A 66,746-nucleotide genomic window follows, 5' to 3' on the forward strand; every position below is an offset into this window, starting at 1 on the left:
TTTGTGGAATGGGGTTCTACACAGCAAGGGCATAGAAGGGGTCAAGGCCACACGCCACCACACAGATGTGCACTCAGGGAAAGAAGTCAGACACTGACGTGCAAACCCTGTGTGGTTCCACGTATGGACCATAAAGTTTGTCTGTGGTGGGAGAAGTCAGGACGGCTGCAGCTGGGAGGGGCACAAAAGGCGTCTCAGCCACAGACATTCCATTTTTATCTCTGAGAGCTGGTTACTGAGGGTGCTCCCTGTAGGTACGATATGTATGCTTTTCTCGACATAGTAAAAGCCTCCATCAAAAGATTAAAAAGTTCATAGAAACAGAAGGCAGATTAGTAGTTTCCAAGGGCCAGTGGAACAGGGAGTGAGTGCTGATGGGTACAGGGTTTCCTTTTGGGGTGATGAAATTTCTGGAACAAGATGAGCACAACATGAATGTATGAAATGCTCCTGAACTTACACTTTAAAATAAGTAAAATGATGAATTTGAGGCTATGTAAATTTTAACACAATTAAACAAAAACTGACAGCCATCACCTTCAGGCATTTGTCCTTTTACACACTGACGGAGTGCCCCCTGGGGAGCAGGCCCTGGGTGAGGCATGGCAGTGCAGCAGTGACCACAAACAGCTTGGAGCGCATGTCCTGTGAGTCTCTCTAGATGAAGTGTAAAAGTAGAGAAGGAAGCAGCAAGAAAGAGAGGTGGGGAAGAATGTTCTGGGCAAGTGCAATGGCTGTGAGGTGGGAACCACACAGTTGGCCTATGTGGCTGGAGCTGAGTAGTGAGGTCAGAGGTCAGAAGGACAGATTCATCAAAATCTGATTTATTTTTTATTTTTAAATTTTTTCGTGTGTGAGGTAATTAGGTTTATTTATTTATTTACTTATTTATTAATGGAAGTGCTGGGAAGTGAACCCAGGACCTCGTGCATGCAAAGTACGCACTCTATCATGGAGTTATACCCTCCCCCCAATCTGATTTTTATGTGTGGGGTAAAATACACACAAAATTTCCATCTCAACTATTTGAAAGTATACAGTTTAGTGGCATTAAGTGCATTCATGACATTGTGGGACTATTACAACTATCTAGTTCCTGGATGAAATCTTTGAAGATGCAGAGATTGGAGAGATGTAGTCACAAGACTTCCCCAGGAAGTGGCTTTGGGGGTGACAGTTGAAGGTGGGAGAGGGAGCCAGGTGCAAGCATGGAGTTTGGGGAGGGAAGAGAGAGTGAGGGTGGCTGTCTGCAGGTGGGCCCCCAAAAGGGGCAGTGGTTCGGCTGGCACCTCCTGCACATTGTTTCACCCCTTGTGCCCTGTCCACAGAGCCAGAATATAGACAGCGTCCATGGGTCTGGGATTGGCCACGGTGAGAAGCTGTAAAGGGTGGACAAGGAGCACAGGGGATGAGCCTATAAGGTGACACTGGCCTACTGAGGGGCAGAGCCAAGATGTACCCATGTCCTGCCATACACCTCTGGATAGGCTGGCTCCTCAGAGAGGACCTCTGAGTGAGGGTTCTGCCCTGGCCCGGCCCGGCCCTCCTGTATGCCCACCCTGGCTCGGCCAGTCGTAGGGTGTCTCCTTGTGCTCCCTGAGTTTGCCTGAGCCTGGTTTCCAGTTGACCTAGCCTCCATCAATGCTGTTCTGAACAGTTGCTAGAGCCTAGCGAAGGGACTGTAAACAACCTATCTGCCCAGCAACCTCTAGACACCTCCCACCACTCCTCCTGTCACTGCCTCCTGTGTGCCTGGTTTGCCTCAGGGCATTTGTTGTCTTTGCCTGAATTGTTCTTCCCCCAGGTATTTGGTGGCAGCTGCTAGGGAAGTCCACTCCTACACTCTTTACAATCATTGGCTTATTTTGACTGTCTGGCCCCTGACACCCCATGTCTGCCCAAGAGGCAAGGGCAGGTATGGATCACCCCTACCCCGCCCGACCCGGTAGTTTTGGGGCCCCTTGCAGAGTAGGTGTGGGGTCATGGAAAGTGCTCAGTAAATACTACTAAAGGATTCCACTCTTCACCCTGTGCAGAACCAGCCACCAACTTTCCTTCCCCGTTATTGGAGGAAGGAAGCTAGGGTCTGGGCCCTGGCCTTGGGGGAGTGGTTGGGAGGGGGCGGGCCAGCCGGTGGGGGCGTGGACTCGCGGGGACCCCGGTAGGCTGGGCGCTTAGGCAGCTGAAGGGGCGGGGCGGGGCGGGGCTCGGATTTGGGGGCCGCGCTGGAGCTGGAACAAAGGCAGGCGCGGAAACAAAGCCCTGCAGCCCCCCCAGGCCCTGCGGCGAACAAAAGCCCTAATCCGCCCGGCAGCCCCAGACACACTTCCACCACTGCCACCTCGCTTGGGCGTATGGGGAGCTGGGGTGGGGGAGGCTGCGTCCGGATAACTCCGAAGCTTTTAGGTGATCGAGCCTGCGAGAGGTGGAGCAGTCTTGGGGCCGGACGTGCCGACCCTCCAGGTTCTCTGGATCGTTTCAGAGCTGCCGCCCAGGCCTCATCCTGCACTGGAAACCCAGCCCTGCACAGGGGGCCAAGGCCCACCCAGGGAGCAGCTCCAAGTCACCCTTGCCTCGAGTTTTCTCCGTGCCCAGTGACTTAAGACAGTATCGCCTCCCACAGACCCCGATCTCATCTCCGACGGGATCCCCTCCCACGGACCCCGATCTCACCTCCGACGGGATCCCCTCCCACAGACGCTGCTCCCACTTCAGACAGGGTCCCCTCTCACTGACCTTGCTTTCCCTTCAGTCAGGACCCCTCCTCAGACAGGACTCTTCTATCCCCCACAGTCCCTGCCCCACCCCCAGGATTCTCACAGACTCGGCTTCTCCTTCAGACAGGATCCCTACAAAAAGGCCATGTTTCTTTTACAGGATTTTGCCTACAAACCTAGCTCCCCCATCTGACAGAACTCCCCCCAGTCTACTTCTTTCTGTCAGGAACACCCTCCCACCCCCGACACAGAGCCTGCTGCCCACGGAGGCTGGCTTCCCCTCACTACAGAACCTTCCTCCACCCTCAGATGAATCTCCCCACACAGACCCAGCATCCTTCTCGGAAGAGATTCACCCACCCAGACCCTTTTCCCCCCCTCAGAATGCCCCATTTTTGAGGTTTAGCCCACCCACCTTGAAGGGCGTCAAAGTCAGCGCAGCTTCTGTGTAAAAAAGGGGAAGGGGGCGCTTGGGGGGGCTAGGCGGGATTTCAGACTCGCTACTCTTGAGTCCCTTGGGATCTATTTGATTTAGTTAGGTTTCAGTGTTTCTCATCTTTAACAGCAGAAACGTTAAAGCCCAAAAACCAGCCTCCCGGCTCGGAAGGGCACTTCCTCTACGGATGGGGACCCCTCGCTCCTCTCCCTGGGCCCAGAATCTCCAGTAGGTCTCGGCCCCGCCCCTCTTCCCAACACTAGCTGACGCAGCGGCTGGAGACCTCTCCAGGGGGCCAGAGGGGCGGGGATCAAGGAAGAGGCCGGGAGGACCGACGCGCGTGCGCAGTAAGCGGCCTGGAGAAAGGGCTACAGTAACCGACACGCGCCCAGCGGGCGGACCAGCCTGCTGTGGCGACCAGATGCCCCGCCCCTGCCGCACGACCGGCGCCGCGGCGGTGGAGGTGGGGGTGGGAGGAGCCGGCTTCGGCGCGTGCGTACTCGCAGCCTCGCCCGCGGCAGCCCACCCCGGCCCCGCCCCCGGGCGAGAGGCGACCAGAGCGCGTGCGCGACGGCGTCGGCGCCAGTTATTTCTGTCCCGCCCCCCGGTCGCGGCTCTTTCTGCGAACGGGCGCGCGGTCGAGCGGTTGTGAGCGTGCCGCGTGGCGCTGGTCTCTGCGGCAGCTGAGGAGGAAGCGCGAACGTCGGCCGCGGCAAGCGAGCGGGCAGCGGTCGGCCGGGCGTCTGCAGCGCGTCGCGCGCAGCGGGCGGCGCCCCAGGCGGCGCGTGGCGGCGCTCGGCCTCGCGGCGGCGGCGGCCCAGCCGTTGGCGGCGAGCGCGTCTGCGCCTGCGCGAAGGGCCCTGCGCCCCTCCTCCCCCCTGGGCGCCCCCGGCGGCGTGTGAATGGCGGCCTCAGCGGCGGCTGCCTCGGCGGCGGCGGCGGCCGCCTCTGGCAGCCCGGGCCCGGGCGAGGGCTCGGCTGGCGCCGAGAAGCGAGCCCCCGCTTCCTCGGCCGCGGCTTCAGCTTCGGCCTCGGCGGCGGCGGCGGCAGCGGCTTCGGCGTCTGCATCGTCGCCCGCGGGGGGCGGCGGCGAGGCCCTGGAGCTGCTGGAGCACTGCGGCGTGTGCCGGGAGCGCCTGCGGCCCGAAAGGGAGCCGCGCCTGCTACCCTGCCTGCACTCGGCCTGCAGCGCCTGCCTCGGGCCCGCGGCGCCCGCCGCCACCAACAGCTCGGGGGACGGAGGTGCGGCGGGCGACGGCGCTGGTGAGTGTGATCGGGCCGGGGCGGCCCCTCCCCCACCCCGCAGCCTTTGCTCCCCCCTCGGCGTGGTGCTTGGGTCCGTTCCCAGCGTGACCATGACAGGGATCGCCTGGGCGAGAGGATGGGGACCCGGACAGTGTTTGGCTGGAGCGGGTGCGGGCAGTGGGCTATGTGGGCTGGGCGCTGAGTTGAGGCGTCTGCTTCAAATTCGATAAAATAAAAGGTTTGATTACTTTTCCCTGAGGGGAGGTTTAGCCTAGCATGGGACGGAGTTGGGACCCACTGGGGGGATGGGGGTCACAGCATGGATGTGAACGTGCAGTGGTCTCGTTTATCCCTGTTCTTCCCAGTGGTGGACTGTCCAGTGTGTAAGCAGCAATGTTTCTCCAAAGACATTGTGGAGAATTACTTTATGCGCGACAGTGGCAGCAAGGCTGCCACCGATTCCCAGGATGCGAATCAGGTATGCCCTGCCTTGACAACTCCAGGAGGCCTCTGGTCGTGGGTAGGGGTCTCCAGCCCAGACCACAGTAGCAGCTGCAGGCTCTACTCTCACCATACTGCATGGTGTCAGGGCAGGCTCTATAGGCTAAGTAATGGCACCACCTCAGTTTAGGTCGTGATTCCTGGTATGTAAGTGCAATGCACATTTGTCTGGTGGTGTTGTCTCTTCTGACTCTGCCTTTGCTCAGCAGTGCTGCACTAGCTGTGAGGATAATGCCCCGGCCACCAGTTACTGTGTGGAGTGCTCTGAGCCGCTTTGTGAGACATGTGTGGAGGCACACCAGCGGGTGAAGTACACGAAGGACCACACAGTGCGCTCCACTGGTATGCAGCGTGCAGGGGATAGCCCTGGCTTGCCTCCTACATGTGTCTTCAACTGCTTAGGATTCTGGTTGCAGATGGTGGAAGGGTCCCAGGGACAACCAACTGAAGAGCCTGAGGGCAGAACTCAAAACGGGAGAGGCTGGGACTCTGGTGGAAAGTCTCTGCAAGTCCAGGTGGAAGGGGAAAGTCCATAGGCAGGGAGTGGAGGGAGTGCACAGGGGACCTCATTGTGCCCTGGGGTGTATTGAGGATTTGAGGAAGCTTGTGGAATCCCCTAGTTGGTATATCTTCCCAGTGGTGGAGGGACTGGCATATACAGATAGGGGAACGCAGGGTGTTTGGGAATGATACGAGGGATCTTCTGGACCTGAGGTGCTGCGGCACCTGGTTTAAGGCTCTGTAGGGGAAAGTGAGGCCCCTGTCTTGATAAGCTGTGAGGGCCCTCAGCCCATCACTAACCAGTGAGTGCTGGAAATGTTTTATCTCTGGATTGCAGAGGTCCCATAGCTTAGGTAGATATTTCCAGATTTTTCCGTGAATGTGCTGGCAGTGGTTTGTTTGGAGAGAGGTTTGGGCTTGGTTTTTGGTTCCAAACACCCCATGAGTGGCCTTTTGGTAGTCACTCTGTGGCTCCTCCAGTCCAGAGGACAGTATTGGTGGGAAAAGGAGGATGGAGGTGGTTGTGGTGGGGTATGAGGAGACAGGAGGGACGGGCAGGGGTCCTGGGTTCCAGGCAAAGGTCAAGATGCAGTATATGACGGTATCGGAGGAGCTGATGCTTGGCTCATTTACGTCAATGTCTTTATCTCAGGTTGGGCTGGTTTAGCCACGACATGATTGGGATTGGAGAAGAAAGAGGGTTTGATGTTCCCAAGCAGTTTTTTTATTTTGCAGGGGGAAGGTAATGAGGTTTGTGTTTTTGTTTGTTTATTTATTTGTTAATTAAATGGAGGTACTGGGGATTGAACCTAGGACCTTGTGCACGCTAAGTGTGCACTCTACCACTGAGCTATACCCTTGTTCCGCAAGCAGTTTTCTAATGGCAGCAGGTTTAAGGGAGGATTGGGTGCCAGTGTGGTGTATTGGTCTTTGGGTAGTGTTGCTCTGAGCCCTGGGGACCCTTCTCTCAGGGAACCTGACACCTTTCTGAGGGTCCTGGTGTGATAATCTCATTTCCAGCCTGAGAAGGCTTTGTTCACCCTCCCCGCCCCTCTGTGTTGTAAGACACCCTATAGGTGGTCTCCTTGTACTAGAGAACAGTGGGAGGTCATTGGCATGGCTCCTGAGGAAAACGCACCTGACGGTGTCCTTAGAGCCTGATTTGCTTTCTGTCTGTGCCACAAAGTAAATATTTTGCGGGCTGGGATGCCATTGTAGCCAGAGTCCCCTTCTCTAGTGGACAGAATCTTCTGTGAGTGGACCAGAAAGGGAACCCAGTCGGGCGTTGGGTTCAGAGGTGGAGGAGCTCCCTTGTATCCACCTGGAGGAGGTTTTAGTAGAGGGAATAGCAGGGGGGAGGACTCTCCTGTCATCCTTACACTTTATGTTGTCACCATCAGAAGCTGAAAGGAAGGGGGTGTGATTTTCTTGGTCAGGCTCAGGCCAGAGGGTTTTGAGAGCAATGGTCTGGGTTCTTTTGTTCACTGCCGTAGGCTCTGGTTTTTCCTGATAGATGGCCCAGGGTTGCAGGACAGGCAGGAAGTGAGGTCCCAGGCTGCTGTCTGAGTTGGAGGTGGCTGAGGTGGAGCTGCAGCTTCATAGTTTGCATTTCCCAGGACCAGCCAAGTCGAGGGACGGTGAGCGCACAGTGTACTGCAACGTGCACAAGCACGAGCCCCTCGTTCTGTTCTGCGAGAGCTGCGACACCCTCACCTGCCGGGACTGCCAGCTCAACGCCCACAAGGACCACCAGTGAGTCCTGAGGCAGGGTGGGTGGGAGCTGCCTATTTCCTGTCTTGTCACCGGGGCCCACCTTTGTCTGCCCTCAGGTACCAATTCCTGGAGGATGCAGTGAGGAACCAGCGCAAGCTCCTGGCTTCTCTGGTGAAGCGCCTCGGGGATAAGCACGCGACGTTGCAGAAGAACACCAAGGAGGTTCGCAGCTCGTAAGTGTCAATGGCGGGGCTATGGGGGGATGTCCCTTGGTGAGCACCTGCTTGACCGAACCTGACCTGACCCGCCCGGCCACCCAGGATCCGCCAAGTGTCAGACGTTCAGAAGCGTGTGCAGGTGGATGTTAAGATGGCCATCCTGCAGATCATGAAAGAACTGAACAAGCGGGGCCGTGTGCTGGTCAATGATGCCCAGGTACACCCTGTGTGGTCCCTCTGCTGACCACTCACCCCATCAGTGTTGGGAGGTTCCTGGGGTTTGGTACCCTCTGCTGGTGCTGATGCCATTCTTGGGTGGACAGAGGTTCTAGTGCTCTCTCCTCTCTTTGACCTTGTCTCTTCTCCACCCATAGAAGGTGACGGAGGGCCAGCAAGAGCGCTTGGAGCGACAGCACTGGACCATGACCAAGATTCAGAAGCACCAGGAACACATCCTGCGCTTTGCCTCATGGGCCCTGGAGAGTGACAACAACACAGCGCTACTCCTCTCCAAGAAGCTGGTGTGTGCTGGTGGGCACCCAGGTGGTAGGTTCCAGGTTGGCACCTTCCAGGGCCCTGGAGCTCTGTTCACTGCCCATGTGCTCATGTACCGCCCCGCCCCCAGATCTACTTCCAGCTGCACCGAGCCCTCAAGATGATTGTGGACCCTGTGGAGCCACATGGTGAGATGAAGTTTCAGTGGGACCTCAATGCCTGGACCAAGAGTGCAGAGGCCTTTGGTGAGTGTTACTTTTCCTTGCTGTTCCTTGCTACCCTAGGTGCCAGCTTTTTTTGCGCTTATGTTACCTCTTTACCGCAGGCAAGATTGTTGCAGAGCGTCCTGGCACCAACTCCACAGGCCCTGCACCTATGGCCCCTCCTCGGGCTCCAGGACCCTTGAGCAAACAGGGCTCTGGTGGCAGCCAGGTGAGCAGGGCAGGGGACTGGCGGGAGGAGAGGGATGCAAGGTCCTGTGTGATGTCTCCTCACTGAGGCCCACCTGCTTTGTCCACAGCCCATGGAGGTACAGGAAGGCTACGGCTTCGGGTCAGGTGAGTGGGTCCGCCTGGTAGGTGGGAGAGCTCGTGTCCCAGGTCCACCCCAACCTGTGTCCTTTACTGTGTTCTGAGCAGATGACCCTTATTCAAGTGCAGAGCCCCATGTGTCAGGGGTGAAGCGGTGAGTGTGGCTGTCCTTTGGTGAACATAGGGCAGGGTAGTCCTAGGGACAGGGGTCCTCATGACAAGCTGCACTCACAGGTCTCGCTCAGGTGATGGTGAGGTGAGTGGCCTCATGCGCAAGGTGCCACGGGTGAGCCTCGAACGCCTGGACCTGGATCTCACGGCTGACAGCCAGCCACCAGTCTTCAAGGTCTTCCCAGGCAGCACCACTGAGGATTACAACCTCATTGTCATTGAGCGAGGTGCTGCAGCTGCTGCTGCTGGACAGCCTGGGACTGCGCCCCCTGGGGCCCCTGGTGCCCCACCCCTGCCAGGCATGGCCATCGTCAAGGTGAGCCTGCCCCAAGGGACCATGGCCGGGTTGTGAATGATCCCTGATGCCCAGATGGGCATCCCACTGCATACCCCTTGCCTCCTTGCAGGAGGAAGAAACAGAGGCTGCCATTGGAACCCCACCTGGTGCCACTGAGGGCCCCGAGACCAAGCCTGTGCTGATGGCCCTGGCAGAGGGCCCTGGCGCTGAGGGCCCCCGCCTGGCCTCACCCAGTGGCAGTACTAGCTCAGGCCTGGAGGTGGTGGCTCCAGAGGGCACCTCTGCTCCAGCTGGTGGCCCAGGTGCCCTGGATGACAGTGCCACCATCTGCCGTGTCTGCCAGAAGCCAGGTGACCTGGTCATGTGCAACCAGTGCGAATTCTGCTTCCACCTGGACTGCCACCTGCCTGCCCTGCAGGATGTGCCAGGGTGCGAGGCCATGGGTTCTGCAGGGTGGAGGACTGGGCCAGGGCCTGGACAGCCCCTCATTCCCTCTCCCCTCCAGGGAGGAGTGGAGCTGCTCTCTCTGCCACGTGTTACCTGACCTGAAGGAGGAAGATGGCAGCCTGAGCCTGGATGGTGGCGACAGCGCTGGTGTGGTAGCCAAGCTCTCGCCTGCCAACCAACAGGTGAGTGTGGGGCCCACTCCCTTGGTTTGGCCAGCAGCCCCCCACCTCCCCACGGCTCTGATGTCTACATAATGCCTATAGAAGTGTGAGCGTGTCCTGCTGGCCCTCTTCTGCCATGAGCCCTGCCGGCCCCTGCACCAGCTGGCCACTGACTCAACCTTCTCCCTGGTGAGTTCTGGGACTTGGAAGGATGGGAGGTACAGGGGTGCTCAGCATCACCTTCATTCTGTTCTCTGCCTGCAGGATCAGCCCGGGGGCACCCTGGACCTGACCCTGATCCGAGCCCGCCTCCAGGAGAAGCTGTCCCCCCCCTACAGCTCCCCCCAGGAGTTTGCCCAGGACGTGGGCCGCATGTTCAAGCAGTTCAACAAGCTGACAGAGGTGAGCCGGTGGCGGTGTGGGTGGGGTTGGGAGCAGGGAGGTCAGAGAGCTAGGACCCATCCATTATAATTTGCTGGGCAGGACAAGGCGGACGTGCAGTCCATCATTGGCCTGCAGCGCTTCTTTGAGACTCGCATGAATGAGGCCTTCGGTGACACCAAGTTCTCCGCTGTGCTGGTGGAGCCTCCGCCGCTGAGCCTGCCTGGTGCTGGCCTGAGTGCCCAGGACCTGTCCAGTGGCCCTGGTGATGGCCCCTGAGGCTGGGCACCCCCCTGAGCCAGCCCAACCTGGCTCTGTTGTCTATCCCATCACCCCTCCTCCCTCTCCTGTTCCTCTTGCCTCTGGTGGTCTGGCTCCCACTCCTTGGTGGTCCATATCCTATTCCCTCACAATATGGTTTTTACTTCTGTGGATTTAATAAAAAGTTCACCAGTTAATCAGGCCTTGGTTGGTGGGGGCAGTTGTCCTGGGACCTGGTCTCTGCCTGCATCAGTTCCTCACCAAAGCCCTGGTCAGTAGGGGTGTGGCACTTGTCTCTAGCCATCTGGGTGTCCAGGGAGTGGGGAAGAGCATCCCTCCTGGGCCCTTCCCGATACGAGGAGTGCCTAGGTGGGTAGGGGTGATCTCACAGTAGGTGGGCAGACCCAGCATAACCCGTTGGTAGGCAGGGTGAATTCCCAGGTATATGGTGTGTGGTGGCCACTCTTCCACGTGCTTCCTGGCTGGGGTGTAACCATTTCTCATAACCAGAAAGGGTATCACAGCTGGGTGGGCTGAGACTCCCACTGGGCTGAGCCGAGTTGGGCACTGTATCCCTGGGAGACAGGCCTGGACTTGTAGCATCCTACCAAGGTATCTGGGGACCCTACCATCTTGGGAATGATGGTATTGAGACCAAGATGTTGGAGGACCAGAAGGAGTGCTGAGCCAATGCCTTTACCTCCCAAGTCCTGAAAATCCTGGGTGGGCTTGTCCTGTCCAGCCCTGCCCAAACCTGGAAACAAGCTAGCCTTCCTTACCTCATACCCTGACACACTAAACCTTGGCTGAATGATTCCCACCTCAAGGGACCCCAGCCTGACCTACAACAGGGCAGTCACACAGGCCCAATAACTAGTGTTCAATGTCTTTTATTACGGAAGGTATAGTGAAAATGATGGGCCATCCTCCCTGGGGTAGGGGGTAGGGGATAGGGGGTCAGTCCCTCCGAAGGTTCTTGAGCCGCTCCTCGAGGTCTGCATCTGCATCAACTAGGGCAGAGGCTGCAGCCTCTGCTTTCTTCCCATTGGCGGCCACGCTGAGCGAGCCTCCAGTGGATGGGAGGTCTGCAGAGAGTGGGAGTTAGGAAGAGAGCCCCTGCAGAAAGGAATAATGCTGGGAGAGGAAGGGTTGGGCTGGGGCGTGGGTGGGACAGCCCACGGTTTGAGCACTCACTTGATAGCTCATCTGTCAGGCTCAAGCCTAGCTCATCCAGCACCTGGGCTACAACGGCATCACTAGGTAAGAAAACACAACTCTGAGGGTCAAGTACACGAAGGCCAGGCATCCATCCCCACCCCCTGACCCGGTGTCTCCAAACCTCTCCTCTTCATCGTCCTCATCACCCATGGCATCGTCGATGGCGTCGTTCATCATCTCCTCCTTCATGTCCATGATCTCCGCCTGGCGCTCAAACTCCATCATGATCTTCTGGATCTGGGGCAGTTTCAGCTGGAAGTGGGAGGAGGGTGAGTCTGGTCCCTGAGGTTAGCCGGGGTAGGGAGGGGAATCGGGAGAGGCGCACCTGTCTGTTCATGGTGCCCATGGCCTTGGTGACGCCCTTCATGGCTTGTGCCATTGAGTTGTTAGACTTGAGTGTCTGGATCTTGAGGGACACAGCTTGGATGTTGGCTCGCATCAACACAAACTTACGCACGTACCGCCGAGTGCGTACCAGGTCTTTTGCCATGATGCGCACGGCATCCTGAGGAGTGAACAGAGGTGGCAGGGAGTGAGCCTTGGGAGTATAACTCACTCCCATCTCACCATTCCCGCTGAGGCTTTCAGAGTCTGTGTGCTAAACCTAGTGGCCACTTCTCCCTCGTGCCCTAATGCCTCTTGGGCCACCACTGCATAGACTCCTCTGTAAGCTTCTCATTTCTCTGATCAGAAGTCCTTTTTTCTCCATGTCTAAAGTCAACAGCCATTCCTGAATTCCTATCCTGGCCAAAGAACATCTCTCCCTCTACCTCACACATGCCCACACCTCAGCTTCTAAATCCTGAAGTACTTAACATATCTAATGCTCAGCTTGTGACTTCCTACCAACCCAAACCTCTTTCTTGCCTTGCCTGTCCCAGGAACGGGCACCTCTCAAATCTAGCTGCTCAGGCCAAAACTTATCACCCATCAGAGGCTTAGCTCCCTCCTAGTTCAGGATGTGTCTGTATCTTTTCTCACTGGCCTCCGGGGCCTCCTGATCACGTCTCTTTTTTTTTTTTAAATTTAATTTTGTTGTGAGGAGGAGGTAATTAGGAGAGTTTTGTTTTTTAAGAGGAGGTATTGGGGATTGAGCCCAGGACGTCATGCACGTTAAGCATGTGCTCTTGAGCTATACCCTTCCCCCGACCTCATCTCTTGAAATAAATCCTTTGACTCAGTTTAGCTCCCACTGTGGTCCACAATTCCCAGGAGCCTGGCCTACGCCCACCCCTCTGAGCTCACCTACCACTCTCTTTATCTAACATTATTGTTGCTCCATCTGTTTGATAAACTTGACGATTGGATCTTTACAAGCTCACTCTCTTAACTACTTGAGGTTTGCCTCTATTAACTCCTCAGAGGCAGACTTTTAGGACCCTGAAACTAGGGAAGCCCTGCTCACCCTTCACTCCATTTTCCTAGAAGCACCTACCTGTTGTTTTTTTGTCTGTCCTTTTTGCCACAGTCAGTGTCTGACCAAGCAACAGCACCTAGCCCTGTGTCCCAGCCCCTGCCCAACTGAGCTCACCATCTGGCCCTGCTTGGCCATTTTCTTGATGTCTGCGATGATTTTCTTCTCCTGGGTCTCTAGCTTCTGCCGCTCACGATCCAGCTCTCGCATGGCGCGGTTCAGGGCACGCTGGTTCTGCCGCAGCAGCTCTTCTGGTGTCTTCCGGCGCCCAAACAACAGGTCCATGGCCACGGGAGCCCACTGGTGTGCTGGAGACAAGTGTGAAGCCTAGATGCAGGGTGGCGTGGGGCGCAGGGAGGCAAAGAGGCAGAGCTGGGGTCACACTGGAACATGGGGTAGCCCCGGGGACATGAGTGGGGACAAGACTTGAAAGTCGTCCACAAGGTACCCGCCCCAGCCCCTCCTTCATTACAGTGCCCCGACGGAGGTTCAAGGCTTCAGCCTCCCTCTCCAGACCCTAGGATGAAGCCCTGGAGCCTCCGGGGAACCAAGACTGGAGGTGAATATGTGTGGATACACTAGGTCATTTGGAACCCTGAGCACCAACAACAGGGAAGTTAAGAGGGCCCTGACAGAAGCGCAGGCTCGGTGGAGGCCCCGAGTACCAAAACTAGGGTGGGTGTGGGGGCTCTGAAGCTGACAGCGAGTGGGTAGATTCGGATTGGAGGTTCTGAATGCTGAGGGACTCTGGGTGCGGAAAATATGGCTGGGGGTGGTGGGGACCCCTGTACTGTGGACGGGATTATACGTGTTGGACGCCTTGCTCTCCCAGGGAAGCCTGGGGGGGACAGCTGGGGGCCCTGAGCACCGCAGGCAGGACGGCGTAGGGGACCCAGATGATGAGGCAGAGTCCTAGGAAGGGGCGAGGCCCTCATACGCCACCGCCCACACACCCACCCGGGACCCGCGCCCAGGCAGAGGCTACTCACCGGAGCTGGGACAGGGACTCGCTTCCGTTTCCGGGTCACGCTCCGCTCCTCTCGGATCTCTGGAGCGCCCACCAACGACAGCCCCTCGGCTCGGTCGCCTCGGCCGTCGCCGCCGTTTCCGGATTACAGGACCTGACGTCACACGCCCCGCCTGGAATGCTGGGAGGGGACAAGAGCGCGCGTGCGCACACGCCCAGGACAGGCCGACACCCAGGCGCATGCGCATCAGCTTCCGTTTCACTGCCATAGGCTCCGCGTTCCACAGGTTCAGTTCCCGCCTGTAGGAGTTACGTCTGGCGTTCCGATCCCCGCGGAGCTGATGCACCTTCGGTCTAGCCACCCACGAGGTTCCGCATCCCACCACGTCGCCCACTGTAGGGCCCAGCTCATCTAAGGGACCCCGGCCTCCAATGCTTTTGGACCCCAGGCACCTGGCAGCACCAGGCAGGGTTTTACTCCACTGGCCCCCTCACGGTAGAAGGGGGGCAGGGCAGGAGTTGGTGCGGGCTTTCCACTATGCTGCCTCACTGGGCAAGAAGCCACTGGTTACTGCATCCTGCCCCTCCCTTGTCCCAGGGTGGGATTCATCCCACTCAGCCTGTCACCACTCCTGGGGCTGCCCTAGGCACTGGGCAGCCTGCTGAGGGGTGCCCCAATACCACACGTGACCAAAGAACTCCCATCACTCTTGCTGCAGCAGCCCTGGTGGACATCACCTGCTCCTCCCACCCCACAAAAGGAAGAGGCAGAAGCCATGCAGTAACATTCCCCTTTAATAGCCTGGTGGGACCTCCAGTGGTGTAGGGGTGGGGTGCTGGGTCCCCAGCCACCCAGTCCCCTTGGCCACCCACCCCAGAGCCCAGAGTAGGAGGGCTGGATAGCACCCAGCGGGGGGCTAGACAAGCCAATTCATTTCCCATCGCTGAGCGGGTCGGGGGAGGCAGCGCCGACCGTAATCACATGGTGGTTAAAAAAAAAAAATAACTAGGAGCGGGTGGCAGGGAGGGGTGGCAGGCCAGGGCATGGGATTTCCCCACTGACCGCCCCATGCCCCCCACCTGTGGCCCCCAATAAATATTTGCAGGGGATGCCAGGGCTGATGGCCCTGGCAGGGGCAGGTCTGCGCCAACCCTATTTCAGGCAGCGCTCGAAGTAGGTGGAGCCGATATAGCCACCCCGCATGGAGCGCTGCACATTCTGCTCAAACAGCCTCCGGTTGTTCTGCAGGACCTCGGCGGCCTCCTTGTTCAGTGGGTCTTCAGGGTTGGGCTCCTGTGGCCAGTATGGGTGGGGGTCAACAAACCCAAGGGGAAGAGGGCCAACCTCCACCCCTCCTCAGCCCCCTACCCCTACTCACCAAGAAGAGATACTGCAGGCCATAAATTATGGAGTTTATCGTAAGGACTGGCTTCCAATCCTCTCTGTGGGCAGAGAGCATCATGGTCAGGGGCTGGTAAGTGGGCCGTCACCACAGGCCCTGTTGGGACCAGGCAGGTCGGGCCCAGGGCACAGGATAGTGTAGATGTGAGAGGCTAGGGGAAGGGTGCAGAGAACAGGCCAGGGAGAAAGCCAAGGTCAAACCACCAAAAAGAAAATGTGGCGATGAAGAGACAGAGGGACACAGACCACAAGTGGGATAGAAGGGACAGAGACTGGTGCAGTACAAGGCCATGAGGGGAGCTGGGCAGGCAGGATTAGGGGAGCAGTGGAGGGCTCATTAATGCCCTCACCTGAGGATGTTGAGGCAGACGTTGCCCTCGAGGTCAATGTTGGGGTGATAAACCATCGTCTCACACTTCACCTTGGGGGGGTCATGCGGGTAACCCTGGCCCACCTGGCTCCAGGAAAAGAGAGGGGAGGTGGATAGGTGTCCAGGCAGTGCCTGGCTGAGGCCTCAGCTGTTGCTTCCTCAGCCCCAGGAGCCACCGCTGCCCACCTGGGACTTACCTTAAAACTGAACACAAACTTCCCACTCTTATAGAAACCCTGTGAGGGAAGAGAAGAGGAGTTAGGACCCTTTCCTACAGGCGAACCAGGTATCCCTACTTCAGGTGGGACCACCTGCTTGTGCCTGGGAGTCCAGTTGAGTGTGCCCTCACCTCATCAGGACAGATAACCAGCTTGAAGTTGAGGAGGTCGTCTGGATCTGAGAAGCTGATGTCACAAGTCTTGGGCAGATTCAGCTCGTTTATGTCTGGGTTTGCACAGCAGAAAAGGGAAACAAAGAAATGAAAAGGGAGAGAGGAGGGTGCTCAGGGCAGGTGCAGGTGCCAGGAGAGCCCCTACTGCTTCCTCCAGGACCCTCAGGGCTCTTTCCTGGGCTATGGGCCACATCTCCAACCCTCTCCTTACTCCTTCTGCTCCCCAGTCTCCAGGCAGGCTTCTCTGGATTTACAGTACACCCTCAATGTGCATCTTCAACTCTGGGCCCAGGGTAAGCTCCAACTCTTCTGAATCCACAGCCCTAAGTCCCATAACCCAACAGCTGGGACCCCCCCGACCAATTCCCCAATGTCCCTACTCCCATGTGGCCCCCAGGAGCCTCTGACAACCCCAAACCCAGGATCCCTGGCCATAGCCTCCACTATCTAGTGGAGACCCACCTGTCTGCCCAAACTCAAGGACCCTGTCCCCACCACATACCCTAAATAAATCATCCCCCAACCAAACCCTGGTCCCCACTGTCCATCTACTATTCTCTCTGCCTGTCATCCCAAACCCAGGTTCCCATCTGACCCTCAGATCTGTAAGTCTCCAGCTCTCCTACCCTATACTACTCTGATTATAAGATTATCAGCATCTCCAGCATGATGGTCTAAACCCAACCTTACTCTTACTTCTAATCTCTGGTACACACTGTCGTTCCCTCCTTCTCCTGTCACCCCGAAACCCAAATTGCCATGTGACCCCCCGAATCCCAGGCCCCGGAACCTACTTCACCTTCTCTGACTCTCAGATTCCCAGTGACCCCAGCATTAATACGCTGAATCTTCTCCCACGTCAACCCCCCCATCGCCAGCCCCCATTAGCCCTATATCCTGTGCCTGTCACCCAGGTTCCTGTCTGACCTCCTGACTCTTGAGAGTCCCCGGTAACCCCTCCTCCACCGCCTGACCCTCAGATTCTTGGTCCCTAATTTCAGACGCCTGGCTTTTCAAATACCCTCCTCGGTCCCCCCCATCTCTGACCGTCCACTGACTGTATTACCAGTCCTGATCCCCCAATACCCAAGCCCTGATTTCCGACCTCTCACATCCGCGGCCCCCCATTTCTGACATCTCTGACCCCTGGCGACCGCATTACCCCACACCTGACTTCTACATCACCCCAACCCAGGCGCTGATCTCCGACCCCCCACCCCATCTGCCGACCCCCTACCCTTCTGAATCCGCAGCTGTGCCGCCGACGCCTTCTTGCTGCTGCCCTTGGTGCCGCCCGCCGACTCCTCCTCCTTCTTCTGCTGCTTCAGCGAGAACAGCTTGATCATCCTGCCGCCGCCGCCGCTGCCGCCGCTGCGGGGCCCGGGACCCCGACCACCCGGCCCCCCGCCGCCGCCCGCGCCGCCTCCGCCACTCGGACCCGCCGCCGCGGCCTCCTCGGCTGCTGCCGCCGCCCGCCCGGCCTGCCGCGCCGCTCCGCTCCGCGCCCACCGCGCGGCCCGCGTCGGCTCCCGTAGTCCGGCTCCGGCCTGGCCCGCCGCCTCGGGCTCGCTCGGCGGCGCTCGGGCCCACTCGGCTGTTCTCGGGCCCGCTCGGCCCCGCCCCCACCCGCCGCTCCTTCCTCCCACTGGCCCGCTCCGGTCTCAGGCTTAGCTGAGGTTGCCGACGCGGGGTCCTTAGGCCGCGCTGCTGGCCCGCTCACTCGCACCCTCCGCGAGGGGGGTGCGGTTCGAGGTGGAAAGGGGAGGCGGGGGCCGCGGTGATGGCGGCCCTGTATTGGAGGACGGTGGGCTTCCGCGGTAACAGCAGCTTCGGCGGGGAGGTCCGCAACGGCCTCGGGCGCCCCACCACTTCGGGTATTTCCGCCGCCTGCCCGCTTCGGCTCTTCCCGCCCGGCCTGCGGTGTGCGCCTGCGCAGCCGCCGCCGCCCTGTGTAGCGCCCCGTTGGGACTTGGGGATCGGGCTCCTTCGGCTCGGCTCGGGTATTTCCGTTAGTGCGGGCCGTCCCGCGGTCACTTCCGGGGACGCCTTGGGGTCTTGGGAAGGGGCGGTGCCGCCGCCATCTTTAAGTGGGGCAGATGTGGTCGCTTTACTTGCGGGTTCAGCCATTCCCACTTGCTAGCGTGCAGACGGCGTCGGAAGTGGGACAGACGAGATAGTTGCCCCCGGAGGTCACAGAATGAGGCTGGGTGATCGTTGCGGGCCAGAGCCTGGGCAAGGGCAAGGGCGTGGGCCAGAGCCTGGACAAGGCCAGGGGTGTTGCCCAGAGGGTGCGGGGTGCAGCACATCCCATCGCAAACCCAAAGAACCCGCTCGCGGAGACTCTGGTTGAGGTAAACTAACAAATAAAACATGCATTGTACAGGAGAGTGGTAAGCACTGTGGAGGTTTATACGGGCTGACAGTTGGAGGACGGAATGTGGGGCGGCGCCGCTCTCGGCGCGAGTCGTAAGTTCCAGCGGAGGCGTCCTACGACCTTCGCCTTCTGCGCCAACGGTGTGGGCGGGCCAGCCTCCGCTCCAATCAGAGCTCAGCCTGCCTCGCCGGGCTGGAGGAAGCGGTGTCGAGCGGGTTTGCGACTTCTGTCTGTCAGGCGGTTAGCGGCGTTCTGACGGCGGTTCCCGGCTAGGGGCCCGGCTCTGCCCTTCAGCTCAACCCCGTCCGAGTGAGGCTCCTGCCCATGTCCCATCCCGTCACTGGGGCAACGTGCCACCAGGGAAGATCGCCTGGAGCACTGTGGGAGTAGTCCCGGCAGCCCAGCCTGGCCTGCGGTGGGGGCGGGCAGGCGCGTCCTTGGCTTTCTCTTGGCGAACGACCCCGGCCCCATCCTCATCCCGGAGAGTCGTCTCCAACTCTTGGGGTTTTGGTTTGACGTCCATCCCGGCCCCAGCCTCCTCGGAGGCCTTGCGTGGGTACCCTCGGCGTCCTTGGCCCCGTGGACTGAGCCCAGCCGTGTCTGTACAGCTGTCGCCCCTTTTGGCCCTTCCGTTCTCCATCCACCATCCCAGGCGCCCCCTTTAGCCCTCTACTCGTCCTAGCTATACACTCCCTTGAGAGCTGAGTGCTGGAGAGGCGCCGAGGTGAGGATTAATACCCAGAGCTGATATGATTGCAACCATCCCAGGGGGTCTCACGCTTCAGACATGGTTGATCCTGGGACCCACAGAGCCCCTTCAGACTTAATTTCTCTCTTCCTCTATCCCTTCCTCTCCATTCTTCTCACCTGCTCTGCTCTTGCTGCTGCTGCTGTTGATGATTCTTTTTTGTATAGGACGTCTCCACATGAGAGTTGATGACCATTCTGCAGTTTTCAGCCAAAGCCTCCGGTGGTTTCTGTTGCCCAGTCTGATTCATGTGTGCATTCTCGGGCCAGTTGCTGAGGCCCTTTAATTAAGGTCCCATCTAGGGATGTGATATTCACTGCCTGGAAAGGTGACACTGGAGTAACCAAAGCTAGACTTGTGTGATATCTGATCTTGTGGCTTCCCCGCCATCTGGTGGGGAAGACTTGAGCATGCAACAAAGTGCTGGGCAGAGGGGGCCATGGTGTCCAGACCAGGAAGGAGGCAATAGCCTAACTGGGGCAGGACTGGAAGTGGTGCAGCTAAGCTGTATATTCCTTGTCACTCTCATGGCAACCCAAGTGGCAGAGAGGCACAGGTGGCTTGGGTGGCAAGGGTGCCTGTAGCCCCTGGGCCTGCAGCCTCTTAGGAGGCAGCACAGGGTTCAGCATGTGCAAAGGCCTGAGGGAAGCTGGGGCCAGTACCTTGGAGAGACTAGGCAGAACGTGCTGGGCGAGTTGTGAGGGTGGAAGTGCATCTCAGGGTGGTAGAGTAGCCTCTGGGAGTGGGAAGAAAGGGTCTGCTTTGGGAATGAGGGACCAGGAGGTGGCAGGGAGTGGAGGTTGAGTGCTGTGGGCATCCAGGCTGGAGATGGATGGCTGGGATCAGAATGGAGCTCAGGGGTGAAGAGAATTGGATAGATTTGGGAGAGAACAGTATGGGCTCAGGTACAGACAGTCCAGGGACAGGGTGGCTGGGCACTGTTGTAGCTTTCTTGGATGACCAGTGCTTGGGTATTCCTCCCATGGCTCTGGCCAGGTGGGGCCGAGTGGTCATCTGTCCAAGCCCTCAGCGCTGCTCACAGTATGGTAACAGTTGGGTTTTCAACCTGCAGCCACATAACTAGAGTGCAGAGGTGTCCCAGGCCATCTGCAGAAAGGAGCTCTCATGGGCAGCTTTCACATAGCTGTTCATGGTTATTTCTTTTCGGCTGGTCTGGCAGGTAGGTCCATGGACTTCTCACAGCTTCTGGTGTGGGGCCCTGGCTGAATGTCTCCATGTTTTTCATGTTTGTCCTGATTTTTCCTGTGTGGAGTATCATGTTTTTAAGTAGCTCTATCTGCACAGATTTCCCTTCATGTTCTTCACAACATGAAGGTGATCAAAGATGACAGCTTTCTTGTTCTTTTTGTTTGTCATTATAAAAATCACACAATCTTGTAGAAAGTCCACATTACAGGATTTATAAAGTTCTGGCAACATTCCTCCAACCGGAGACCACTAGCTGACTCAGTGTTCATTCATGTGTCTTCCTTGATGCAATACTCCCAGCCTCTCCCCACCTTCCTCTCCCTTCTGATTTTACCTATCCCAGACCAGGTTTCTTAGAATCCCCTTTGTGGTCAGAGAGAAGAGTGAGTGCTGTCAAAGGGCCCAGGGGACCTCCGGCCCTCCCCTGCCCTGGATTGTGCCACACAGCAGGCGTGCCCCTGCAGGAGGAAGTGCTGGCTTTGCCAGAGACAGTGGAGGCCAGAGTGGCTCTGGTCCTGGATGGCACTAGGCCGGCAGGGAGGTGGAGAGAGGAAAGGAGTAGGGAGGGGAGGAAGGGGAGGAAGGGGGCCGAGGCAGGGAGCATACCTTCCCTAGCATGATGGGTGGAAGCCCCTGACTCAGGCTGGCTTGTCTTTCCCTGATCCAGGGCCAGTCTTGTGGAGGTCAAGGTGACTTACAGTGGCCAGGGAAGGTCCAGCTGCACTTCTGGAAGAAGCTTGGACACACAGGCCTGGAAAGGCTGTTCCTGGAACTGTCTAGGACAAGGGCAGCCTGACATCTGCCTAAAGTGGGGTTTAAGTCCCAAGCCAGACCCTGCTGCATGAAGACCCCCTCTTTGGAACTGCTTCTTACCCCTTGTCTCTGGCACTAACAGCACCCACTGGTTGGGTGGGGGGCTGTGTCAAGAGCCTGAGCAATGGGATGGAAGAGGAAGATAGGGCAAAAGAAGCAATGGCATAGGAAAAGGCTGGAGGATTCTAGAGATACCTGCCCTCGAGTCTGCAGGATAGTGAACATGCACTGGCAGCGTCTGTCGGTTTTTATGTAAGCTGCTGCCAGCTGTGTTTCCTGACTTGCTATGGAATGTACTCCTGATGAAGACCTCCCAGTGTGCGGGGCCAGGGAGGGGCGAGAACGGCCCACAATGGGAACGATCACTAGAGGGCTGTGGAACTGGCCCTGAGCCTGCAGCCAACTTTGGTTCACAGACTGGATGCCGTCCCATCCTAAGCTCCCCCCACCCCCATCACCTGCGGGTAGTAAACATGTGGGAATGGGGGAAAGCCCCACAAGAATATGAATTCCCAGATACAACCTTGAAGCTTTTACACCTAAGAAATGCCTTCCTAGGTTTAAAATTTCATGAACACATCCTCAGGCTGGCTCCAGCCTGCTGGGCACCAGTTTGATAATTCTGCTGTGCCTGATGACCGCCAGCTGGGGAAAGCTGTGCCAGCCCAGGTCCTCCCCTGGCAGTCGGCTTGGCCAGCGGAGATATGGGTCAAAAGCAACATGGACAAACAGCACAGGAGTCCCTGTGCAAGGGGGGCACCCCAAGACCTGGGCAGGCGCCGCTCGAGGGGCCACCACTGCAGGGGGCCATGGCTGTTACTGGAACTGTGTGGTTGCAGAGGAAGTGGTGGATGGGTGAGGTAGGCAGAAAGGAAACCACGCGGACAGGGAGGCACCTACTGGGTGAAGATCCAGACGCAGATTCTGCGTGCTGTTTATTGAGCACCTACTGGTCGCCAGGCCCTAAGAGGATGGGCTGGTACCCATGCCATCGCAGGCCTCACAACAAACCTGTGAGGTAGGTATTCTGCACCCAGGCTCCTGCACAGAGGACCAAGGTGAAGGCAGAGAGTGGGTGCAGCCGGCACTGGCTTTACTCCGCGCTGTGGACACGCTGGTGCTGGATGAGCTTGGTGCTCTGGTGGAAGCGGCGGCCACAGTCCTGGCAAGCGAAGGGCTTCTCGCGCCTGTGGGTGCGCAGGTGCTGTGTAAGCGTGGGCCTCTGGCGGAAGGCCTTGCCGCACTCAGGGCAGGCGTAGGGCCGCTCGCCCGTGTGGATGCGCCGGTGTTGTGTGAGATTGGCGTGCTGCCGGAAGCTCTGGCCACACTCCGGGCAGGCGAAGGGCCGCTCGCCCGTATGGATGCGCTGGTGCTCGGTGAGCCTGGAGACCTGCGTGAAGCCTAGGCCGCACTCGTTGCAGTGGTAGGGCTTCTCGCCTGTGTGCGTCCGCTGGTGGCGGGTGAGCTTCAGACGCTGGCTGAAGCGCTGGCCGCACTCCGGGCAGGCGAAGGGCTTCTCGCCTGTGTGGACGCGCAGGTGCTGCGTGAGCGTGGGCCGCTGGCGGAAGGCCTTGCCGCATTCGGCGCAGGTGAAGGGCCGCTCGCCTGTGTGGATGCGCCGGTGCTGCGTGAGGTTGGAGCGCTGCCGGAAGCTCTGGCCGCACTCGGCACAGGCGAAGGGGCGCTCGCTGCTGTGTACGCGCCGGTGCTGCAGCAGCACTGAACGGCGGCCGAAGCGCTCGCCGCACTCCACGCAGCCGAAGGACTTGTTGCCAGTGTGCACCGCCTGGTGCTCCAGCAGCACGGCACGCCGAGCGAAGCTCTCACGGCACTCGCTGCAAGGGAAGGGGCCTGGGGGCTCAGGTGCGCCTGGAGGCGCGGGAGGTGTCGCGCCGGGGCCTGGGGGGTCGCCGTGGATGCGTTGGTGCTGCAGCAGGTTGGAGCGCTGCCGGAAGCTCTGGCCGCACTCGGAGCAGTGGAAGGGCTGCTCGCCCGTGTGCACGCGCCGGTGCTCCTCCAGGCGCGCGCTGCGAACGAAGCCCTGGCCGCAGTCGCCACACACGAACGGCCGCTCCTCGGTGTGAGTAAGCTGGTGGCGCAGCAAGTGCGAGCTCCGGCTGAAGCTGCGGCCGCACTCGCCGCACACGAACGGCCGCTCTCCCGTGTGTATCTTCTGGTGCCTCAGCAGGTTGCTGCGTTGGCTGAACACCTTCCCGCACACGTCGCAACGGCCACCTCGCACGGCTCCACCGCCTGTGCTGGGGCGACCCCGACCCCGGCTCCGGCCCCTGGGGGCGCGCCAGCGAGCAGCGGCCAGCCCCGGGCCCACGCCCTGGCAGGCGTCATTGGTGAGGCCCTGCTCAGCTACTGGGCCGCTAGGGAGCACAAGCGCTTGTGAGAAGCCACCTTCGCGGGAGGGCGATTCGAGTCGGCCCCTGAGGCTGGCTACGCCGAGGTCCCAGGGGATGTGGAGGTGGGGGCTCACAGTGCCCGGGCCAACAGAAACACTGTCCATCTGGAGTGTAAATCCTGCATTGCACAAGGAGACCCCTCACTCATGATGGAACCCACTTGTCCCCGGACCCACTCCAGCCCTGGGGAAAGGGTATCAAGTAGAGCAACCTGAATCTGACCAAGGAGGCGGGACAGACGTGGTGCTGCTGGGGCGGGGATTCTATCCAGGCAGGCTTTCCTAAGGAGGTGACAACTAGACAGAACCTTGCCGGAGGTGGAAGACTGAAAAGCTGGGGACGACCTCTATAGATCTGACTTGGGTTTGCAAAACTGCCTTTCTGGAAGGGCAAAAGTCGGGCAGGTGGCCACTGCACTGTCTAGGTGGTGATGGTTGCCACAAATGCAGAGGAGTGGGTTGGTCTGAGGGAGGCTGAAAAAGTGGAGCCAACAGGAAGGGAATGAGGGACGGGAGGGAGGCAGGGGATACAGGCGCCAGGACTTTTGCCTGTGGTGCCTTGCCTGAGATGCCCACGGGGCGTCTGAGGGACCGACACCACGTGCAGGCTGTGTGGCACAGAATTTAGGGGCCCAGTCTTCAGAGAAATGTGAACGTGGGTGCCATGGCATGTACATGGCACATGGAGCCCTGGGCCTGCCTGTGATCAAAGAGGGGTGGGTGTCTGGAGGAAAGGAGCAGGTCTCAGCCATGCTGTAAGCAGGCCATCATCCGAGGCTGGGTGAGGGAGGAGGTGCGGGCGGAGGCAACAGACAAGGAGGAAGCCCCGAAGAAGTTAAACCAGGGAGACTGAGATAGCAGCAAGGGCTTCCGTAGGTGACAGAAAACGCGTATGCTGTCAAAGAAAACTCAGACAAATTATACTGCATCAGAGGCAATCATTTGTGCTCAGCAAAAACAACCTTGGAGTCAAAAAATGAATGACAAACTGAGAAACTCTCCAGAGGCAAAGGGCCAGTTAACAAAAGTAAACGGTGCCCACCAATCAACAAGAAAAACCAACGACCTGACAAAGGACAGGAAGAGGAAATGTAACTGAGGCTTAAATCCCTTAAAATACGCCCAGTCCCCTCCTAATAAGAAAACCGCGTCTTAGAGCCGTACTCCAGGAACCTAGGCATCTGTGTGCATTGCTGGTGAGCATAAACAGAAGCCAGGGTGGCAAAATACATCAAAATGACAAATTTCCCACAATCTGATCCAGCAATTTCACTTCTAGGTACTTCTCTGACAGTTGTGTTTCCCCCGTGGGAAATGACCTGTGTAGGTGGTTTCTCGGTTCTCACTGAAAAATGACCCAAAGGAATGTCAGTAGGAGTCTGGGCGGATAAACAGGGGTGCCCCTAGTGACCATACCCAGGCTCTACGCCGCTGTCCAGAGAGGGCGCTGGCTGCCATGTGTTGAGGTGGGAAGATGCCCGGAAAATGTCAGGTGTGGAACAGGTGAAGATTAAGTATGGATTTATGTTTTAAAGACCGGAAACGAGTATACGTCTGAATTTGTGTTTGTTTTTCTATACACAGAACCCTTCTGGAAGGACACACCGAAAACTGGTGATGCGAGCTGTTGGGAAGCAGGACTGTGTGACACCAGCAGGGGAGGGGCATTCCACTGTGTACTCCCTTGTGCCTTTTAAATTTCCTAACATGTAGATGTATGAGCTATTCAAAATGTTCTCATGATTGGGTGGGAGGGTACAGCTTAGAGGCAGAGTAAGTGTTTAGCATGCACGAGGTCCTGGGTTCAATCCCCAGTACCTCCATTAAATTAATAAAGTTGATTACCACCCCTTCCCCTAAAAAAAGGCCTGAAAAAACATTCTCAATGAAAACACTGGGTGCACAGAGGACGCTGAGTTGAGGGCAAGGGGAGACGCCTACAGACCTGATGGTCCAAGGGATGAATCTACATCCCTGAGACAAGGACCTTATGAGAAAGGAACGAGCTCAGACCCTAACTAATAACTAACAAGACACACAGCACGTGGGGAATTCTGGGTAACAATGGTATCTATTTGAATTTGTTTCATCCTGAAACAACATTAAAAACCACAATAAAGGTTTTGTTTTGTGTTTCTTCAAGGCATAAAGTCCACAAAGATGAAGAGAAGAGGAAACAAACAAAACCCCGACATTTTCTGCTCAGGAAAGCAAGTGGGAAATGGTAACTGTAGAGCAGACTGGAGAAGGTGAATATGAGCTAGCAGTGGAGAAAACTGACAAAAATCAACTTGTTTTACCCCAGAGGCTGGACAAGCTTAGGAGCTGAAGGTACCAGGTCCCTCGGGCCATGCAGGTGAAGCGGCAGGGTCCCTGCACAGAGCTGCCCTGGACTACGTCTGCACAGAATTCTGAGAAGGCTGTGGGCCCTGCTGCAACCCTGATCCTGGAGCCCTTCTCCCATCCTGGCAAAAGGCTGGGTTGAGGGTGGGAAGCTGCACTGAGGAAGTCGTGGGAGTAAGGGAGGTCACACTGGGTGCTAAGATGCCAGCCTCTCTCCTGGGATGCTGAAAAGAGGCTCGAAGTGCCTTCTGGGAACACTCAGAGGAAGGAACTGAAGATAATCCCAGCAAGGCTGACTCAAGGCAGCCCAGCCAGACTGCCCAATGAATCCTCCAGTAGCATCCACTCATGCACCCCCACCCTCTCATGTCCCCTAAGAGGTAGGTCTCCCCCATGTCCCTCCCTGCCCTGGTTAGTTGTCCTGGCCACTATGGCCCTCCTCCACCTGCTCAGAGCTGCCAAATTTGTGGTCCCCTGTCTTACACATAAGCAGACAACTTGGAGGAGTCAGAGACCATACTGGGAGAAGAAAACTTAAAAAACAAGTTATTGTCATCCTCAGAAAAATAAGGAAAGACGTTACAGCTATAAGTAACAACAGAAGGTCGTTATAAAAATGAACATTCAGGGAATAAAAACACTCCTGGAAAGGAAAACTATCATAGTAGGTAAGAAAATCTCAAATGAATGTCTGGAAGATGTAACTGAAGAAATTTTCTGGAAAACAGAGCAGAAAGTAAGGGATGGGGTATCACAACAAAGAGAACATTTGAAGACCTGTCCAAGAGGCCAATAACCAAGTAACAGGCATTCCAGAAATAAGAGAATGAAACAACAGAGGAGAAGGAAATCAAACAATTCAAGCCCATTTCCCACAACTGAAAAATGGAATTTCAGACTGAAAGGGCTCACCAACAGTGGTGATAAAAAAAGGTTTGAGACTGAGTTAATAATAAAAAAAAAAATGCTTCATCCAGCCAAAATTCAATGCAACGTGGAGCATTAGACAAATTGTTCCTGCTACGTAACATATCCGAGAACAACCTCGTGCACCAAAGTTGACAGGAAGCTCTGGCAGGACAAGGGAGGGAACCAAGAAAGGAGGGTCCAGGGAACAGAGAGGAAGGGGAGGCTGTCTGGGTGACAGCAGATGGGGTGGTGTGGGAGGTGGATCACAGAGGGTCCCGGACAAAGCCTGACCCCTACGCTGTGTCAGGGTCCCTCTGCCTGCCCACCCTGTTCACTAACCTGCTGTTCTTGCCAGACCCCAACCCATCTACCCTGGCACCCATCAGTTGGATACCAGCCTGGAATCCGGGGGCCACCCAAGACAGCAGCACTGGGAGAGGATGGGGGCTTGGGGAACACAAGTCCTGCTCTCAGAGTTTTCACTGGTGGGAGCAGCAGCTGGAGGGGGCATGAGGTGAGTGGAGGGCTTGGCTTTTGAGGGCAGAAGATGCTAAAACAGGTTGAATGGGGCAGGGGATACCCAGGGGATAGAGGAGCTCACAGGCCACTTGAACAGGTCCAGGAGTGGGATGGACAGATGTGCTGCTGCCCATGCAGAGGGCCCTGTGTTACTCACCTGGGGAGAAGATGCTCCCAGCTTCCTCCTGCCACAGGGCCCCAGGGTGCTCCCTCCACAGGGGGCCCTCAGGCCCAGTCTCACTATGGGGAGAGGCCGGGTCCAGCGACATCCCACAGCCCTGCAACCACAGTGGTCACTGCACGTCTGTCTGGCTAGGCCCAGGGAGGAGCCTACCCAACCTCCACCCACTGAGGCTCCCAGCGCAGGGATGGGGCGTGGCTTGTGCTGGGCTCACCTGGGCCTCCTCAGGTAGGAGCGTGGAAGTGGCCTCCTGGGGGTTGGCTAGAGGCCCAGAATCCAGAAGCTCTGGAGAGGAAGGGTGGGGGGTCAGGTGGCCCAAGGGTGTCCCCTGCCCTGCTGCCCTCCTCAGTGGTGTGCCAAGTGCTGGGGTCCAGGTGGGGTGAGACCTGGGTGTAGACATGGGGCCAGGCACGGCAGGGAGGCTCTAAGGGCTGACACGGGAATGGCGGAGACTGTGGGTGGTCATGTCTGGCACCTGCCTGGGAGGCACACGAGAGAGGGACAGGCCCCTAGCACTTTGGGTCCTCCCCCAGCTGTGCCCACCCATACTCCAGCCTGCTGTCTGCTCCCCAGCAACTAGCTAATGTCCCTGGGGAGTGAACCCCACATGCCTCCCACATACAGAAACCCCAACAGCCAGCTCCGTGTCAACAGAGGACATGGAAGGACAGTCAGGCTTGGTGTGCAAGGGATAATGGTGTCCACTGGATGGGAGGGATGTAGGGTCCACTGATGCATGGGAACAGTTCCATCTGGCAGGTGACCGGCCCAGTGGGCTTCAGCCAAGATCCCCTGGTCCATCCACTAAGGCCCTGGGCCATGCCCACCTTGCCTGTCCTTACCTGGGTCCTCTGTAACCTCAGGCTCCTCTTTCATCCGAAGGCCCAGTGGCGACTCCTGTGTGGCCCCAGGGGGCATCTCAAGACCAGGTTCCGGAGTCTGAGGCTTGGTTTGATGGAGAGGCTGGAAGTCGGAGGGCTCCATCTTCTCTGATAGCACCTCCTGGCCCTGCACCTGGACTGTGACCTGGGGAGATGCCCCACCACCATCAGGAGCTCATGCAGAGATTTGGGCTGTATGCAAGCGTGGGGTCCATGGGCATACAGTCGATCTCGGGTCCCCAGGGGTGCTGACTCACTGGGTCTTCCAAGGACCCACGTCCACCAGGGACTGAGCCAGGAGTTGAAGGGGCCACCTATAGTTGCTCTCCTGCTGCCGACAACCAAGGCTGCCTGGTGCCCTCCTTCCCTCCTCACCCTGCTTCCCATGTCTGTGACTCCAGGTGATGTAGCAGTGGGCCAGTGATGCTGGCCTTGGAACCCTGTCTACCCTGACTGCTATGGTGAGCCCTTCCAAACCACAAGGGACCAATGTCTGGCTGGGTTCAGCACCCCCCAGCACAAGGCAGAGATGGATTCTGTTTCAGCTCAGGACCACTGACTCACCCATCTCCGGGGCCCTCCTGGCTCCCGGCGCAGCCCCTCGACCAGGGCAGCAGCCTCTTCAGGACTGCTTGGCCGCTGTCCCCGCACGCGGGCCTGGATCTCAGGCGGCAGCGCGCCCAGGAACTGCTCCAGCACCAGCAGCTCCAGCATCTGCTCCTTGGAGTGCACCTCGGGCCGCAGCCACTGGCGGCACAGCTCCCGTAGCCGGGCCAGGGCCTCTCTGGGACCCACTGCCTCCTCATAGTGGAAGTGCCGGAAACGCAGTCGAGCGGCCTCGGGGCCAGGATCCCACGGGGCGCCTTCACCCTCCTCCTCAGAGTCCTCCAGCTTCACCATGACAGGCCCCTCATCTTCTGGGGGTGTGTGGCCTGGGGAGCCCAGTGCTGCGGGCCTCATTGGAAAGACCAGGCCGGGGCTCTGAGGCTAGTGTCCACCCCTGGGGGAGGAATGGGATGAGGCTTCCGCGATGAGGACAGACAGTGGTGGCAGTGCTTATTGAGTGCCTACTGTATGCTGTGCTGTTCAGTCCTGAGACCTGCCCCGAGTGGAAGGCGGGTGAGGAAACTGAGGCACAGAGAGGGGGTCACACCAAGGACCTGTGGGACTGAGAAGCCCTTCAGGAGCCACCTGTGTCCCTGGCCTCTTTAGCTGGGCCTCTGCAGAGTCTCTGGTAGCCCCTGCTTCTTAGGCCCAGAAGACACCTCCTCTCTCCCCTAAATCCCACCTTTCTTCTACATGCACCACCTAATCCTGCCCTGCACCCTCTCCCTAACAGGTGAATGACACCTACACCACCACTACCGCTGCTGCCCCCAACGCCAGTCCAGCACTGCACCACCCAGCCTCTCACCAAGTCTCCTACCCTTCTGCTCCCAGCTCGGTTCCACAGGGCAGCCTCCCTCCACCTGCCCCACCCCACACCTGTGCAACGTCACCTGTGTGGCCCAGCCCCTAGACAGCATCCTCCCCCCATTCAGTCCCATTCTCTGAGCCCAACTTATCACAACATGCAATGCCCCATTATCTCCTCCATCTCCTGACTTAGGTGGGGCTAATAGGTAATGGGGGAGTTCCCAGGGGGAGGTACAAAGACCCCAAGAGACCACTGGACCCGGAGCCTGCAAGCAAAGTCACAGATTCTGATTCAGCCTATTGGCCATTTAACCTTGGCATGTCGCCAAGAGCCTCCGTGAATCACTATTTCTTCATCTGCAAAAGTAGGCAAGCCCTGCCCCCACCCTACTCCTGCAGCAGGAGGTAAGGTGCGAGCTTTGTGAAGAAGTCTGTTTATTAAGGGGGTGCATTCGACTTCGAGGGCCGCCTGATCCCGTGAGTCTAACCTTCGCTCCTCAAGGTTTCAAGTCAACCTGAAACCCTGGGAGAAAGTTGGGCCTCCCGTAAGCCGGCCAGCCCTGTGAGGTTTCCTAAACTACATTTACCAGAAGTCTTGGCAGGCACCTTCTGCTTTAGGGAACCGGGCAGGTCCGGGTGCCGCCATGGCAACGGGGGCGGGGCTGCCAGACTGTCGCCGTGGCAACGCGCAGTAATTGACGAGCCTCGCGCGACAGCGCTGGGCCGGTCCACGGGGAGCGCCCAGGCCCCTGCCCCGCGCTCCCGGCCCCACTGGGCCGCCGCCCCGGTCCCGCCCGAACGTTCCCGGTTGACGGGCCCCCGCCCTCACCTCCGCGCTCAGCGGGCCGGTCCGCGCTTCTGAGCATGCGCACTCGCCGATTCCCCCTCCCTGGCCGGACTAAGTCTCCCAGAATGCTCCACGCACCAGCCTGAGCGCCGCCTTGCCCTCCCCCCAAACCCCGCTGCTTCCCGGGGCAGTGTCGTTCGCAACGCTCAGGTCACACTCCGGGCCGCGTCTTCCCGCGCTCCCGTCCTCACGTCCAGGCGTCCAGGCGTCCAGGCGCCCGTCGACGCGCGCTAGCTTCTCAGGGGGCAATGGGCGGCAGCACCCTCTCCCTAACCGCGCATGTCCCCCATCACGTCTCCCTCAATTCTCTGCGGGGCTTTCGAGGATTAGCAGGACTCTGCACCAATCACTGCCCTCGTCACGACGCCGTCAGCCCCCCATCTCCATGGCAACCGCCTGCGGAGCCTGGGCCACCTCGTCTACCGCCCTCGGGACAGCAGGAGAGCCTCGCCCCCTTTTGCCCTGATAGAGGGGCTCGGCCCAGTCCTTTCCGGGGGGTGTGGTCGGCCCCCCTTCCGCGCTTGCGCTGGGCGGCGACGCTCCTTTGTGCTCGCGAGCGGTAGGCGGGCCCAGACATCTCCATGGTTACCGGTGGGCCGAGCCGTTGGTTTCCAGAGCAACCCTGGGTACCCACTAGTGTCTGAAAGAGGATGGGAACGGTGGGTTGAGGGCAGAGATGCCGAGCGAGAGGCAGTGAGGAGAGACAGACGCAGAGACTCGGGGGTAGGGGGTGCTGCGAGGAGAGACAGTAAACGTAAGTGAACAGACATAGCGACGGAGACACGGGCAGGACAGAAAGACATCGGAGAGGGATTCTACTCTCAGAGAGCTAGACAGTGATGAGAAGACAGAGGGTCAGAGTCAGGTCTGGGCAGACGTGTGGCAGAACAGTTAGCAAGACGGAGAGATATCAGGGCGGGATGGAGAGGAAAGGAGAGACAAAGAGGGAGAATAGATTTACAGCGACAAGATGTGAAGATCGAGATTCAAGGGACAGACAAGGATCAGGAGTACATAAGCAAGAGGAAGAAAGGGACAGAAATTAGAGTCACAGTAAAATGGATCGAGAGTTTTCAAAGGCTCAGAGAAGGGTGATAGACAGCAAGAAGAGAGACAGATAGAGCTGGAGGGACACTTGAGGAAAACTTGTCCAAAACTTGCCAATAAGACAAAAAAGATGACTGGAAGACTTCTATGAGTTCCCTAGCACGTCCTCTACCAAGCCTTCTTCAGGTCATCTGATTCCCTAAGCGAAGCAACTCTTTTTCACTTAACTGCTTTTGATCAGAGTCCAGATACTGTGACATTGGATGCTAACTTGTAAAAGGCTGATAGGTTGTAAGTGCTTTCTGTCCAGTAGAAAAATGTACCCCAAGGTTTTTACCACCCTGTAGGACACTAAGCAGGACACTAAGATGCCTTAGCCTGTCCACTGCCCTATAGGGCACTAATAATCCGACTTTGCTCTTTTATATCAGTGTTCGTTCTTTCTTTCAGCATCTCTGTTGTTCCTCCTCTCTTACCTTCCCGGAACCACCTATATCATCCTGTCACTTCCCACTGGTGGTGAATAAATCACGTGCTCACTCAGTTTGTTTCCAGCTGTTTTGAAATTTTTATTTTGACAGTCTGAAGAAATCTGGTTCTCCAGAATGGAGGACAGACATGGAAAAAGAGGAAACAGTGAGACAGAGCCAAGAAGGGAAGGAGGTAGGATGACGGACAGAAAGAGACTGAAAGTAGATGGCGGGTGAGACTGGAGAGTGAAATAAATCGGCGAGAAAGCCAGCCTTGGAGAGAGACGTCCTGGGGCACCCCCTCCTGGACTCTGCGCTCTGCGGGCTGGCCGCCGAACTACATTCCCCGGCAGGCTCCGGGGCGACCAGGCGGGGCCCCTAGCCAGCCGTCGGGGGGCGGGGCCCACGCGGCCTCCTCCAATCACGGTCGTCGCTTGGCGACATTCCGCCTCCGCCGACAAGATGAAGGCTGGGCTCGGCCGCCGCCCGCAAGCGTCGCGTGAGGCAGGAGATACGGACAGCCTGCGGCCCCGCCGGCCTAGTTGAGGCAGCCGGCCCGTGTCGCGGTCCGGAGGTGAGGGCGCCAGGCCGCGCGGGGGCCTGGGCTTGGGGGTTGGTAGGGGCCGAGGCGTCTGCTCCTTCGGTGCCGATGGGGGTAAGAGAACCGATGCGCACGAAGGGCCAATCGGAGCCTTCGGCGGCCCCGCGGCCTTCTGGGAAATGTAGTCTCGCGCCTTCCCGGGCGGCGGGTTGGTAGACGTTCTAGAGCGGGAGGGACAGAACGAATGAATGTGTGGGTGAATTTAACATACAGTTGTGGGTGAGCGGGCGAAGGCCTGGGCGCGAAACAAAGAACAGAGGGAGGGGCGCGTGAGTGGTTCGGAATTCGGGCCTCCTATGAGGCAGGACACCTGTCTCATGCCCACCCACCAAGCAGGTGCAGTCCACGGGTCCCCGATGGATCTCGTCCTCGGTGCTGTAGACACTCCAGAAATACAAAGACCTGTCAGACAACTGTCCCTGTTTTTTACACGCATTCCTTCAAAATCATTTTTACTGTTTTGATCAGGTGCCTCTTTCACGTGTTTGAAGTCCAAGAGGGACAAAGTGAGAGAAGCCTGCCTTTTACCACTATACTTCATTTAATAATTTAGTCAGCAAGTGACCACTGGATGCCTTCAAAGTGCCAGGCTCTCTTCCTGGGCCTGGGGACACAGCAGAGCGCTCAGCAGGCACAGCTCCTGCCCTCAGGCAACGTGCGACCACGCACAATAAAATATAGGCGGGGAGGACCTCTCTGATGAGGTTATTTTTGAGCACAGACTTGCAGAAAAGGGAATAAGCCATGCAGATGACGGAGAAGGGCCCCCACTGTGCGCCTAGGAGCCACAATAGTAAAGGCTCCGAGTCAGGAGCCCCGAGTCTGCCCTGAGAATGTGGTCAGGAGGAAGCAAAGGAGAGAAGCAGGCTCTGAGGCCCTTGACAAAGCTGGTGAGGACGGTAGCTTTTACTCAGGCAGAAGTGGGAGGCCTGGGAGGGGCAGAGAGGGGACTGGATCTGATTTAGTTATTACTGAATCATTCTGGCCTCTATGTGGAGAACTACCTTCCTCCTATATCCCCAGGTACTCCACGGTGGCGGCATGTATTAAGGAGGTTCCCTTCAGTGTTGGTTTCCTGTGACTGCTGTAACATATTACTACAGACTTAGGGTTTAAAACAACACAAATTTATTATCTTGGAGTCTTGGAGGTCAGATATATGAAGTGGGTCTCACTGGGCTAAAATCAAGGTATTGGCTGGGCTCGTTGGTTCTGAAAGCCCTAGTCTTCAGTGGTCACATTGCCTTCTGAGTGAATGAAATCTGCTTCCATTGATTCCTCTGATTGTATTTTGGGTCCATTCGGATAACCTGGGATAATTTCCACCACTCAAGATTGTTAGCTTAATCACACCTGCAGTGTCCCCTTTGCCATATAAGGTAATTCATTCACAGGTTTCTGGGATTCAGACTTGCATGAGTTTAGGAGCTGTGTTCTGCCTCCCACACTGATGTTTAACGTCTCTGAGGAGCATGGAGATGCTCCTCCCCCTCATCAGTGTCGGGCAGGTGGGTCAGGATTTCTAGACTTTCTTTGCACCCCCTTGTGATTGCAAGAGGTTTGTTGGGGGAAGAGAGCAAAGACATTTTACTGATCTCATGGGCTAAAACTAAGCGAAACGCTTTTCTAGATGCAAAGAACGCTTGCAAATGCGTACGCAGTGTTTTTAGCATTAGAGAGTAAAGGGACTGGGCGGGCCCCTGAAGCAGTGGCAGTGCACTAGGTCAGAACACGGGAAGGCAGGCTGTGGTCCAGATTCCTGGGCACTTGCACATTAATGCCCATATGTTCCCCTCTTCAGGCAGAGGCAGGCGTGGCAGGAGAGGCCAAGAGGCTGCGGTTGTGGGCACAGCGGTAGCTGCCGTGGATGGGCAGTGGGGAGAGAGCTTGCTGAGGTGCATGGCTCGGGGAGGCGGCATGAAGACAGCCCCCTGCCCTCCGGGGTTGGGGAAGGCACCCCTCGGTGTTGGCCTCCGCCACAGCGCCAAGCGGGACCGGAAGTCCATCACTCTGCACGTGAAGTTGGAGGTGCTTCGGAGGTTTGAGGAGGGTGAGAAGTTGACGCAGATTGCCCGGGCCCTGGGGCTGGCCACCTCCACCGTTGCCTCGATCCGTGTCAACAAGGACAAGATCCGGGCCAATTCTCAGGCAGCTGCGCCTGTCAGCGCCACACAGCTGACTCGCTGCCGTGGTGTGTTGATGGGCCATATGGAACGCCTGCTGAGTCTGTGGATCGAAGAGCAGAAGCGGCAGAACCTGCCCGTCAGCACACTGCTGATCCAGGATAAGGCACGCCGGCTCTTCGCACAGCTGCAGCATGAGCAAGGCAGTGGCGTCCCCACCGAGACCTTTGGGGCCAGCAATGGCTGGTTTGCCCGCTTCAAGTCACGCCACAACGTGCTGTTGACAGATGAGCCGGCCGTGGCTGATGCCCAGGCTGCGGCCTGCTACCCCCCGGTGCTGCGCTCCATCCTGGAGGAGGGCAGCTACTCCCCGCATCAGGTCTTCAACGTGGATGAGACGGGCCTGTTCTGGAAGCGGCTGCCTGAGCGCATGCTGCTGGAGCTGGAGGGGATGACTGGGCCAGGGCCCAAGGCCTCTAAGGACCACCTGACCCTGCTGCTTGGTGGCAATGCAGCTGGTGACTTCAAGCTGAAGCCACTGCTGGTGTACCCCTCGGAGAACCCACGTGCCCTCCGGGGCTGCTCCAAGGCCAGCCTGCCTGTGGTCTGGCGCTCCAACCGCAATGACTGGCTGACACCCAGCATCTTCCAGGAGTGGTTTACTGGCTGCTTCTGCCCCGCTGTGGAGAGCTACTGCGCCAGCCACAGCCTCCCGCACCGCGCCCTGCTGCTGCTGGACAGCGCACCCTGCCACCCGGCCCACTTGGGTGGCCTCTCGGCCCATGTGCGTGTGGAGTTCCTGCCCAAGAACACATCAGCCCTGATCCAACCCATGAATCAGGGCGTCATTGCCACCTTCAAGGCCCATTATCTGCGCCGCACACTCAGCCAGCTGGTCCAGGAGACGGCTGGTGCGGACCGGCCCTCTGTGCGGGAGTTCTGGCGCAGCTATACTGTCATGACCGCTGTAGACAACATCGCTGAGGCCTGGGCAGAACTGCAGCCCGCCACCATGAATAGTGCCTGGAGAAAGCTCTGGCCTGAATGCGTGCCTGCTGGTGCTGCTGAACCCAATGCTGTACCCCAGCTCCGCCGTAGCATTGTGGTGCTAGCCAGCCACGCAGGCCTTGGGGGTGTGGCTGAAACCGATTTCACCCCTCTGCTGCAGGCCCATGGGGAGCCCTTGCCTCGCAGCATCCCCCAGGATGTGGAGGATGGGGATGTCAGTGGCCCTGGGCTGCCCTGGGAGGCAGGGAAATGCCTGGCTTCCAGGAGAGCAGAGTCAGATCTCACGGAGGCCACGGTGGGCGTGGGGACTGAGGAGGCTGGTGTGGGTGCATTGAGCCCTGAGCACCTGGCACAGGCCCTGTCCCACTTTGCTGCTGGCCTGCGAGTCCTCGTAGAGAATGATCCCAACCGGGAACGTAGCCTGCGGGTGTCCCGGGGTGTCCACTGTGCCCTCACCCGCCTCCGGGAGCTGCACCGGGAAAAGAGGCGACAGGCTCGGGCAGCTGCATCCTCAAGTGGCCCCATTGTGACAACGAGGGAATTGGCAGGAAGCCTGTACTCACCCCAGGCGGGGCCTACAAAGGGTGGGCAAGTGGCTAAGGGCACAAACCCTGAAGGACAGACCTCTTTGGCTGTTCTGTGTGATTTGGGACTTGGGCCTGACCTCAGATGAGCCTTATCTGATGATGTTTTATTTCTGGAGGAGAGACACTGCCACCTCTCACCCATGGTTCTCGTACCTTATGCACTGCCATGTTTGTACAGTAAAACGCAGAGTGTCAGTCTTGGGGAACAAGAGGGTAGAGTTCTCTGATTGGCAGATGAGCTCCGGGGCCCAGGAGTGCCCATCCATGTCAGAGACACACCCTGTAGCACAGCAGTTGCCAAGCACAGCCCACCAGGGTAGCCTTCCTTGTGGTGAGGGGCCAGGGCTGAGAGGAGCCTCTATTATTTGCCAACCCTGACCTCTGGTTGCACCGCTGTGCCCCTTCCTAGCTAACTGTATTTATTTTTATTGAAGAATAGTCAGTTACAGTGTTGGGTCAATTTCTGGTGTAATGCGGATTGTTTCAGTTACACATGTACGTATGTAAATTTGGTTTCAGATTATTTCATTATAAGTTACTAAAAGATACTGAATATAGTTCCCTGTGCTATACAGTATAAACTTGTTTTATCTGTTTCATATATAGTAGTATCTGCAAATCTCAAACTTCCAGTTTATCCCTTTCCACTCCCTTCCTCCTCTCCCCAGTAACCATAAGTTTGTTTACTATGTCTGTGAGTCTGTTTCTGTAGTTTTTTTTAAGATTCCACATATAAGTGATATATGGTATTTTTCTTTTTCTTTCTGGCTTAGTTAACTTAGAATGACTATCTCCAGGTTCATCCATGTTGCTGCAGATGGCTAGCCAACTGTAGATGAGGGTTTCCTACTCTCCTTGCTCACCTTCCTCACCCTTTCTGGCTTCTGTGGCCTCTGCTGTCTGAGGTCCTGCTACCCTCCCTGTGCCCAAGCCTATGCTTGTGTGTGGCTGTTGATACCAAGGAACAATTGTGGTTTGGAGATGTTTTCTTCCTTGGGTTTCTATGTCATGGTTGTCTTGGCTTCCCTCCAGCCTCTGAGGCTGAGCCTTTTGTCACTTGGACGGTCTCCCAGATCTAGTGCTCTTTGGAAAAATCTCAGCTGCTCCTGACGGCTCAAGGGCTACCTCCCAGCAGGTTGGCTGCAGCCCAGCCTCTCCCTGAGGTTAGACCTATAGCTCTGAATCTGATGGATTGGCCCCATGAACAGTCATTATCTCCCCTCATTCTAGTTTGTTCTGTCTCCCCAAACTGTAACAAGCACTCTAGGGTGTCCACCTGACTGCAGACGTAGCACACTAGCCACCAAAACAGTCACCAAGGGAAGGTGTACTTGTGCCCCAGCTAGATGAGCCACAGGTGGTGAGAGAAGGGCCCTCTGGACTTCTTTGAACACAGGTACGTGCATGTACCCATGCATATGGGTGCTCGTGCATGCGCGCGCGCGCACACACACACACACAGACACACGCATGCCAAGAATAAAGATGTGGGAAAGGATTCCTGCCACCTCTGTCCCAGCTCACACTTGAAGTGATGGGCCAGTTATCAACACATAATAGGGGGCTGGGGCGCGAGAGTCCAGGGAGGGGCTCCAGGGTCCAGCCTTACTGAGAGAAAGGTCAGAAGAAGCCCCTTGCTTGCTTTCCTGGGGAGAGTGGCAAAAGGGATGGCAAAGAGAAGGGAAGGAGCTTTCCTTAGGACCCTGGTGACTGACTGGATTAACAGATTGCACAAATTTTGAGCACTTGCAGTGTGCTTGGTGTTGGGGAGACCAGGGTGGGAGAGACTGGCTTCAGGAGCTGCCAGTCCTGAGGTTGCAGCATTCTGTGACAGTGGCTATGACGGGCGAGGGACCAGAACCTAGGCGGGGGCAGAGAACAGGACATGATAGAGAAGGCTTTCGGGGGAGGTTGGGGATGTTGCGGACAAAAAGGGAACTGGTCGTTTCAAAATGCCACGCGCCAGAGAGGGGCCTGTCAAGAGGCGGCCCAGCATGGTGAGTCTGGTGAAGGTCTGAGGACGGGGAGGGAGGAGCAGCCGGGATGGGGTTGAGTGCGATACAGCAGCTGAAGGAGCAGGTGCCCGGGCGGAAGGAGTAGGGGCAGTCGAGTGCACGGAGAGCCACGGGACTTGAGGTCGCGCAGGCAGGGCGTGACGGAGACGACGCGCGCGTGGGCCCGCCTGGCTCCAGGGCTCGTTTCCTCGGAGCCAGGGACACCGCCGGAATCTCAGCGAACGCGCAGCCGGGCGCCGGGACTCGCACCACCAGCGCCCCCTGGTACGCCCCTGAAGGGAGCGCCGGTGCCCGCTGCTCCTGGGAAATGTAGTGTCTGCAGCTCGGCCGGGCCTTGGACAGGCCAAGAACTGCACTTCCCAGAGGGCCTCGCGGACAAGGCCGGTCTTGCGCACTCTCCACTTGCGGGCGCGGGACGTCGCCGCACAGACACAGAAGCATCTGTTACCGCCCCCCTCGCTTCTTCGCGCGCTTGCGTGCAATGTGGGGAGGTGGGTGGCGCGCGTGAGGGAAGGGGAAGGTCAGAGGGCACAAGTCTCCGGAAGCAATCGGTGGGACGGGTGGAAGCTCCCGGTCCTGGGGCCCCAGGGTGGTTGGTCGTTGTTCCTGCTCGGCGTTGTTCCATGCCGTCCGCGTGGCTCCCGGGGGCGGCGAGTCCAGGCGCGACGCGAAGAGGCGTCAGAAAAGCCCGGGGTAGAGTGTGCACGTGGCCAGAGGGCGGCAGGGGAGGTGGGGCGAAGGAGCACCACCCGACTTCCGAGGAGCCCCAGCAAGTCTGAGGGGAAAGGCGTCGCGGGGGCTGATGGGATATGGAGTCTAGCGGGGCATGTCCTGACCCGGAAGTGGTTCCGGGTGGGGCTGGGCTCTCGCCACGCCTCCGACTCTGTGCCCGCGGACCCGCGCTGGTCCTTTCCTGGGAAGAAGTCCTGGTCCTCCGTCGGTTCATGGTCCTGTGCACGCGCTCGGTCCGCCTTTCCACCCAGCTACCCCTAAGCTTTCTCACCTCCCCTGGGAAGTCCTTCTGGTTTTCCGCAGCTCAGGCTCCCTCTTTACTCCCGCTGCACCGGCGCTCGTCCTTCCATAGAGTGAAAATGTGGCCGGCGACGCTCCCCGCACTCGGAGATTAAAATTAAAATCCAGATCCTTCCCCGGCCGAAGGCTCTGCAAGATCGCCCTGGTAGTTGCATTTCCTGATTGCGCTGCCTAGTCTGTCTTCTCCTCTGTCATCTCAGGCACCTGAGGGTGGGGGCGCTGTTGAATGGGGTGGCCTGGTTCTGGGGAGCCCTGACCACTCTTTAAACACATGCATTGGCATTAAAAAAGATTTTTATTATTTTTTAAAGTTATAATTGTAATAAATGGCCATTGCAAAAAAAAAAAAAATTCAGATGGAATGCAGACGTTACAAAGGAAGAAACAGACATCCTACAATTCCTTTCCTCAGAATTGCCAGCTGAAGGTTTGGTGGGTTTCACTATCCTTTTCTGAACATTTGTAGCAGTAGCTCCTGTTTGTTGGTTTAAAATTTTTGAATCGGTGGGATCACGTCAGGTGAGGAGGGGGACAGTTTGCCTTCTTGTTTAGCATTGTAGAGTGAACTTTTCTCCATGTCCATGTTTTTGGTGGGGGGAGGTATTTAGGTTTAGTTGTTTATTTATTCTTAGAGGAGGTACTAGGGATTGAATCCAGGACTTCATGCATTCTTAAGCATGCACTCTACCTCTTGAGCTATACTCTCCCCCTTCTCAATATCCATTGTTGACCTTAACTAGTTGAGTTGAGCCAGGCCTTCCAGGCCCCACAGGAGTCTGCCATGAGGGAAAGGCCTTCCAGGGTAGGGGTGCCTCTTGCTGTGCCTGTGTGGCTGGACTGCATTGATCTGTCACTGCATCTGTTCCCCACATTACTCTAGGGCCCCACAGACGGTATCCTTCACTTGCTCAGAGCCTTCCTGGGCTTGGACCCTCTGCTAGTTCCCGCCAGCACCTCTGCTTGTCTACTGGCAGGGTTCTCTCAGACACATGTTCACACTCTGTCCCCTGGAGCAGCTCTCCTGCCTTGGCCCAGTCTGGCCTGAGCTCCTGAAAGTGTCCCTGTCCTCCCAACCAGATTCCCAGTGTGAGGTGTCCTCTTGAGGGTGCAGGTGGGGACGTCAAGGCTGGAGGTGTCCCCTGCCAGGTTGCCAGCTGGCCAGGTCTGGGGACAGTTTCCCTCACAGCAAGTGGCCTTGCAGGGTGTGCGTGGGTGGAGGGTTGTGAGTGGTCTGTGGCCCTGATTGGGTGGGTGTGTGTCCCAGGAAGACGGTGTGTGTGGCCTGCGTGAGGGCAGGGGAGGCCAGCTCCCCAGGGCTTGCCATGGCGTCCGACCCAGCATCCATCGATCAGGAAGAGCTCATGGTCATCAAGATGGAGGAGGACGAGGCCGCCCCATGGGACCCTATACTGTCCTCCACACCTCAGCCCCAGTTCCTGTTGCCTGGGCTTGGCAAGGATCACAGGCAGCGCTTCCGCAGCTTCCACTACCAGGAGACAGCAGGGCCCCGCGAGGCCCTGGCCCGGCTGCGAGAGCTGTGCTGCCAGTGGCTGTGGCCTGAGGTGTACTCCAAGGAGCAATTGCTGGAGCTGCTGGTGCTGGAGCAGTTCCTGGGTGCGCTGCTGCCTGACACCCGGGTCTGGTGGAGTCCCAGCGCCCCAAGAGTGGTGAGGAGGCTGTGGCGCTGGTGGAGGACCTTGCTCAGATGCAGGAGACCAGTGAGCCCCAAGGGGTGGGGCTGGTCAGGAGGCCTGGGGGCAGGGGACATGCAAGGGGACACAACCCCAGGCCCTGAATGCCTGTTCGCTCTGCCCAGGCCCCTGTGTCCTGATAGGTGGGAAGAGGACTCAGAAGTTACGATGTGTTTGGAGATTTTTCTAACCTCTGAGCCTCCCAGAGATGTGAGCCTGAGGTTGGCATGGCATCACCCCGGGTCACGGTTACTGGGCCTTTGTTCACTTCTATTTCTTCTTCCTCGCAAATTCATCAAGTGCACACAGGCCCTGTGGGTCCAGCACGGAAGGGAAATAGGCAAGGTCCCTGGCCTGCTGGAGCCCAGTGGGTTAAGAGCTGGACAGTGAGACCTAGTCACAGGTAGGGTGTCCATCTTTCTCCGGAAGTGGGTGGAGGCAAGAAGAGGTGAGCAGGGAGGTCAGCCTTGCTGGTGTGGTTTGCAGTTCCTGCACCTTGGGCCGTGCGTGTGCTCACATGCTGTGAGGAGGTGACAGCAGTGCAGCAGGCAGAAGAACGGTTGGCTACAGCTATCAGTTCTCCCTGGTGGTGTTTACTCGTTCACTCACACGTGTCGCTGCAGTTCCTTTGGTCCGCTTGGCTGCCTGTATTAAAGGGTAGAAACTGTAGCACTTAAACAAAAGCAGCTTTCTTAAGTTATAACCCACCTATCAAAAAATTGTACAATTTGTGGGTTTTCATGAGTATATTCAGAAGGTTTTACAACCTTCACCTCCTGTCTGATACCATAACTTAGTCACCTTCAGAGAAACTCTGTGCCCCTTAGCAATCTCTCCCCATTCTCCCCTCTCCTAGTGCATTGGCAGCCACCAGTCTGTTTTGTGTCTCTGTGTGTTTTCTTACTGTGGATACGCTATCAAATGGCATCACATAGTATGTGGCTTCTTATGGCCAGCTCCTTTCATTGAGCATAATCTTTTCAGTGCTCATCCAGGCTGCAGCATGTCAGTACCTCACTTATTTTTGTGGCTAAAGAACATGCCATTGTATGGGCGTACCACACTGTGTATCTGCTTATCAATAAATGGACATTTGGTGGTTTCTACCTCTTGGCTGTCGTAAATAACGCTTGTGTGAACTCAGGTATACTTTTTTTGTGCAAGCAGAGATTTACATTCCCCTTGGTTGTACACCTAGGAGTGGTATTGCTGGGTCAAATGGTAATGGTGTTTGTCCCTTTGAGGTACTGCGAACACACCACTTGTTTTCACATAGAGAATTTAGTGTAAGGAGTATAACCTGGGCACTGAAGGAGTGAAAAAGTACAAGAAGGGCTCTAAGGTGTCGTGGCAGCAGGGACTGTGTCTGTCCTTAGAGCTGTGGGAACACCAGGAAGAGGTCGAGCTTGTGACAGAAACCCAAGGGAGGGGCCAGGATAAGGGGCCACTGCTGGGTGGTGCTGGGATCTCTGAGGGGGACAGAATGAAGCTGGTTCTGCACATGTTGGAAAAGTTGCAAACTGGATTTGGCTTCTGCAAAGAAAACCTTGATCACACAGGGCTGGTTTCCACCTAGGCATGAACGTGAGGTGTAGGGCAGACAGGGAACACACGGGTCTGCTCTCCTCCTGGGTTGTCTGGCTGCAGTGCTGAGCTCTCTTCTGAGCCCAATGCCAGCGTTTGGAGGTGGGCTGTCTTCCGAGCCGTGGCCAGCTGCTGTCTCCTTAGGGTTCCCAGCTTCCCGCTGAAGGGATGTTTGTGTGATACACACTATTAGAAGAGACTCTGCATCATGCGTTGTGGATGTTGGGACAGCAGCCCACTGGTCACTGAGTGGACTCAAGCCTGGCACTCCCGTGGAGGCTATGGGGCAAGCATGGTTGTGCCACTCAGCCTGGAAACCACGTGGTTCCAAGTTTGCCACCGTTGACATTTACACAAAAACTCCTACATTTGTTCTGTGCCTTTACCTGACCTCAGCCTGTTGCTGGCCCCTTGCTGTGCCTGTGTGAGGGAGTGTTGCAGGGCTGGCCCTGGCGTTCTCGAGGAGCTCCTGGAGAGCACTTCTGTGAGGCTCAGGGAATCCAAAATGGTATCCCAAGCTCTCCCTTGGCTGTCACTGTTGCAGTGTGTTTGGGGTCCCCAAGGCCACCATTAGGCACATGGATTTGCTTGAAGGAGGCACAGAATTGAGCAAGGTATCATACTCATGGTTGTGGTTTATTGCAGTGAAAGGATACAGATTAAAGTCAACACTGGAGAAAGGTGCCTTGCCTGGGAGATACTGGGCACGAGGTCTGGGTGTCCTTTCCTGATGGAGTCATGTTGGTCGTGCTTAATTCCCCAGCAAGGATGTGCTAGGTCTGGTCCACCAGGAGGCTCGCCTGAAGTGCTGTCCAGGGTTTTACTGGGGGTCAGTCACACAGGTGTGGAACATGACTGACCCTGGTTACTCAGCCTCAGCACCCCCCAGGGTTCAGACTGATATGGTGTGGCCCAAGGTCACTCTCCTAAGTCACGTTGTTGGCATAGCCATCTGGTATGATCCAGGGCCTTAGGTAAACAAAGATGTTCTTCTCAGGCAGACTCTTCCAAGGGCTTAGAGGTCCCCTCCTGGGAGCAGGTCAAGGGCCAGACTTTTGTTTGGAATGTGTGGGGTTTGGACAGCTCAGGCCTGCGGTGTCAGCCCTTTACTGAGACCGCAGCTGCAGCTGAAGGGTGCGTCTAGTGACTGTTTCCTTGGCGTTTCAGTGCCTTGGGTTTCAGGGGCTTGGGGCTTACTCTTGAGGTATGCGTGCGGCTGTGGAGCAGAATGGGGCTGCGTGTTCCCAGGGCAGTGTGAAGGAAAAGCCGGGCTAGGCTAACAAGATAACTCACAAATCTAAGTGTAACAAGTGTTGGATTACTGGTCTAAATTCTGCTGGGCTAACTTGTAAATCTAAGTTAATTAGTGTCGGTTTGCTGATTCCCTGTTCATGTGTTTTTTTTTTTTTTTTTTTTTTGCTAGCCAGCTGGATTTTCAGAGAGACATATCTGGCCTTGAAATGTTGGTTTGCTGCCTCCCTGCCTCTACTTTTGTGATAATGATGCTGCTAAAGCTGTTCCATGCCCATTGGCTGAACACCCCAAGCTTGTAATTAACCCTATAAAACCTCATGCACACGTCTTGGAGGTGCTCAGAGCTTTGGAGCAGAAGCCCCTCTGAGCCTGCTGGCGTAATAAATCTGAGTACTCCAACCCTCCGAGTGGTGCTTGTTTCTTGCTGGCCTGTCATTTCCGTAACAGCAGGGTGTCGTGTGTGAATCAGAGGGCAGGTCCTTGTCTTATCCAGCTCCGTTCCAGGCCAGTGTCTAGCCCAAGTTGGTGCAGAGAATGCTCGGGGACACTTGCCATGTGTTGACCTCGGGATTGATTCATTGGCTTGGGTGCCTGACCCTTTGTCCCCGCTAACAATCCTCTCCCTTCGGCACTGACCCAGGCCCCTCCTGAGGACCAGCAGTCTGGAGACCTGGCAGAGCTGGCTAAGCCCTTCACGGAAGGAGCTCAGGTGAGCTGTGAGTCCTCGAGTCAGATGCCACATCCTGCTAAATCTCCCCCCAACCCTTCCTCACCCTGGGCTGGGCTGTGGTGGGGCGGGGGGGGGGGTCCCATTCAGGAGCTGGGCTCAGCCCCCACCGCTCCCACCTCTCACCCTCGGGCTCGGCCCTGCAGCCTTACCAGCTCCTCGGGCTGGATCGGTGCCCCCAGGCTCATTCCATCTGAATACAGAGTAGGTGCTTGTCCCCAGGGCACCAACCCAAAGGCCCAGGAGCAAGGCTGAGGCCCGGACTTGGTTGCCTGGTCTTGGCTGCTTCTGGCTGGGGGCAGATGGTGCTGCCAGGAGAGCTGGAATCCAGGTTTTCATTGAGGGCACCCAGCTCACAATTGAAAATGGCATCGGTTAGGCCCAGAGGACATATCTGTGGGCAGGATTGACCATGCTGGCCTGTGGGGGGCTGGGGCTCCTGCCATGTCAGGGGCACCAGCTGTGCCTCCTGGGCTGGCTTTGATCTTTGCTTCTCTCAGCCTCTGGGCAGCCCTGGCCCCGACCCCAGCAGGCTCGTCCTCTCCGGCTCACTGTCCACCCTAGGGTGCATCTTATTATATTTTGTTGTAGTTTCTGTTGCACAGAGATAGAAGAGGTACACCGGTCATTATCTGTCCTCCCATTTACTAAAAAAAGTTTTTTTTTTTTAATGTAACATGTTTGCATTATAAAGTAATTCAGACCTTAACAAGAGTATATAAAGTTGAAGCCTCACATGTCTACCTCTTGGAGAATAACAACTGTTCACCGTTGTATGCCCTCCTCCATTCTCTTACATGCACACATGCGGTGCACAGACGTTTCCAAAGAGAACCCCACTGTTTGCACTTTGTCTCGTGTTGGGGTCCCTTCTGGTAGCACAGGCAGCTCCACCTGTTCTTTTTAGTGGCTCTGTTGGAGGCCGTTGTCCAGCCCAGCTGGGGCCCTTGGGCCACCGTCCATTTCTCATTCCAGGACACATACCTTTGTCTTGGCTGCTGCCCCTCTCTTTCTCTTCTGCCCTCTGCTGTCTGGATGGCCCTGAGAGATAGGGACCAAAGCTCATCTCTGTGGCACAGGGCACTTGCCTGTTTGTGATCCTGGGGGCTTCCCTGGGGAGAAAGGGACTTGGTCACACATGGATGGAGGACAGATTAGCCAAGGAGCACAGCTGGAGTCTCTGGCCAGGTGAGGGGGGAGAGTGGGCTATATTCTGGCCCTCCCCACCTGGGTCTTCCCGAGATACTGCAATTCCTGGGAAGGCCTGCGGTAACTCTGCCCAGATCTGCCCAAGTGGGGCCCTGGAGATATCCTGCTGGCTGCTGCTTTATGGTAAAATTCCCAGCACAGATCAAGAGTGCAGAGCTGGGCTCTGAGAGATGCTGTTCCTGGAAGAACGAGGTGCTTGGTCTACCCCATTGTGAAAGGACACAGGGGAAGACGTGCTCCTTGCCTGGTGCTCCAGGAGCCAGTCTGGGTAATTTACATGCACAGGTATTTCCTCCCTAAACAAACCAAAACCAACACACCCACAGAAGCAGAACAAAACCCATGGATCCTGACCCCCTTAATTACATTGCTTGAGGTCTCTGCAAGCTCAGGGCTGTGAAGTGTGTTTGCTGTACCTGGACAGCTGGTTCCCCTCTTGGCCTGGCTGCCCCGGAGCTCAGAGCTGGGGTTTATGCACAGTCACTGTCTGTTCCTGGCCTGGGCTGACGTGCTGTTAGTTTCTGGTGTCTGTATTTGCTCTGACACCTGCCACCCTGGGCCCTTCAGGAAGCTGGCAGGTAGGTGATTTGGGATGGTGTTGCCAGTTGGGGGCATCCTCATGAAGTGGTCCTGGGTTTTCAGAGGTCTGCTGCAATCCTGTGGATGAAGCTCTAGTCCACGGGGCTGGAATTCATCCAGTGGGAAGTGAACACTGTGACTAGATGTGGCCCCAGATCTCCTACCTTGAGAGAGACTAGTGAGTGATCTCTTGGTTTTACTGGGTCCCATCGGCACTTCCCACCAGTAAACGTTGTCTCCCCATTTTATGGCAGGTCAGGGCCAAGATGCCAGCCGCCCTGAAGTCAGTGGGCAAGGGATGGGAACAAATATTCTCTTCCGGGGCCCGGAGAGAGGGATGCCGGCCTCAAGACCCCCATGAAGAGGCTGCTGAGCGCAGGCCAGCGCCGAAGCATCAAGCGGGACCGTAAGGCCATCAACCTGCAGGTGAAGCTAGAGGTGCTATGGTGCTTCGAAGCCGGAGAGAAGCTCAGCAGAATCGGGAGGACCCTGGGACTCTCCACCTCCACCGTGGCCACCATTCGTGACAACAAGGATAAGATCCGAGCGAGTTCCCAGGCAGCCACCCCGCAGGCGGCCACCAAGCTGATGTGCAGCTGCAGCCTGGTGATGGAGAACATGGAGCGGTTGCTAAGCGTGTGGATTGAGGACCAGAACCAGCGCAATGTGCCGGTTAGTGTAGTGCTCATCCAGAAGGCCTGCAGCCTGTTCCAGGAGCTCAAGCAGGCGCAGGGTGGGGGTGCTGAGTCTGAGACATTCGGAGCCAGCCACGGCTGGTTCGCACGCTTCAAGGAGTGGCACGGGCTGGCCACCCCGGGGGCCAGCGGCGAGGCGGCGCACGTGGATGCAGAGGCTATGCGCAGGTACCCGGCGCTGCTGTGGAGGGTGATCCTGGAGGGCGGCTACACGGCCCAGCAGGTGTTCAACGTGGATGAGACCCGGCTCTTCTGGAGGTGGCTGCCGGACTGGAAGGTCCTTTCCCCGGCCGAGAAGCCGGCCCCTGGGCTCAGAGCTGCCCGAGATCTCCTGACCCTGCTCCTCGGTGGCAACGCAGCTGGAGACTTCAAGCTGAAGCCGCTGCTGGTGTACCCCTTGGAGAACCCGCGTGCCCTCAGGGGCTTCTCCAAGCCCAACCTGCCAATGCTGTGGCGCTCGCACAAGAAGGCCTGGGTCACCATGGGCCTCTTCCAGGAGTGGTTTGTGTACTTCTGTCCCCCTGTGGAGAGGTACTGCGCCCAGCATGGGCTCCGGCATAAAGCGCTGCTCATCCTGGACAGTGCTCCCGGCCGGCCCGCGAACCTGGACGACCTCTCTGACCACGTGCGCGTGGAGTACCTGCCGAAGAACACCACGGCCCTCCTCCAGCCCATGACCCAGGACGTGGTTGCCGCCTTCAAGGCCTGCTACCTGCGGAGGCTCTTCCGCCTGTTGACAGCACGGGCGGGAAGTGCAGGTGAGCAGTCGGCGGTCCTGGACTTCTGGCGGGACTACAGCATCCTGGATGCTGTGTACAACATCTCCGAGTCCTGGGAGGAGGTCTCTTCCGCGGTGCTGAATGGGGGCTGGCGGAAGCTGTGGCCTGAGTGCCTCCAGCACGATGCTGGCAGCCGGCAGGTGGAAACCCTCTCGCAGATCCGGCGGCACGTCATGGCGCTGGCGCACCGTGTGGGTTTCAGCGAGGCGGTGGAGGCGGATGTGGTGGAGCTGCTGCAGAGCCAGGGCGCTGACCTGTCCAATGAAGAACTGGTGGGGCTGGAGCAGGAGCGGGCAGCTGGGGAGGAAGGTGAGGACAGCTTGGCCCCCCCCCCCCCCCGCCAGCTGATGGCCAGGCACCTGGCCAAGGCCCTAGCACATTTCGATGCCGGCCTGCAGATCCTCAGGGACAATGATCCCAACCTGGAGTGCAGTCTCGGCGTCTGCAGGGGTGTGAACAACGCTGTCAGCTGCTACCGAGAGCTCTTCAAGGAGAGCGGCCGCAAGTAGTGTGTGTGTGCGCGCGCGCGCGCGCGCGCTCACAGCGGCGGGGTTGGGAGTTCTGAGGCCTCTGGACTTTGTGGGGGAGAAGGGGTCCTCCCTTTACGTCTTTCCCATGGAAGTTACACCGGTCTGCATGTTTCCATTTTGTTTTATTAGCTCCTCAATTTTTTTTTTTTGTCAGCAAATAATTGTCTCAAGTGAACTTCTCAAATACACCATTTGGAAAGCCTTGATGAGTTCTCAAGTGATCTCATCGCACCGTTGGCCTATTGGACCATGCATACTCGGTCCCTTGGTGGAAGTCCACAAGGAAGCCAGGCTTCTGGCAGATATTCCTGGCTCCTTGCTCACTGCTCTGAGCTCTCCTGGAATTCAGACATGGCGCTCATGGAGGTGGTGGACATCCAGTCCAGAGAGGGGTTCTGCTGGTTTTCTGGTCCTCCAACCCTTTACCTGGGCTTCAGGACCTGCAGAAGCAAAGGCTGACCCCAGATGAGACTCAGGATCCAGAGAGTGGGTCTGGGTGGATGGAGTGCCTGGCCACACACCTGCCTGCTCTATTCCTCCGGGGCCCTGGGTGCTTTTTGTCACCATGTTCTGTTCTCTGAAATGGTCTGTGCCCCTGCTTACTTGCTGGGGAGAGGGAGGAGAGACTCCACCCTGTTGTGGGGGAGCTAGCGAGGCAGCAAACTTGCCAGGTTCCCTGCTCCCAGTGCGGGGAGTCCTCACGGCTACAGACAGCCTGGCCACACCTGGTGCGAGTTCTCCCTCTCTTCTTGTCTCTCTCCGGCCTGTGCGCCCTCTCTCCACCGGTTTCAGTTTGACTCCTGCCTTGCCCTCTTAACTCTTCTTCCTGTGGACCTGGGCTCATTCTAGGCAGTGGTGACATTTGGAGACAAGGCCCTGAATCCCACATGGGATGACTGGAAGCCACTCAGTGCCCCACAGAAGGCAGCCTGCACAGATGTGACCCGTTTGGGTAACAATGTGGGTTTCGGGTTAGGGTTGGTCTTCCTGCAGGACACACAGGTCCTCAGGTGAGTGGTCCTTGTTTCCATACATGGGGCCTTGTTAGAGGAAGCCTTTAAATGAGCTTGACTTCCTTCCGCAGGAATTGGTGGGGGTGGGGGGTGCTGTGGGTTAGGCCAGGAGATTGGTCAAGGGCTAAACTTGGCTTGTGGGTTTTGATGGGGAGCCCAGATGCCCTTGTGTCTCCCCTCTGCTGTCCGTACATACCTCTGCACACCTGGCTGAGGTATGCCCAGCCTGACCTCAGATCACACACAGGAAACTGCTGGCTGGACCTTTGCACCTGAGCTGGCAACTCTTTTGCCCCAGCTCTCTGGACCTCTTTGGGCCCCACAGCTCTGGGCTCTCCTGGGAGTGGCCCTGTGGGTGTACCAGACCAGGGCTGCTGGGTAGCTCCTGTGTGGCTCTCTGCACCACTCAGTGTAGAGCCAGAGTCAGAGGAGAGACTGGCTTTAAAGCCACCTTGGGCATATTAATCAGATGAGGGATGAGTCACGTGGCTGTGGGGTGTGTGGTCCATCCCCATCTAGACGTCCAGTGAGGGCAAGCTGCCCTGGCAGGGAGGCCTGGCTGCGTGTTTTCCAGAAATTGAAACCTCTGTGCCATTGTCACAGCTCCCAGCTGTGTCCAGGGAGAACCTAGGGTGTGATGCCAGTTCTGTCACTGTTTTAAGCTTTTGCTGTCTAAAAAGAGGACAGTCCCATGCACTTCACAAGTGACAAGTACAGCGAGATAGTCAAACAAGTGAAAAACACCAAACTACGAGAGAAGAAATGTTCCCTCTCACTTCGCCAGCTGAAGCGATTTGATGTTGTTTGCACTGGGAATGAGGGAGGGCTGTTGGTCCCCCGTCAGAGGCAACCCCAGCTTTCACTGCTACGTCAAGATTGAAGGATGTAGGAAGTGCTGCCTGAGGCCCAGGTGAGCATGGTGGCGGCGGGGAGCATAGGGCGCAGGCGGAGCTGAGGGAGTAGTGGGAGGACGTGACGGGAAGCTCTGCCAGCACTGTCCAGCAGAAGCTGCATCCCTTCTGAAGAAAGCTGTTGCGGTGAAGCCCGTGGTGTTTGTGGGGCTGGCGCCTGCTGCCCGGTGGACCTCATGACATGCAGTCCTGAGCCAACAGACAGTCCAGATTCATCATGGCTGGCCAGGACTGCACCACCGATTTGTCCAGTTGAGGCCTCTGACCAGCAGAAATGCTGCGGATGTAGCCAGGTGTCCCTTCCATTGTCCAGTCTGGGAACAGTGGAGCCTTTTCAAGTGAGGTGATGGGTGCACTGAGAGGTGTGTGGAGTGGCTTAGCCATTGTGACCCACTGGCTTTCCTCCTGCTGGTCTCCTCATTCTCCAACTTAATTCAGATATCATGGACTCTGGACAACCTTCACATACTCCTTGAGGTTACTTACTTCCTCCAGATGTTTGCACATTTCTTATTCCGAGAATTTAAATTTAATTGTAATTATGTGTTTATGAGTTTGTCCCTCTAAAATTGGGAATGAAGTCTGATCGCCAGCCACTGTTACAGAGGCTTAATTCTAGGTCAGCCCAGCCAAGAATCCAGGCTCCTTTCTCCACGCCGTCTCTGCCCACGGGGCAGAGGCTCTGCCTCAGGTGCAGCATGATGACAGTACAGGGCCCCATCTCCCTCAGCCCAGGGCACCTGTGGGAGTCGGAGTCTGTGCCATGATGAACAGGCTGCCACTCCAGCTCAGCACCCTGCTCAGGAAGCACAGGTGTCCCTTTGGGGGAAGTCGGTCCCTGTCCCTGCCCTGCTGCAGAGAAGGGAATTAGATACGTTACTCGGGGAGAGAGGCAGGAGATAGAAGGCTATAAACTATCCCAAAAGGAACAGACTGCAGTTGAAGCAGAGCAGGTGAGGACAAAGCCTACAATATAGATAACAGTGCAAACAATTAAGAGCAGACAGGATCGCCATGAGGTTAGGGTCAGGGATGGGGCTCAGGGATGAGAGTCTAGAGGTCAAAGGTTAGGGTTGTCAGGGGTTAGGCTTAGAGGTTAGGGGATAGTGTTAGAGGTTAGGCATTAGGGTTAGAAGTTAGTGTTCAGTTTAGGCATATATAGCCCACTTCCTCCTTTCCCCTCCTTCCCCATCCTTCTCTCTGAGGCCTCCAGGATGGACAGGACTTACCCAGGTTCACACTTGAGTGTGGGGTTGAGCTGGGCCATTGTTTTTTTTTAACACCCCCTTTCTGGGCTATGATAGAATAATAAAATTTCTGCTTTAGTCACAGACTGTTTCAAATCCAACTCAACCTCAGTCAAGAGTTGTTAGGGATTCAGATGTCACACAGGGTTTCCCTCTGCCCTCCCACATGGGAGGGTGGTGCTGGCCCCACTCTGCCTGGGCAGCCCCAGGTCCAGCACAGCCCCGACATGCTGAGCACGCAGTAGACGTGTGTAGATTCATACATTGAGCTGCCAGCCCCCAGATGCTGCCTTCTTAAGGGCTGGTGGGGTCCTCCTGGGACTGGATGGATCCTCTGTCCCATCTAAGTGGGCAGCAGTAGAAAACCAAGTCTCAGGCAGAATAGCCCTTGGTCTCTGATGACTTAGGTGGGCATCTGCGGTCCTCCAGCTCAGGCCAGCCTGGGTCCTGTCAAGCCCCTATGGGCAATTACTGAGCTGACCATGCTGCTGAACAATTGAATAGGCAGGGTAGACAGTCCCTTGGGATGTTTTAATTACCAACATCCATGTTGAGACAAATACCCCCTCCCTCAAAGCCTCTTAGCTGCCAAGACAGGTAATAACCTTCCAAACGTTGAGTGTGGCCTTGGCCACAGCAACTATAGAGTGGACCGTGGCCTTGCAGTCCTTTGGTCTTCTGCTTGTAATGAATCTTTAACATTCATACTTGTTAAGAATCAAAGATATGGGAGGAACTGGACCTGCCAACGGGCAGTTTCACACTGAGGCCACACGGTCTTTGAGAACCACATGCCTCCAGGGCCCAGTCCCTGTGGCCTCTGGAAAACCAGCCAACTGCAGATTCCATGTTATGGAATAATTCTTGAGCCTCCTGCTTCTTCATTGAATAGGAATATCCTTACTACCCTAGTATTTGTTCTCTGCTCTTAGTAAAGAGAGAGAAAGGAGACTGGAAAATGAGCATGTTTGTTCTGTGGAGACAGGTGATTAATGTGGGCAGGGGGCAGGCGTGACTCCTGAGCTCCCAACTTCCAGGGACACCAGTGAGGTCTATGTGTCTTCTTTGGGCACACGAGCTATTCTTGGCCAGTCTCTGAGATGTAAGGACCTGACACCCAAGGCAAGAGCCCAGCGTTTACCACCAAGGGCAACCTTGCTTATTCAGCAAGTGGAAGAGCTTCTTGCTATTGTGGGAGGGCAGCAGGAGCACTGGATGGGTGGCTGCAGCCTCTGGCCCTAAGTCTGAACCCCTTTCTTCCTTGGTCTTCGGATTCTGCAGCTGTGCAGTGGGTGGTGAGTGACGGGAATCTGCTGCTGCCCGTCACCCAGCATCTGTTCTCATGCCCAGGTCCAGCACCTCAGTTTTCCTTTGGGAGCTACATCTCACCTGCTTCCAGTCCAAACAGTTCCAGAGGGCTGACCCTACCTTTCACCCACCTTGAAGATGGGTGTATGATCCACGCCTAGCCAATCTTAAGTTCCATCCTCTCGGTGTTCTGGTGGGTTAAGGATAATATCGTGCAAGGCAGGCCAAAGGCATTTAAAGCCATGACTTGTTGTGGAACACAAGGGAAGAAGAAACCTTTGCCAGTAGAGTGGACAATGAGTTGGTGTCAGCCTGGAGTTTCTGGGGACCCCTGGATGCAGTGAGAGAGACTGCAGCTGTGATTGGGGCCACCCAAAGGCACTTACCAGCATATAGGGTTGGAGAAGGATCAGGTCACATTGTGAGAGTGTGAGCCCCTCATCTTGCTGGATCCAAGCCTACTCTTAAACTTGCTGCTTGCAGGTATGAATTCATTTCTACTATTTAAACTTGCTAGGACTCATGGCAGCACCATCCTCCCTGCATAAAGAAGACTGACTGTCCCAAGGAGAGCCTGCCCCGACCCAACCCTGAGCCTAGCCCTTATCCAGAATACCCCAGTGAAGTTGCTAACCCTGTTACTGAACCAAACCTGGATTTACTCACCACTTGAGTGTGCAGTAAAGCCAGTCTGCTGACACTGGGCTGTGAGGAAGGAAAGTGCAGCATTTATTGCAGGGCTCCAAACAAGAAGTCCAGAGCAGCTCATCCATACTCCATGAGGGATTACAGCAAAGCATTTTTAAAGGCAAGATGAGGGAGAGGAGTCCCAGGATTTGTGATCAACTCATGCACAATTCTCTGGTTGATGGTCAGGTAATAGGGCAGTTTCACAGAGGTTAACATTGTTTCACAGAGGTTAACATTTTCAGTCTTTGGGTAACAGTAGGTCTGATGGCTAAATGCTTATGGTCATCAAGTAGTTTATGTCTTCCGTTTGGTGGATGTTTCAGTATCTGTAAAGCAACTCAGGAATGTGCATCTGATACTGTTATCTGGTACTTCAGAGCAGAGGGAAAGCAGAGGGTGTGGGGAGGGGGATCTGTCCCCAGAAGGCCCAGTGGGGTCCTGCTCTGCTACAACCCACAGCACAATTTGCAGCCTCAGAGCAAGAGGGATGCTGGATTGTATTTAGTCCCCAGGTCTCAGGGATGTAAACACCCTCTCCCTCTGGTATTGCTCTGGGCCTAGTCCACTCCACCTCTAGCCAAAGAACACTCAAAGTTTACTGGGCACTTCTGCCCCGACCCAAGAAGAAGCTGCTACCCCAACATGCTAAGAGCCTCAGTTACTTGGCAGGCCTAGAAAACACAAGCCCTGACTGCCCCAGCGGCGCGCCTCTAGAGCCTAGGAGGCACCCTGACCTGGGGGTCCTTGGTGGCACCATGCTCAATCTCCTTTCCCCTGTGTGCTTTTGGAGTCTCCTCGCCTCTCCCCAGCAGAAATACTCGGCCTGAGGCCTGAAAGCGCTTCCTGCCTCCCTAGGCCTCGCTTACTGAGCCACAGGGTTGGCCATGCGCAACCCTCCTTCCCTAAAGTAAAAGCACATGGAAAAAGGAGTTGGGAGCCCTGCTTGTCAGCGCCACAGATGGGGAATAGGGACGGCGACCAAAGCGTCTTGAGGGGCCCGGGACCACAGCACTCAGAATCCCCTGCGTAGCCTGGGACTACAGCACCCCAGAACCCTTGGTATGTTCCCACTTTTGCCCTCCATCCTGGGGTTACAGCATCCAGAATCCTCAGCGTGCCCACTTCCTGGGACTACATCACGCAGAATCCTCAGCGTGCCTGCCCAGCTGGGGACTACAGTACCCAGAATCTTCCGTGTGGTATGGGACTACATCACCCAAAATCTTCACCATGCCTTCTCAGCCGGGGACTACAATACCCAGAATTCTCAGCGTGCGTGCCCACACGGGGACTACATACCCAGAGTCCTCTGCGCCCCACCCCGCCATACTGGGACTACAGCACCCAGAATCCTCCACACCTCCCTGGCCTGCAAAGCCCAGAGTTTTACGGGCTACTTCAGTCTGGTTCATTGGTAGCAGAGGCATCTTTTCTGAGCCTGCAGTTTGTTACCTGGTTGGTGGCTACTCTGGCGCCACTCTTTCCTGCTCTTCTTTTTTTCCCTTGAAAATGGGCAACCAGGACCCGTGAGCGTGGGCCTGCAGCAGCCTGGACAAACCTCACTGCATGGGCCTGTCCCCAGTTTCCGCAGGGCGGATTGAGGCCAGGGGACTCCCCCAGCTGCCAGCTGGACTGCATCTCTGTGTGCTCCCATGGGGCCTTGGGTTCTTTCCCCTGGCATCTGGGCTTTCATGTCAGAGATGGTCACCTGGCGCCAGAGACATCTGCGCCTTAACCGCAGGTTTCTGCCCAGCCAAATCTTTGAACTTCTGTGACTTCCCTGTCAGCCCCAGGGCTTGAGAGCCATTACCCCTTCCACCTGGTGGGAAGGCCTTTCCAGCCTGGCATCCTCTTGCTTCTCCCTCCTGTTTGTTACCGAATTGGTTGACTGGACCCGTGCCTGGGTCCCAGGCCATGACCCCTTGCCTCAGCCAGGGAGGTTCTTTTTCTGATCAGATAAGCACAACCAATGAGACAGATGCTGAGACTGGAACAGCACAAGCTTTATTCAATGGCCAAAGACTGGCAAAGTGGTAACCTAGCTCCCAAATCTACTTCTCAACCCAGGTAGGTTGGAGACACCAAATATATAGGAGGGTCGAAATGAAGGGGCAGGTTGGGAGGGTAGGGGGTCTGGTCCGGGTGGGATGGGTGGAGATTGGAAAGAATGGGAGTAATATTCATGACTTAACAGGGATGTCATTGGACCCTGCACTGATGCAAATTCTTTTCAATCTTTGTATGGTCGTTTTGGGTTGTCATGGCAATTGTCAACTGACATGGTGCTGGTGGGTGTGTCATTTAGCATGCTAATATATTACAATGAGCCTGTAATAAGGCTAATGGTCGACTGGAAGTCGGATCCTCTGTAGTCTTGGGCAGAGTTGGTTCTAATCAGTTTTTGTTTTTGTCTATGCAGCTTCCTCCTGAAACTTAGATAAGAGTAATTGGGTTCTAGTCAAGGGAGAGTCAGGGGTATGAACCTGGGACAACAGAGTCTGATATTTCAACATTTTGATGTATCTGTGTCTTTTCTGTTGTATGAAAAATTATGAAGTTGTATAATTGTGAAAAAATTCAGAATTGCCTATGTTTTTCAAATGAAAGTTGACAGCCTATGGTCTTTAGGACTATTCACTGGAGAGGGGGCCAAGATGGCGGAGTTCACTAGCTACTTAGAACTCCTTATTTGATATGAGTGGGTTTTTTAAATGAGATTTTTGTCTAACTGCATTGTGTAATGTCCTCTGAGGCACCACTTTGATATTTCTGTTGTCTTAACAAAAGATTTTCTAGTCACATATGTTTTCCTGACCATGTCCTGCATTTTATCTTTGTTTAGAATCCTTTTTATCCCCAGGGGGAGATAATAAAGGTTATTTTGGGAGATACTGTTAAACAAAGTTAAAGTTGTGTACATTAGCAACATAACTCAACTTCCTTAACTTGGTATAAGAGTAACACATGTTCTTGCTGTCCTATGTTCTGTTAAATCACCATAAGCTAAATAGCTTTATAAAACTGATACACTGAAATTTAGCTTTACTGTGTTTGCTTATGCCCTGATACCAAATCAAACTTTTCATAAGTTTCTTCGATCTCTGAGTCCATCTCATCATCAGTATCATCCAAGTGTGGATCACCAGCCCCTGATAAATCTGTTTCATTTTCTTCATTATCTGGAAAAAAAGTCTTCTCTTTCAAGTAATTCTCAACATTTCTCCTGATAATCTGGATCAACTGCAGGGAAAGGAAAGCCATCAGAATGCATAGAATATTGGTTCACTCATAAAATAGTCTCACTTTCAGGTGTTGCTTCTCTGTTGAGGTTGCATGGATTCTACCCAAGTTACTTGACCAGAGTTCTACAAGTTTTATTAGCATCAGATTTATATCTCTGTGGCCATTTGCATCTAGGGTGACATTTTCAATTATCTGAATAATTTCTTCCATACCAGTCTTTCCTTTTTACTTCCAACATCTTCCAAATTGATGCCGTCAACTTCAGTAACTGTACTGCACAAATTAACTTACTGTCCAGAGGGTTAGAAAAAAGGGCATCTAGAAACTCCTGAAGAAGACCTGCTCTCATAACCTGGTCCACTTGTTCCCTTGATCTCCAGATTAAGGTAAAGTTCTTCCAGGAAAAGTACAAGTGTATGCAGTCATTTTCAAATCACTTCATTCTTTTTGAAGCTTGTTCCTTTACTTCATATTAATTATCTTTAAAGTAGCAATTGGTGGAAACTGCCACTCTCTGGAAGTTGCCAATTGCTAGCTCCCATATAAGAGGATTTTAGGTAAACATGGCCTGTTGACATGTGACTTCCCTGTGTTCTTGCAAAACATCATCTATTGTAACACAGCCATTCACTGTCTCTGCAAACCATTCAGTTTCAGTTTCCAAACCTATGAAATGGTTTGTAAGATGATTCAAAAAGTCCTGAACATATTCGTATAGAGTGGGATAATCCTCACAACCATCCTTGTAGGATTCTGTATAATTAGAGGAACAAATTGGAGGGTAAAATTCGAGGTGTTCACAGACAGCTTTGACGTGAATAAGGGGCCACAACCATCCAGGGCTTACCAGTGCTGACCCCGAGCTCTGCAGTGGGGTATCACCCTGTGAACTCGGCTTGTTCCCAGGAGGCCCCCCCCTACAGGATGGTTCTCGGAGAGAAGTGCCTATAGTCCATTTCTAAATTTTAGCATGTTATGTTATCTGGAGAGACAGGGAATTCCCCAAACCATCAAGTTCTGGCCCCTTTTTGTTTAATAGTCCTTCTTTTAGCTATCTCTCTCTTTTTTGCCATTTAGTTTAAGCAGCAAGGAAGAAGCAGCTAGAAGACACTCAGTATTTTCTGGAAATCTTAGCTAATTCACCCAATGCTTGGTCTCATTTTGAACTTTCCACATTACTATAGGAACAGTGTTCCTAAACTTTCTGACACTATATAACAAAGATCCTCTTTCCTTTAGTTTGTAGTCAGATTTTTTGATACTATCCTTTAAGTCCTCACCAACAGCCTCCTCAAAGGATGGACTTCTATTAATAGTATGTTCACACCACGTCAAGCTTTCACTAACATGCTTCTGAAATCCTTGTCACTTTCTCCTACTGCCTGATAGCAAAACCACTCCCACATTTTAAGTTTTTGGTTATAACAACCCACTGCTTTTTGTACCGAAATTCGTATGAGTTATGTAATACTGCTTAACAAGTTACCATGCAGTTTATCAACTTAGTAAACACTTACATTCTCCCACAATTTCTGTGGGTTCAGTATCCAGGAGGAGGTTAGCTGGGTGGTTTTGACTCACGACCTCTCATGAGGTTGCAGCCAAGTCATCATCATTATCATCTGGTGCTGGAGGGTCTGTCTCTAAGGTGAGTGTTACTCCTTTGCCTGGTACATTATTGCTGGTGGAGGGCAGTTCCTCCTGTTTCCCTACATGTGTTTGCTTGAGCGTGCTCACATTGTGTGGCTCCAGGCATCCCCCAGAGTCTGTGAACCGAGAGAGACAGCAAGGAGGAATATCCTGTGCCTTAGACCTGTTCTCCAAAGTTCCAAAACATCATGTGCTTTTTAATTTTTGTTTAATTTTTATTTTTTTAAACACATTTAATGTGATATGGTTCCTGTACAGTAAACTACACATATTTCAAATGTACAATCTGATGAATTTAGATAGGTGTATACACCCATGAAACCACCACCACAATCAAGATCACTAACATTTCCATCACTCCCCAAGAAGTGCAAATTTTTAACTCCCGATTTATCCCTTCCCACCCATTTACCCCCTGGTAACCATAAGTTTGTTCTCTATGTGAGTCTGTTTCTGTTTTGTCGTTAAGTTCATTTGCGTCCTTTTTTTTTTTTTTTTAAGATTCCACATATAAGTGATATCATGTAGCATTTTCATTTCTATTTCTGGCTATGTCATGTGATTTTTTTGTTTGTTAAGTGCAAAACTCTAAATTCAGCCCACACTCAAAGGTAGAAGAATTAGGCTCTCCCTCTTGAAGAAATGATCAAAGAATTTGTGGGCCTATTTAAACCATCACAGTAGGACCATTTTATTTCTCTTCCCTCAAGGATCACAGTCCTTTCTACCCAATATGCAGTTTCTGAAAACATTTGCTTCATATATTTTGTTATTTTTCTAGTTGCTTATAGTAATGGGCTAGTCTTAGGCTAGTTATGTCAGAGATCTCAATGCACTGATTTGGACCTTACATGCAGATTTTCTTCTCTCTGGCTTCAATTTCCTCACCTTTAAAGTGGAAATTTTTGACTTAAAGAAAGAAACAGCAACAGAAAGATACTTTTTTGCTCTCTGCTTCCATTCCCAAAGAATTCAATTGTTTCCTTATTTACCTTTGAGTCACCTTAGACTTGGGAAGAGAATGTTAAGTAGCAACAGTGGTCTACTTCATCACATAAATTATCTGCCCCTTTATTGTACAAATTATCTAACATTTGACTCTGGCTGCCTATTGCCTAACACAGGCCCACGCCTTACAGGCACCAATAAAAGTGTGAATGACTCCTGGGCATATATTCAGAGGGAACTTTAATTTGAGAAGATACATTCACCCTGATGTTCATAGCAGCACTATTTACAATAGCGAAGACATGGAAACAACCTAAATGTCCATTGACAGATGGCTGGTTAAAGAAGTTGTGGTATATTTACACAACGGAATACTACTCAGCCATAAAAAGAATACAATAATGCCATTTGCAGCTACATAGATGGACCTGGAGATTGTCATTTTAAGTGAAGTAAGCCAGAAACAGAAAGAAAAATACCATATGATATCACTTGTATGTGGAATATTAAAAAAAAAAGACAAATGAATTTATTTACAAAACAGAAACAGACACATACATAGAAAACAAACTTATAGAAACAAAGCAGGGGAAAGGGGGTGGAAAGTGATAAATGGGGAGTTCGAGATTTGCAGATACTAACTACTATATATATATATATATATATATAAACAAGGTTCTACTGTAGAGCACAGGGAACTATATTCAATATCCTGTAGTAACCTATCATGGAAAAGAATATGAAAAGGAATATATGTGTGTATATGTATGACTGAACTACTATGCTGTACACCAGACATAGACACAACATTGTAAGTGGACTATACTTCAATTTTAAAAAAGGTATGAGCTACTCAATACTGCTCTCTTTTTCTGTCTTGTACTAACTCTGGAATGTGACCACAAGGAACAGGGAAATACAGAAATAAGATAGGGGCTGGGATGTTGGCTCAGGAAGATATAGCTCTGGAAAGTCATGGGCAGCTCACTTCTTATTGTTAATGAAAATTGATTATCGTCTAGATGCTAATACTTCTCCACTTGTGTGCTCTATGGAACCATGTTTGGGAAGTGTTGGAAAGGGGACCCCAGGCCCTGCTTGATACTTTCATGTTTGTAGGTGTATAATGAAATAAAGGCAAAACATAAAAGTTGAGAATTATGTTTTATTTGGGAATGTGGCTGAGGACTAGCCTGGAAAGAGCTCCTCATGTAGCTCTGAGGAACTATTCCAAAGAGGTAAAGGAGGAGCTGGGATATATGAGTTTTTCCTGAGAAAAAAAGTATTCAAACATTAAAAGATTATTACTAATAATGAAAAACATACATCTCAGGTTAAGAATTTTAGTGTTTTTCTGTTTATGGGGAGATTCAAGAATCTGGGCTTTTTGAAATTATTCCTTTGATATACACCTTAACTGTCTAGGGTCAGTACCCTGTTTTTTTTTTTTTTTTTTCATCCTAAATTCCCCTCAGGGTGCACCTTTGGGAGGGGGCTGCTGCAGTGACTGATGGCTTGATGGCAGCATAATCTGTTGTCTACATGGACCTGTACCCATGTTATTATGTCTGCACACAAAATCTGTGTCTGTGCATGGATGAGTGATCTTTGCTTCTTATTCCGGGTCCTAGAACATCCCACCAAAGGCATTTATGGTAGGTTGACTCTTGGTCTCTCTCCTGGGAACAGAAGCCACTCTGATGAGGTAATTGATAGCTGTAGTCATTCCTCAGAAGTTTCTGCTTTTATTCAGATAAGGGGAGCTCCAAGAAGGCTTTTTTTCTGCATCTATTAAATCTCAGTTATCTTCAGCTTAAAGTGTCTTTATACCAACTATGGGATTCTGCCTGGTTTTCCATACCTCCAAATTTGTTCTTCTTTTTCAGGATTCCTTGGTCTATTCTGAGCTCCTTGCCTTTTCCACATGAATTTTAGATTGGTTGTCAATTTCTGCAAAACACCACCTGGGATTTTGGGAGGAAAAGCTGACAGTCACCAGGGCACAAGGAAAGTGGGGGACTGGTAAGTCCCAGGCGTCTCAGCTCAGCAACCAGGGAAGGCGGGGCTGCCTCCTGGGGTGTGTGGAGTGGCAGGATCACAGCCCTGTGAGGGGCCTGTCAGCCTTAAGGTGAGAGGGGGGATAAAGTGGTTAGACAGATGTATCTGGGCTGGGAGAGGGGTCCAGGGAAGAAGAGGAGAGGCCAGGTTGGGGCTGGTGCGTTACAGCAGACATGTTATCCCCAAGGTGAGAGGGGGATGCAGTGGCTAGACAGGTGCATCTGGCCTGGGAGTGGGGTCCAGGGAGGAAGGGGAGAGCCCAGGTGGGGGCAGGTGGGTTACAGCAGACTCCATGCAGGGGACTGTGGTCCTGATGGAAGCAGCTCAGAGCCAGAGCTCTGTCAGGTGATCAGCTTCACTCTCCTGTTCCTTTATAAAGCCACTTTGTCGGAGTTTGAAACACCACCGGGAAATCCCCGAGTCCAGTACTGCTCTGGCTTCATCCAAGGGGCTCAGATGGAAAACAGAACCACTGCAGGCCCCACCCAATTTCCCATAGGGAATGTACCCATCAGGGCAACGGGCTCACAGCCTTCAGGAGACCCTTGCCCTCAGGACTGGTCTTCTTCCTTGCTCTGACCTGCTGGTCACAGATCAAGGTACCCCATCCTGGCTCCACCCTCCAGGGCCTGGATTCTGGGACAGCTGGGTAGCAGTGCAAGACCCTCAGGCTCCTTTATCTGTGTCAGGGTGAGAATGTCTGAAAAGCTGCATTGGCTGATTTCAAAGGTCTGGGTGTTTCCAGCAGGAATGGGGGAAAGGAAGGTGTGTGTGGTTCCTACATCTGCAGGACCTTCACAGGGTAAAGAGCTGTGCCTTCACCCTCCCAATCCACTCCCCACACCATCTGTCCAGGAAGCTCAGATTCAGGAGTATGAGGGCCAAGGCTCTCCCCTTGCTTATCTGTGACTTCCCATTCCCACAGTGAGGATCCTGGCTCCCACCACCTGCCCTTTATCAACTCATCTCTCTTTTCCAGGTTACATTCACAGTGACTTCAGAATTGTTAGCCACTACACCCTGGAAAGAACTTTATAATACAAAGCCCACAGGTTAACAATGGTCCATTCTGCCTTTGCAGAATGTTTCTGTGCATTTCCAAAGTTAACTTAGGTCAGCACCTTTTGCCCCACAACCGACTGAGTTTTTACACCTATTTCTAATACAGTTAGATTCTGTCACATTGTGGGTTCCACCCTGTGATGCTGCTACACCCTAAACCGCTAAATTTGAGTAGATTATGATTGACCTTTGGGCTGTACAAAGGTGTGGGCTTAGACATACTTCTAGTGACACCAACCTAAAATTTCACATGGGATACTTCAGCCCCCCAACCCCACCCTATGATCTGCTTATGTATATAATTGTGCCTTCCCCATGATTGTCATAAATAGGGTCATACTGTGTGCAGCCTCCTCAGACTGGATTCTTTCACTTAGTAACATACAGGTAAGATTTACCCATGTCTTTCGGTGGGTTGATGGTTTAATTTCTATTACTGAGTAGTATTCCACTGCGTGTGTGGGAGGAAAACCAGTTTTCCCTCTCCCCTTCTAGGTTCTTGGTTAACACCGCCCCCCCCCCCATAAGACAGATTACAGGGAGAAAAAGAAGCAAGTTTAATAACATGTATACATCCTGTATACAGGGGAGATACCCAGGACAACTGAGTCCCTCCCTGAAAAGGCTGAAATCATCACCTTAAATATCACCTTCAGCTGAAAACAAAAGCAAGGCCTTGGGGAGGGAGGAAGTCATTTACAGCAGGTTATCATGAAAGCTCAATAAACAAGGATGTAAGCTTTAAAGTTTGTGTCTCCATTCACTTCATTCCATATGGCTTCCAATAGATTGTTTGTTAAGTATTTGGAGAAGTTACAGATATTTGGCTCTATTTCAGTTTGAATTTCCAGTTTAAAGGATTGAGCAGAGCTGGCTGTGAGGGCGGCTGGGTCGGCACTTTCCCATTGGCTGGCCAGGCCTGGAGCCCGCCTCCCCCAGCTGTGGCGGGAACTCACCTGCGTTCTGCCTGAGGATTTGGCGTCCTGCGCAGCTGACTGTGGATCTGCCGGGGCTTCGGGACAACAGGGGGTTATGTCCACTCTGACTGGAGCCCAGTCTCCTCAGGACCCAACAGGAGGTGCTGCACTGAGGGAAGGTGAGGAGGAAGGAAAAGTGAGGGAAAGTGAGGAGAAGCTTCCCGTGAGGGGCTGACGACTGAGGGGAAGCCCTCTTCAGAGGCCCTGGGAGAGGAAGGGCTGGATCTGTGAAGCTGTGGGTTTTAGTCAGGTTTTGTGTGTGGTGCAGAGAGTGTGCCATGTCCTTCTTTGGCGTGTGGTGTCCAGTTTCCACAGCACCATTCATTGAGGGGACTGTCCTTTTCCTGGTGCAGGTTCCTGGCTCCTTTCTTGTGAGTTAACTGACCACATCCCCATAGGTTTGCTTGCAGACTCTCTCTGGCCCATGTCCCTGTCGTTGTGCCAATTCCACAATTCTTTGGTGACTGTGCTTTTGCAATGCAGTGTGAAGTCAGGGAAGGAGATGCCTCCAACCTGTTTCCCTTTTATAGAATCTCCTTGGCTGTTCAGGGTCCTTTGTGTTTCCACATGAATGTTAGGAATGTTTGTTCTGTTTCTGTGAAAAATACCACTGAAGTTTATTTTATTTTATTGAAGTATAGTCAATTCATGATGTTCTGTTATTTTCTAGTGTATGGCATAATGATTTGACGAGGCTTGCTTTGAATTTGAACACTGCTTTGGGTAGGATGGACATTTTAACCATATTAATTCTTTCTGTCTGTGAGCACAGGGTATCCTTCTATTTATTTGCATCTGTTCAGTTTCTTCCCTCAGTGTCTTGGAACTTTCAGTGTGCAGGTCTTTCACATCCTTGATTCAATTTATTGCTAGGTATTTTTTGGGATGCAATTGTAAATGGGATTTTAAAAAATGTCTCTTTCTGATGTTTCATTATTAATGTATAGAAAGGCAACAGATTTTTGTGTATTGATTTTGTACCTTGTAGCTTTACTGAGATGATTTATTAGTTCTAACAGGTTTTTGATGGTCTGATGTGGAGAACTAGAAATCAGAATTCACCCTGTTTGGACTCCATCCAGGTCATCCACAGCACCTAAGACACAGTGGCTCCTAATCTTCCCACAATGCCTTTAAGTTACATGTGGACTCCTGCAAGGGCGATGAGCATCAGCACTTTGGGTGAACTGGATCACGTTAAGGGTGGGCTTCTATAGGGAAATCTGATGTCTTCTCTGCTTTTTTGGTGTGGTATTGACATGGTTGTTTTCAAAACTAATATAGTTTTTAATAAAATTTCTTATAAAGCTTTCTTATAAATTTCTTTATAAAATACTTTAAATAGCATTATGCAGTACTCACATTTGCCACTTCACATAAAATACTCCAGTGGGTTTTACCTAAAACTGGGATACTTTCCCAGGGAACCAGCACATAAACCCCAAATGAAGAAATTTTATGGTTCACCTTGTAGTCCCATCCACAGGCCCACTTCAGCCTTCCCCATTGCCCCAACTTATGGAAATCCTTTTTTCCATTCTGTGCCAGTTTTCTTTTCCTGAAACTATTACTGAGAGTTTCCCTGTTTTTCAAAATCTTAATGGATTTAAGGCGCACAAGATGAATACTATCTGGGTGGCATCTTCTGTGTGTCTCCTTTCACTTAGAATGTTTTCAATCTTTATCCAATTTGAGTCATTAGTGATTCATTCACATTTTTCATTGTCTTTAAAAATACAGAACATAACATTTACCATTTAAACCATTTAACTATGCAGTTCTATGGTATTAACTAGATTCAAGTTGTTGTACAGATGCCTCACCATCCATTTTCAGAACTTACTCATTTTCCCCAAATGAAGCCCTGTGTCCAGTGAACACTGACTCCCCTCAGCCCCTGGCAGTGACACTCTTTCTGTCTCTGCATCTGACTTCTCTGGATGCCTTGTATAAGGGGACCCATGTAATATTTGTCCTTCTGTGTCTGGCTTATTTCACTTAGCATATTGACTTCAAGATTTATCCACGTTGCAGTGCACATCATAATTTCCTTAGTTTTTAAGGCTGTGTAGTATCCCATTGTGTATACACTACATTTAGTTTATCCATTCATCTGTTGATGGAGAGGTGAGTTATTTCCACTTTTGCTGTTGTGATTAGTGCTGCTATGGATATGGGTGTACCCATTTCTATTCCAGTTCCTGCTTTCAAATATTTTGAACATATATCCTGAAGTGGAATTGATGGATCACACATCAATCCCATGTGTAAGTTTTTGAGGAACTCCTGTATGGTTCTCCACCATGGCTGCACCACTTCAGTCCTTTATATGGCAGAGTAATAGGGCAGTTTATGGATACACCCTATTTGTTTATCTATTTAGCCTTTGATGGACATTTCAATTGTTCTATCTTTGGGGCCATTGTGAGTAGTGCTGCTATGAATATTTGTGTACCTTTTTTTTTGTTTGAACACCTATTTTTAATGTTTTGGGGGTCTATGTCTAGGAGTGGAGTTGTTGAATCATAAGGTAACTGTATGTTTTTATCTTTTTGAGGAAACGACAAACTGGAAACATGGGCTGTACCATTTTCCAATTTTTCAAGTAATGTTTAAGTTTCAATTTCTCTACATTTTTGCCTTTTCTTCCCCCTTGATCGTAGGGCTTCTAGTGTGCTTGAAAGGGTATGGCATTATGGTATTAATTTACATTTCCATCATGAGTGATTTTAAACATTTTTTCATGTGCTTGTTGACTATTTGCCTTGTCTGGAGAAGGGTCTATTTAAAAATATTTAATTTTATTTATTTATTGTTTTTTCTTCTTTTCCACTTTTATTAGGTAGATTATTACTGTTTGACTGCACATATACATTATATAAATACATATGTACAATATACTGTATTTTTTTTTTTTTAGTTTACATATAGAGAAGGGTGTATTTAAGTCCTTTTACCATGTTAAAAATTGGGTTTGTTTTGTCTTTTTATGAGTTGTAAAAGTTCTTGACATATTCTTGATAAATTTTTTTTTTCAGGTATATAATGTGCAAATATTTTCTTTGATTTTGTGTGCTGTCTTTTCAGTTTCTGGATAGCATCTTTGATGTACAAATGTCTTTAATTTTGAGGAAAGGCAATTTATTGTTTTCTTTCCTTGCTTGTGTTTGCTATCAGATCTAAGGAAATTGCTAAGTCCAAGGTTATGATGACTTATCCCC

General features: G+C 54.2%; 6 protein-coding genes, 1 long non-coding RNA gene and 1 pseudogene across 12 annotated transcripts; 4 read left to right on the plus strand and 4 right to left on the minus strand.

Annotated features, from left to right (window-relative positions):
• Positions 1-4,040: 4,040 nt before the first annotated feature.
• On the plus strand, positions 4,041-10,272 carry TRIM28 (tripartite motif containing 28). 2 transcript variants are annotated; one of them, XM_064489938.1, is made up of 17 exons: positions 4,041-4,416; positions 4,764-4,876; positions 5,109-5,241; positions 7,017-7,152; positions 7,230-7,346; positions 7,434-7,548; positions 7,706-7,852; positions 7,957-8,071; positions 8,152-8,258; positions 8,347-8,383; positions 8,465-8,510; positions 8,591-8,843; positions 8,935-9,254; positions 9,331-9,454; positions 9,536-9,622; positions 9,698-9,835; positions 9,917-10,272. In XM_064489938.1, exons 1-17 carry the CDS (start codon positions 4,056-4,058, stop codon positions 10,091-10,093), a joined length of 2,526 nt encoding a protein of 841 aa, XP_064346008.1. In that variant the 5' UTR covers positions 4,041-4,055; the 3' UTR covers positions 10,094-10,272. The 2 variants fall into 2 exon arrangements, with proteins under 2 accessions (XP_064346008.1, XP_064346009.1); XM_064489939.1 differs by lacking the exon at positions 9,536-9,622.
• Positions 10,273-10,949: 677 nt separating this feature from the next.
• CHMP2A (charged multivesicular body protein 2A) lies at positions 10,950-13,838 on the minus strand. 3 transcript variants are annotated; one of them, XM_031457487.2, is made up of 6 exons: positions 13,697-13,838; positions 12,825-13,015; positions 11,619-11,798; positions 11,415-11,545; positions 11,270-11,331; positions 10,950-11,191 (listed from the first exon to the last, which is right to left on the minus strand). In XM_031457487.2, the coding sequence occupies exons 2-6, from the start codon at positions 12,990-12,992 to the stop codon at positions 11,082-11,084; spliced, it is 651 nt and encodes a 216-aa protein (XP_031313347.2). In that variant the 5' UTR covers positions 12,993-13,015; positions 13,697-13,838; the 3' UTR covers positions 10,950-11,081. The 3 variants fall into 3 exon arrangements, with proteins under 3 accessions (XP_031313347.2, XP_031313346.2, XP_010987515.2); XM_031457486.2 differs by having other exon boundaries at positions 10,950-11,160; positions 13,697-13,837; XM_010989213.3 differs by having other exon boundaries at positions 10,950-11,160; positions 12,825-13,034; positions 13,697-13,834.
• A 613-nt stretch (positions 13,839-14,451) lies between these two features.
• Positions 14,452-17,699, minus strand: UBE2M (ubiquitin conjugating enzyme E2 M). The gene is made up of 6 exons (XM_010989212.3): positions 17,075-17,699; positions 15,796-15,890; positions 15,644-15,682; positions 15,427-15,530; positions 15,054-15,117; positions 14,452-14,968 (listed from the first exon to the last, which is right to left on the minus strand). Exons 1-6 carry the CDS (start codon positions 17,181-17,183, stop codon positions 14,828-14,830), a joined length of 552 nt encoding a protein of 183 aa, XP_010987514.1. The 5' UTR covers positions 17,184-17,699; the 3' UTR covers positions 14,452-14,827.
• Positions 17,700-21,903: 4,204 nt separating this feature from the next.
• MZF1 (myeloid zinc finger 1) lies at positions 21,904-30,889 on the minus strand. 3 transcript variants are annotated; one of them, XM_031457454.2, is made up of 6 exons: positions 30,470-30,889; positions 28,789-29,224; positions 28,186-28,369; positions 27,558-27,628; positions 27,320-27,440; positions 21,904-23,510 (listed from the first exon to the last, which is right to left on the minus strand). In XM_031457454.2, the coding sequence occupies exons 2-6, from the start codon at positions 29,182-29,184 to the stop codon at positions 22,075-22,077; spliced, it is 2,208 nt and encodes a 735-aa protein (XP_031313314.1). In that variant the 5' UTR covers positions 29,185-29,224; positions 30,470-30,889; the 3' UTR covers positions 21,904-22,074. The 3 variants fall into 3 exon arrangements, with proteins under 3 accessions (XP_031313314.1, XP_031313315.1, XP_031313316.1); XM_031457455.2 differs by having other exon boundaries at positions 28,789-29,323; positions 30,470-30,888; XM_031457456.2 differs by lacking the exon at positions 30,470-30,889 and adding an exon at positions 30,228-30,392.
• LOC116154691 (uncharacterized) lies at positions 23,508-26,722 on the plus strand. The gene is made up of 2 exons (XR_004138630.2): positions 23,508-25,106; positions 25,535-26,722. It is a non-coding gene; the product is annotated as an uncharacterized LOC116154691 (long non-coding RNA).
• A 72-nt stretch (positions 30,890-30,961) lies between the features above and the next one.
• Positions 30,962-48,397, plus strand: LOC105096818 (tigger transposable element-derived protein 1-like). The gene is made up of 2 exons (XM_031457475.2): positions 30,962-32,578; positions 46,669-48,397. Exon 2 carries the CDS (start codon positions 46,772-46,774, stop codon positions 48,395-48,397), a length of 1,626 nt encoding a protein of 541 aa, XP_031313335.2. The 5' UTR covers positions 30,962-32,578; positions 46,669-46,771.
• Positions 34,523-36,409, plus strand: LOC105096820 (tigger transposable element-derived protein 1-like). The gene has a single exon (XM_031457467.2). It carries the CDS (start codon positions 34,523-34,525, stop codon positions 36,407-36,409), a length of 1,887 nt encoding a protein of 628 aa, XP_031313327.2.
• Positions 48,398-56,597: 8,200 nt separating the features above from the next.
• Positions 56,598-57,695, minus strand: LOC105096817 (polyadenylate-binding protein-interacting protein 1-like; annotated as a pseudogene).
• Positions 57,696-66,746: the final 9,051 nt, after the last annotated feature.

This window comes from Camelus dromedarius, chromosome 9 (genome assembly GCF_036321535.1).
Source record: "Camelus dromedarius isolate mCamDro1 chromosome 9, mCamDro1.pat, whole genome shotgun sequence".
In the NCBI taxonomy this organism is placed as follows: Eukaryota; Metazoa; Chordata; class Mammalia; order Artiodactyla; family Camelidae; genus Camelus; species Camelus dromedarius.

Excerpts from the sequence above, each read along its gene's own strand:
- LOC105096818 (XM_031457475.2), top strand. The coding sequence starts at position 46,772 with ATGAAGAGGCTGCTGAGCGCAGGCCAGCGCCGAAGCATCAAGCGGGAC.
- UBE2M (XM_010989212.3), bottom strand. The coding sequence starts at position 17,183 with ATGATCAAGCTGTTCTCGCTGAAGCAGCAGAAGAAGGAGGAGGAGTCG. Across the intron at positions 15,891-17,074 it reads ACAGCTGCGGATTCAGAAGG|ACATAAACGAGCTGAATCTG; the intron begins GTAGGGGGTCGG and ends GTGCAAACCCAG. Across the intron at positions 15,531-15,643 it reads AGTTTGTGTTCAGTTTTAAG|GTGGGCCAGGGTTACCCGCA; the intron begins GTAAGTCCCAGG and ends TCCTGGAGCCAG.
- LOC105096820 (XM_031457467.2), top strand. The coding sequence starts at position 34,523 with ATGAAGACAGCCCCCTGCCCTCCGGGGTTGGGGAAGGCACCCCTCGGT.
- TRIM28 (XM_064489938.1), top strand. The coding sequence starts at position 4,056 with ATGGCGGCCTCAGCGGCGGCTGCCTCGGCGGCGGCGGCGGCCGCCTCT. Across the intron at positions 4,877-5,108 it reads ATTCCCAGGATGCGAATCAG|TGCTGCACTAGCTGTGAGGA; the intron begins GTATGCCCTGCC and ends TTTGCTCAGCAG. Across the intron at positions 8,511-8,590 it reads CATGTGTCAGGGGTGAAGCG|GTCTCGCTCAGGTGATGGTG; the intron begins GTGAGTGTGGCT and ends CTGCACTCACAG.
- CHMP2A (XM_031457486.2), bottom strand. The coding sequence starts at position 12,992 with ATGGACCTGTTGTTTGGGCGCCGGAAGACACCAGAAGAGCTGCTGCGG. Across the intron at positions 11,546-11,618 it reads TGGGCACCATGAACAGACAG|CTGAAACTGCCCCAGATCCA; the intron begins GTGCGCCTCTCC and ends TCCCACTTCCAG. Across the intron at positions 11,332-11,414 it reads GAGGACGATGAAGAGGAGAG|TGATGCCGTTGTAGCCCAGG; the intron begins GTTTGGAGACAC and ends TTTCTTACCTAG.
- MZF1 (XM_031457454.2), bottom strand. The coding sequence starts at position 29,184 with ATGAGGCCCGCAGCACTGGGCTCCCCAGGCCACACACCCCCAGAAGAT. Across the intron at positions 28,370-28,788 it reads CAGGAGGGCCCCGGAGATGG|GTCACAGTCCAGGTGCAGGG; the intron begins GTGAGTCAGTGG and ends GCATCTCCCCAG. Across the intron at positions 23,511-27,319 it reads TGGGAGCATCTTCTCCCCAG|GATTTACACTCCAGATGGAC; the intron begins GTGAGTAACACA and ends TGTGCAATGCAG.